Genomic DNA, 67,976 nt, shown 5'->3' with positions numbered 1-67,976 from the left:
TTGTTAGGCTAGGTTTTAAAAGCTGAACCTTGCAAAATCTACAATACCTAGAGTACTGCTTCGCCTTCCAAAGTCCTCTGTGTTGTGCTTTCAAGGGTTTTGAACTGCAGTTCAATTAAGATATAAAATAAGTGCTTTGAAATTCAGGAAGGTGTGGGTGGTGAGCCAACCAGGCAGCCAAAGCTGTCGGGAAATCCTCATCTTAGAATGACCTTCACTTCAGCTTCTCCTGCCAGGAGTATGAATCATTAATGTCTCCTTGGCACAGCTGTTATCACTGAAACAGTATGATTTTTGAGGTCATTATGAGGACATACAAAATAGGAAAATCAGAAAAATGCAGAGTCCACTAGACTTAGCAATAATGTCTTAGCAAATGTTAAGATCTATTTTTCCCCAATAGACTTTTTAAATTTTTCTAAAGCAGTTTTAGGTTCACGGCAAAACTGAGTGGAAGGTATAGAGTTACCATATATGCCCTTCCGCTACCCTCCACCAGCATCCTGCATCAGATTAAGATAGTATATTAAATGTGGTGATTTTACATAGAAGCCATTTTTCCATGCCTCTCTGGTCTGACAAAAATAAACAAAAGGTTCTTTTCACATTGTGCATCTGTTGCAGCTAAAAGGGAGTTTCTGATAGTTTAGATGATTGATCCTTCATTTTTCCTGCCAGACCAAGTTGATCACTCCCCCAAGGCATGAAAACCTCCCCCTCTGTATATCCCACACAGGAATTTTCAGTGAAAGATGTCAGCTGCCTTCATCCCACCACCTCCTCTACCAGACTTAAATTGTCAGTGGTCTTTTTTTTTTTTAATGAAATGAATAAATCTGAAACTACAGATAGTGCCCAACCTAAAATGGTTGGATATTTTGTACGTCATATTTTCTAATTTTTCTTATGCTGATGCAAAAGTGATATGCATTCAGTTGAAACTATACTTTGAATTTTGAATTTGGATCTTTTTCCAGACTAGTGATGTGCAGTAGGATCCTCTCTTGTGATGCCAGGCAACGGGCTGCAGCTGCTAGCCAGCCATACAATCACAAGGGCAAACAACCAATAATACACTTAAACCACTCTGTATCCATATAGCCATTCTGATTTTCACTTTCAGGCAATCAATTCTATAAGATAGTCAGTACTTCATTATAAAATAAGCATTGTGTTAGATAATATTGTCTACCTGTGGGCAAAGGTAATTGTTCTGAGCACGTTTAAGGTGGCCAAGGCTAAGATACGATGTTTGGTAGGCTAGGTGTATTAAATGAATTTTCGACTTACTACAGTCTTAATTTATGATGGGCTTATCATCGGACTATAACTCTGTTGTAAGTTCAAGGACTATAACTCTGTTGTAAGTTCAAGGAGATCTGTAATTGCATACTGCACTATATTTACCTGTCTGCATTTTATAAGGGGTCAAATAGGGCTTTGAACATTAATCAAAATGTATTTTCATCATAAAGATTACATGGAGCCAAACCCAACCCTTCCTTTTGCAATCCCTAAGAAAATCTGTAGTAGAGACAATGGAGTACAAACATGATAGGGATACTGGGCAAATGAACACAAACCTAGTGCTTTAATTCATTAGCTTGTTCTTTATCACATATTTATTCTGTGCCAGATATAGTGCTTGCCACACAATAATAAGTTAGTCAGAAAAGGCCCCTAATCCCTGAGGAGTTCAGTCTTATGTGGTGGTTCTCAATGAGCTGATTTTATCCCTGCAAAGGACATCTGGCTAACCTCTGGAGATATTTTTGGTTGTCACAATGGGGGAGGTGCTGCTGACATCTATGGGTAGAGGGCAAATAGTGTTGCTAAAACCTTTAATACTTAGGATACTCCCTTTAAAAAGAACATTGGTAGTGCCAACAAGAGTCCTGTCTCAAAATGTCAATAGTGCTGAGGTTGAGATACTTTGCTGTAATGAATGGAAATATGTTACTCACAGATTTACTGAAGAGTTAACTCAATTTTCGCCAAAAGATTCCCCCTACTGGGACTCTTTACTTAGAATGGAGTGTTTTGAAGTTAACGTAGACATCTCAGACCTGCAAACAGAAATAGGTCCAGCCAACACAAGAAGAATGCACAGGACGAGCAATTTGTTTTGCTTACTGTGATGTTTTCAGGTTCTGTTACAATGATGCTCAACCTAAGGACCAAGGTAGAATTACGTGTGGAGTCTGTAAACCTTTGGTGATAGATTACACTCCTACTTCACGTCCAGTAGAGAAATGCCCAGCCCAATTCAGGGAGGTGGAAGCTAACCTTGACCCTACACTGTCTTTCTCTCTCTTTCCTTCTATTTCCTCCTTTCTTCCCTTCTTTATCCTCCTTTCTTCTCTAAATTTCTAGAGCTCTTACATATACCTTATTTTACACATGACTATGCATATCCTTGAAACTATAGCCTTGTCATTTCATGAATAGAAATGTCTTCTCAAGAAATGACATAATAAGAAATTTCTTCTCTACTTCTTTTTTGTCCTCCCCTGGCCTAATGTAATGCTAACCATTTAACAGATGCATAGTGACTTAAATAAGGGAAGGAAAGACCCATATCAATATAAAGGCACAGACTGTAGAGATAGGAAAAGAAGGAGAACATCAAATATGTCATAAAGTGACAACTGAATACCGTGCAATGAATCGGAAGAAAAAAATGCCATCAAGGCTATTCCTGGGACACCCAGTACAATTTGTACAATAGACTGTACATTAGATAGAACTGGGTATCAAATTTAAGTTTACTGAATTTGGTCATTGTTCTGTGATTATATAAGGAGGTATCAGGAAAAGGTAAAGGGTTATGATACCTATAATTTACACCTAAATGATTCCACAGCACAAAAAGTAATAATAATATATATGTGTGTGCATTTATATGAATATATACATATAAAGAGATGGTGATGAAGCAAATATAGCAGCACGTCAACAGAGAGTCTAGAGGACAAGTATATAAGAATTCATTGTACAATTCTTGGCAATGTCCTGTAAGTTTAAAGTTTCCAAAATATAAAATTTAAAAATTTCATATGTATATAATATTGGGAAGAAAATCAGCATATGCTTGGCAGTTGCTTGAAAGCATACAACAAAGAAGAGTGAAAGACAGTTTCCTTAGATGGAAATGACACCTTTACCATCTGCTATAAGCATGAGTTATTTATGAGGCTACAGTAAGGTTCACGTGTGAGATGGAGTTAAGCCGATTCAGGAAGTGTTGTGCTTTTCTTATTAGGCAACATATGCCAAAGCTACATTTGGATGAAAGCCTGTAAAACTTGGGTGGAGAGATTCTTTAGCTCCCTATTCCAATTGCTGGTTCCTGCACAGTCAAGAAAAAATTTACTTTCTCATTCCCCCTTGAAATTCTCAAGTGGCAGGTCAGTGGAGGAACATGGTCAAGCTAAAAATCAGAGACCTTAAGGGCAAATGCCTAATTCTTTTTCCTCTATCCCTTACTTCAAGCCCTGAAAATGTTCTGAGCTTTAGTCTAGTGGTAGCCCTTGTAGACTACTGTTTAATTTTTTTTCTGCCACGACAGTCCTAAGTACCCTATATGTTTTTTCAAAAGTTTCTATACCCCAATGCCTGAAATTCTATGATGATCTAGAATGATTCCCAGCTATTACACAGATTTATCATCTCACCATAGTGAAAAAGTAAACTAGTCATCATCCCCATCACACCAATTTGGAGCATTGTTGATTGTTTGATTCACTGGATCATTCAACAGATATTCAATAAGTGCCAGACCTCCTCATCTCCCAGTCTTTCACCATCTCAGTAAATGGGCATATCATCCACCCCCTGGGGTTGGAGAGTATTACCCTTTATTCACTTCTTTCTCACACCCAAGTACATCAACATGTTCTCCCAGCTCCACCTTCAGAATACATCTGAGGCACTTTTCACAACCTCCACCCCACACCCTAGTCCAAACCACCATCACCTCTCACCCTGATTACAGGAAGTACTTCCTGTGGACATGCCTCCACATTTGCCTGTACATACTTTTCTCCAAACTGTATTTAGAACGATCTTCTAAAAATGTAAATCAAATCATATCATTCCCGTTCTCAAAACCATTCATAGTTCTCATTGTACTGAATAATCCAATATTCTGATGGAACTTACAAGGCCCTAAATACAGGGGCCCCTGTCCCCCCTCATGCCATTTATCCCCTCACTCACAAGATTTCATCCACAACACCACTTTCTTGCAGTTCCTCCATCATTCTTAGCCCTTTCTGCCTTAGAGCCTTTGTATCTGCCATTCCCTTCCCCTGGAACACTGTTCCTGAAATGTCCTAAGTCATCTCCTCAGAAACATTTTTTCCCAATCCACTGTCCTCCCATCACCGCACACATATATATATCCATCACTTTTCTTTTCCTTTTTTTTAAAAAGATTTATTTATTTATTTATTCATGATAGACACAGAGAGAGAGAGAGAGAGAGAGAGAGAGAGGCAGAGACACAGGAGGAGGGAGAAGCAGGCTCCATGCCAGGAGCCTGACGTGGGACTCGATCCCGGGACTCTAGGATAGCGCCCTAGGCCAAAAGCAGGCGCTAAACCGCTGAGCCACCCAGGGATCCCCTCCATCACTTCTCATTATCCTACTCACTGTATACTTTTCTTCACAGCACTTAGTATGATTTATTATTTTGTTTTCCACCAGATTATCAGCCCTATGAGTGCAGGAACTTTTTTTCTGTCTTGTTCACTGCTGCATCCCCAGTATCTAGATCAGTGTCTAAAATATGAAAGGAGCTAAATTAATGTTAACTAATGGAATGAATGCATGACATATGCTTACTGACAAATTTTCCTGAAGAAGCTCCCTGCTCCAGAGCAGCTAGCCTACAGTTAATGCTGTTGGAGTCATTGTCCTCAACTTTTCAGAACTCTTGCTGTTACTGTTCCCTTGTTCTGCTAGGAGCTCTTAAAGGCCAGGAATATGAGAGGATACAGAAAGAGATGAACAGTTTGGAGGAGGTCAACTCACTTTTCAAGTGTGGCATAACGCATGGGTGTTGTATAGGCGTGAACATGTGGGATCATCTGAGATGACAGGAAAAACAAGTATGTCAAAAAATACCTCCTCTATTGGACTAGTACACAGTCTGAAATTCTACTGTTAATTAAATTATTAAGTCATCTGCCTTAAGGTGTTGATTCTTCTTAATTATTCAGACCACTAATAAGGTCTCAATGGATGATACTCTTCTCCATCCACAGTGCCTACCATATGACTTGCACATGTATGTATTCAATAAATATTTGTTAAATAAATGAATGGGCTCTTCTCTTTGAGTTTACTATCTCATTTTCCTCACCATTCACTTAAGTCTCTATTCTGCATACTCTATTGCCACTTCATACTCTGATAGTTCTTTTCCTACTTTAATCATACACCTAGATTTTTTCCAGGAATAAATATGCTAGCTACTGGTTCACAGCAAAAACCTTGGTGACTGAGATAAAGGGCACAAATGGTTTTCTATCACAGTTCAACTCAGATGGATAAAATGTATATAATCAATGAAGCCAGAGAATTGATGGGCAAAGAATCAATATTTTGTCTCTTGAAATTATATTTAATTCTCCCTAAATTTTCCTATGCTACCTTCCTATATACCATTCTATATACTAAGGCTACTATCTAGGGAGAGACGGATGGTGTTGTAAGTTTATGAAATTTTTACTGGATCTCCTAAAAGGACATTTCTGAGATTATTTAATGATTATCTTGGCAGACTGCTTAACTTTTGCTGAATGTGAAAGCAGAAAAAATAGAAAGCCAGTCATACGTCTACAACTTGACCTTAAATATATCATTGTTAAGCCATGGGTTGTCTTCTAGAAGAGGACAAGAGGAAACACATCAGTGAAATCTAAGGCAGTTCACTCACTCGGTGAACCTGCAAATTTACCTGCCTGTTATTCAAAGCTCTAAAGCAGATAAATGAACTGAATGTTGTCAAATGAAAAGTCATGCTCTGTGCACGATTAATTATTTGATTAGGCATTTAACATCTTTTTATTATCATATATTATTATTGAAAAACTAGCAGTATAATATTGAATGGGAAGAACTTAAAATTGATATAAAAAACCTATCATATATTTATAAATATGCAGGTACAAAACCTTTAGAGAACTTGAATTGCTCTAATTAAAATTTAAAAATTTCAACTTCAGTGTATACATGGACGTGTCAGTGCTAATAACTTGTAATTGGCCTGTCATGTTAATATGGTAAACATTAGGGTTTTTTTATTCCATGTACTTGCTGTATTGTTCTACATAGGTTCATCCTTGTTGGCCCCCGCAACAGTAATCTCTGACACATTTCCCATATTCTCCTGTAGTTAGGTTGACCACATGACTAAGCTCTAGCTAACGGACTATGAAGTCATGCTTTATCTTTTTCCTATATCCTCACCAGATGGATACAACAATGATGAGGCAATAAGTAATTCCTAGCCGCAAGATGGTGGAGCCTGAGTCCTTAAATCAAACCATAGAGGAAAGCCATCCCGACCAGAAACTCCTCATTGGACAGCCACGTGAGAAAAAGGGAAATTTCTGTTACACTAAGCATTGTAATTTTAGATTTTATTTATTATAACAGCTAGTTGCTTCAATAGAGTCACCTAAGTAAATATTAGTATTATGCCTTCCTAGAAGAAACACACACACCTATATACACAAACAAATATACACAAATACACATATACATTTTTCTTTTTTTATATTGCTAATGGGACTGTAGAATTTCACAACTGTTCTGGAATGCAATCTGAAAGTATTTATCAAAGCCCTTAATTAAATGCTAATTATTTGTGCTTAATTATGTGATTACCTTTGACCTATTTCTAGGAATTTATCATGAGTAAGCAATCAGCACTTGATGTGTGCAAAAATTTAGCTCCAATGACATTCAGAGTTGCATCTTTTTTATATCAGCAAAAAACTGTAGGCAACAAAAATATTCACACTAGCGTGAATAATTTAAATAAATTGAGGTACTTTAGACAATGAATATTTGAGATAATTAAAATAGTGCTAATAACACAAATGAAAACATCAAGTGGCAATATAATATATATAGCTTGATCTCAATTTTTTATTTTTATTTTTATTTATTTTATTTTTTTTTATTTTTTTTGTTTTTTTATTTTTATTTTTTTAAATTATTTTTAAATGTGTATTTGTGTGTGTATGTGTGTATCAGAATAAAAAATTCCCAAAGGGACTGAAAGGAAATATACTAAAATATCACTAGTATTTATATCTAGATAGTGGGGTATGGTGATTTTAAAATTTTCTCTTATTTCTCTATTTTCTAATATTTCTAATATTTCTCTAATTATTAACCCCCATAGTACTCATGCAGTGATTCTGGCCTCACATCCACACGTGCTATTCCCATCCTAATGCTTATTTCACAACACTACAAAACCCATGCCTATGTCCAAGAGACCAAACATCATCATGGCAAATGTATATCTTGTGTTTTTAATATCCCCCTGTGCTCTGCTTCTTTGTCCTATTGTTCTCTATATTTTCTCTTATTTTATAATAATTCTGAAATTGTTCTGGCTCATTAAAGATTTGAACCCTTTGAATTCTAGCTTCTTCTTCCAAACTGAATATGTTGTCTTGAGAAAGTTACTGCACCTCTTGAGGTTTTGTCTTTTCCCTTACTCAGCGAAAGAATTGGATCCCAGGGTCCTCTTCTCCTCCAACATATGGTGATTCTATGCTAATGAATTACCATACTAGACTGATCTTAAAATTCACTTAAGGTTCTTCTTCCTGCAACCTCGGTTTTCTGACCTAAAAAATACCTAGTTCCCAGACAAGGACTCTGAGAAAGAGTTGTATCTGTGCCTGGGTTTTTTTTCCTTTTTTTTCTTTTTCTCTTCCTCCCTCCCTCCTTTCCTTCCTCTCCTTATCTTTCCTTTTATATTTATTAATATTGTCTTTATAAAGGTTATTTCTAGTTTTATTCTCCTCTTGTCTTCCCAACTCTTTATTAATGAGAAACATGATAACTATCCAAATATATTGTTTACACTCCCATAACTGAACTTCACCGGGAGGATCTGACAAGAAGAAGCCTGAGAAAAAAAGAGTTTCCTTTTGATAAACTTCAGGAAAGTGAATCATTCAGGATATCTGGTTGGTGAAACCAGATATGAGCAGAGGCCCATGTGGGACAGCCACTCACATTGTCATTGAAGGAGCCTCGGTTAACATGCCATTGAGCCAACCATAGAGTTCCTCAGCCCACATCTGTGTGATTAGGACTGAAGACTAGGACACTGAGCCCTTTTACCCTGGGGAGCTGTCCTCTGGGCTTTCCCTTTTTGGTAGGGTTCGATATCACTGAAGTTCTTGTCTACTCTCCTCTGATTTTTATTCTTTGGCCATCACCTTTATTCAATCATTCTAGAGTTCACATGTAAATGTAGTCCACATGACCCCCCTGGGAAGAGAGTAGGATCTGGGGCTTTGGGAATCCTGGTGACAGTGGGTTCCTTTTATTTCCTCACAGTCAAATAACTCATGTCTCTGGGTGTAATTTCATTCTGGAGAGGTCCTCTGAGGATTGTTTTTTGTTGTTTTGTTTTGTTTGATAACACTGTCCCTTTCAATGAAAAGAAATAATAAAAAAAAAAAAACCACCACCGTAGGGACCAACTTCAGAATGCATTCAGGGTACATAATGAACGAGTAATGAGAAGATATAGAAATTCTTGGGAGCCTAGAGAGGGAATTTTTTATCCATCTGAGAAGTAATTCTATCATGTATATATCATAATCACCCAAAAGGCTTGTGCTCAATCCAACTACTATTCACCAAGCACCTATCAGATGCTAAAAACTTTACACACATTTCTTCATTTATGGAAATTTAGTGAACATAGATATAATCCCCATTTTATAAAAGAAAAGAGGTTGAAATTTCACCAAAAGGAATGGAGTCTATGCTTCAGTTTCCTAAAATGTGTTATAATAGCATCTACCTCATAAGTTTCAAGGAGTGCATGGGATAAGGTTTGTAAGGAGGTTTGCACATGGCACTTGATAATTCTTAGCTACTTTTTAAATTATCATGAGTAAGTGGCTAACTCTGAAGTCAGTTTTCTTTATTTCCCCCTTCTTGGGATTTGAATAAAGTAGTACTGTACAGAAAGAACAGATGAAAAGGCTGGAACAACATTAGGAGGTATGGCAATGTGGCTCAGGAATAATCCCTAAGCCCAGCAAATCCTGTGTTCAGGACAGTGATCTGACCAACAGGTACACGGTCGCCTGGTTCTGATGACAGTGATCTTAATGAGAACAGCCACTATCATCTTCATGGTGTAGCAGGTGCTACCTACACTCATCAATTACCTGCCTTTTCGGAAGATTTTCAGCCACATTTTAAAACACAGGAAACAATACAAATATTTAACATGATACAAATATTCAATACAGCTTTCTATATGAGAATGATGGTTCTTCCTATCCAAAATTCTATGTGCTCCTTTCTTAACAAAGCTCTTACCATAAGGCACAATAAATACAGGTTTCATTTTGTAACACATGCTTGCAAAATACTTTGAACAGTTGAAGTGATTTGTGGTTGCCTCAGTCCACAAAACCAGAATAGATCAGCTTACATTTTATGTGTCTTATGCTTTATATGTATGTAACTGCTATTTATAAGTGTTTCCAAGAACTTGGGAGCACAAAACTCCTTTTGGGGATAGAAAACAATCATTTTTTTTTTTTTTTATCAGAAGTGAAAGGTAGACAGAAATAATCACCATTAACCAATACCCAAAGGTTTTATCTGGAGCAGCCCATTCTCCACATTACCCAAACAAAACTATATTATATATGGTTTTAATTTTCCCTATATTATGATGTATTTACAACTTAAAAAAGCTTTCTATTGGGAGACACTGCCTTCCCCCAGGCTAGCCAATTCATAGAGATAGCAAAGGGCCCAGCTGGGACTATGTCCCTGATAGGCAAACTAACCAATGCAGATTCATACCTCCTCTAGCTGGCAGGCACACCTCAGGAGGCGCTACTTTTCTGCCTTAATCATCCCAGGGCCAGGTTCACACCTATAGCTTAGAGACCACCAAAATAATTCAAATTAGCCAGTCCTAAGTGTTTACCCTGCCCTGTCTTGCCTTTCCCATAGAATCCCTAATGAAAGCCATGACCTAACCTTCCCCTCATCCTTAACTTCTACCTCCTGATCACCATGGTGGCTTTCCCATGTGGACTCTGTGGCATTCTATACTCCTGTCTCTAGGACTTGTGAGTAAAATAAACCTTGGGGTTTTCCCTGAGTCTCTCTACTGTCTCCTCTGTGACTATACCTGACTGACCACCTCATAAAAAGAATAAAAACATCACTCCCCTAAAAACAAATAAATAAAATGGCATCCCTGGCCCTTGATAGAGAGGTCATATTCCTTAAAATGATAGGCAAAGTCCTTTAACATTTTAACTTGGTTTACCCTATAACTTCATTTCTTACCCCATCTAAACAGTCACCCTCCCAGTAACTTCCAACAAATTGCACTGTCCTAAACACAAATACTAATTCTTTTTTTTCTTTTTTTTTTCAAATACTAATTCTTTTAGGTATTTTGCTCTCCTAGCCCCACCTTCAGCCCAAATGGGAAAATTTCACTCCTTCCTTCTCTAATAAGCCCTCAGATACAATTGACCATCAACTTCTCTTCCCTTTCTCCAGCTACTTCTGCTTCTGTAAAAACCTATTTTATAAACTTACTCATATTGTATTACTATTCTTTGTTTACCACATGGAGATTAGCAATTGCATCTTTGCATATCAGAATCTAGCAGACAAGTCTTCAGTAAATATTTGTGGGTCTAAAGGATAGTTAGCATTTGAGAAATAAAAAGTCTTCAGTATACACCCCAAATAGAATTATTATTAGCTCAGCTATTCATTTACTGAGTGCCAGTAATTATAAACCAGTCAGAGTTCTTGGTCTTGAAACTAAAGCAGTGAAAAATAAACAAACAATGAAAAACAGGTCAAATTCCTTACTTTTATGGTGCTTACATGGGATTGGGGGAAAACAGACAATAAAGAAGTGAAATATATAGTTAAATGGTGGTGTGTGCTGTGGAAAAATAAAAATCAGGGAAGATAATTCAGGCATTTTAGAGAAAGAGTTGCAATTTTAAACAAGGTGGTCGGGATCCCTGGGTGGCGCAGCGGTTTGGCGCCTGACTTTGGCCCAGGGCGCGATCCTGGAGACCCAGGATCGAATCCCACATCGGGCTCCCGGTGCATGGAGCCTGCTTCTCCATCTGCCTGTGTCTCTACCTCTCTCTCTCTCTCTCTGTGACTATCATAATTAAAAAAAAAATAAAATCTTTAAAAAAAAAAACAAAAACAAAAAAACAAGGTGGTCAAGTTAGATTAACACATGAGTGTCAATTAATAATACCAAATATAGACAGTGAAACATTTTATATTGCATTCTGTGGGTTCTCTATTATATTCTAAAGAAACATTGCAGAGAAGTCTATTTGGAAAAAGTTTTATGGAAAAGATCTCCATAAGAAATTAAGATAAGTGCCCAAGATACTGCCTTAGCAATATTAAAAAACAAATTTAATACTACCACAAACACTAAAAAATGCTCAGAATGTATTACACAAATAATAAGGAAGCAATATGGATGGCATTATTTTAAAAAGAGTATTGATTTTTTTAAAACTTTGTCCTCCATTAAAGCAATGGAAAACTTGTCAGAAGCAACTTGTTCAGAACTCTGAAAATTAATAAAGGCTTGTAGAAATCCCATAATCACACAAGAACAGTGGGTGAATCTTGGTCAGAATATAAAGTTTTGTGAGGTTTTAACTTGCCCTAGTCCCAACCCCTGCTTTCATCTCTAAAGTAGTCTTAAACATTAACAGCTTGTGCTTGAAGTGAAAACCAGCAGCCAAGTAGCAAGTGGAAGTTAGAGTTCCTTCAAAGATTTACTCTCAAAGAATTGTCATTATTTGGCCAGTCTAGTGGTCCCCAAGAAGACCCCACCTGCAGTGCTATTTGTATCTGACCTAACTCTGTGCTTGCCTAATGCAAAAATCATTTGTCAAAAACAACTATAGGCTACTTAATGCATGAAGAGCTCTTTAGCAAATATCAGAATATGTACTCTTCCAGGTAATCAAGAAATATGTCTGTTAGCTGTCACTTAAGCTAACTGAGCAGAGACTTCAGTGACCCTAACAACAAAGAAGACATACTTTACAGAATTAGTTCAGAAGTCACTAAACAAATAAACAATAACCCTAACAAACAGTAACAGCAGTAAACCCATGGGAGATGAGGGAGGTAAATCTGGGGGAATTCTGATTTCCAGAGTTTCCATGTTAAATGTCCAATTTCAGTCCAAAAGTTACAGGATATAATGAGCACTGGGTTTTATACTATATGTTGGCAAATAGAACTTCAATTTTTAAAAAAAGCTAAAAAAAAGTTACAGGTTATAAAAAGTAACAAGAAGAAAAAAAATGTAACAAGAGATTATAGCCCATACACAGAGCAAAAGAAATCAATAGGAACTGTCCCTGGGAAAGCCCCAATGTTAGACTTACTAGACAAAAGATTTTAACTCGGCTATTTTACATAGAGTCAAAGAACTAAGGGAGTCCAGGCATAAGGAAATAATGTATAAAAATGATGTCTTGCTAAATATAGAATATCAGTAAAAAGATAAAAGTTGTGAAAGCAGATCAAGTAGGAACTATGAAATTCAAATTATAATAACAGGCTGTAAAGGACATCATGATGACAGTAGTTAATACTGTATTGTATATTTGAAAATAGCTGAGGGTAGATCTTAAAGTTTTTCATCACAAGGAAAAAAATTCTGTAACTATGTAGAGTGATGAATATTAACTAGGCTTATTGTGGTGATCCCTTCATAAAATACACAAATATCAAATCATTACATTGAACAGCATCATGTTGAATCAGCTCAACAACAGATTTAAGCAGGCAGAGCAAGGATTCAGAGCAGCTAAATACAGATCAGTTGAGATGATCCAATCTGAGGAAGATAGAAGGAATGAAGAAAAATGAACAGAACCTCGGAGAGCTGTAGGACAACATCAAGCATTCCAACATATGCATAATGAGGAGTCCAGAAGAAGAGAAAGAGAAAGGGGCAGAAAGAATATTTGAGGAAACAATGACTAAAAACATCCTAAATTTAGTAAAATAAAACTCTTAAACATCCCCGAAGGTCAATGGACTCCAAGTATGATGAATTAAAAGAGATACATACCAAGACACATGATCAAACTGAAAAAACAAAGAGAAAATACTGAAAATAGAAAGAAGTGATACATTACATACAAGGTATCTTAAATAAGATTAAAAACTGATCTCTCATCATAAACCACAGAGTCTACAATTAGTGGAATGATATATTCAAAGTGCTGAAAAAAGAAGACTATCAACCAAGAATTCTATCTCCATGAAAACTATCCTTCAAAAATGAAGAAGAAATTAAGACATTCCCAGGGAAACAGAAAGTGAAAGAATCTGTTTTCAGCAAAACTGTCCTATAAGAAATAATAAAGGGAGACCTCCAGGCTGAGATAAAAGGATACCAGACAGTAAGTAGATCAAAGCCACTTGGAAAATAAAGACATAGATAAAGATAACTATATAGGTAAATATAAAAAACAGTATAAATGTATTTTTTGTTTATAACTCCCTTTTTCTCCTATCTGATTTTAAAGGCAAGAGCATAGAACAATAACTATAAATCTGTGTTGCTGGGTATACAAGGTGCAAAGATGTAATTTAGATAACAATAACTGCAGAGGTGGGAGGGAATGAATTTTTATAGGACAATATTTTGTACAACATTGTAATTAAGTTGGTATTAATCTAAATTTGATGCTTTAAATTAAGATGTTAATTGTAATCAACAGGGCAACCACTAAGAAAGTGACTAAAAATACATATTAAAAAATAATGAGGGATGGGGATGACTGGGTGGCTCAGTGGCTGAGCATCTGCCTTTGGCTCAGGGTCCTGGGATTGAGTCCCGCTTGGGGCTCCCTCCAGGGAGTCTGCTTATCCCTCTACCTATGTTTCTACCTCTCTCTGTGTCTGTCATGAATAAATAAATAAATAAATAATCTTTAAAAAAGAAGAAAAAGAAAAAAAATAATGAGGGAATTAAATGGTACTCCAGAAAATAATACGAAAGAAAGCAGCAATGGAGAAATACAGGAAAAAAAACTGCGTAAGATGTAAAAAAACAAATTGTAAAATAGCAGACTAAATTCTACCTTATCAGAAATTACATTACATATAAATGATCTAAACCATCTAATTTAAATGCAAAACTTGGCAGAATAAAAACCAACCCATATGATTTCACTATATGTTACCTATGAGAGGCATACTTTAGATTTAAGAAGTCAAATAAGTTGTAAGGAAAAGCACGGAAGTAGATATCATGTAAATAGTAACCACAAGTGAGCTGAAGTGTCTATACTAATGGCAAACAAAATAGACTTTAAGATAAAAATTGTTACAGAAAAATGCACATTTTATAATGAAAAAGGATCAATCAATAAGAAGTTATAACAATTATGATCATATATGAACCTAGAAATACAGACCTAACATATATGAAGCAAAAACGACAGAATCAAAAGGAGAAATAATAGTTGCATATTTCAATATCTCAGTTTCTATAATCGGTAAAACGACAGCAGATCAACAAAGAAACGAACACCACAAGACCTAACCAAAGAAATTTAACAGGCATTTATAGAACACTTCACACAACAACACCAAAATATATATTCTTCTTAAGTGCACACAGAACATTTTCCAGGATAGGCCATATGTATATACCACTAAATAAGTTTCCAGAAATTTTAAAGGATTGAAACAACATAAAATATATTCTCCAACTGAATGGAGTAAAGTTAGAAATTGACAACACAAGGAAATTTGGAAAATTCATAGATACACAATAAGAAATTCAATTAACCAATGACCCCCCACCCCAAATCTAACTGATGAGGGAAATTAGAGAATACTTTGATATGAATGACAATGAAAACAGAACATGCTAAAATAAATTCATGTAGCAAAAGGAATGCTCAGAATAAAATGTATATATAAATGCTTAAAAGAGAGATCTCAAATAAAACTTAATCCTGCACCTTAAGAAACTGGGGATGAAAAAATCAAACTAAAACCAAAGCAAGTAGATGTTAGGAAATAATAAAATTACAGTAGAAAAAAATAAAAAATAGAGAAATAATAGAAAAAGTCAAAAACAACAACAAAAGTTGGTTATTTGGGAAAAAAAAATCAAGAAATTGGGTTAACCCTTTTCTAGACAGACCAAGAAAGATGGAAGACAACTTACTAAAATTTCTAGAAAAACACAAACAGCTGAAACAAATTCAAGAAATAGAATATTGAATTAGACCTATAACAAGTAAAAAAGAAATAGAGTAAATAATCAAAAATCTACCAACAAAGGCTCTTGGATGGCTCACTCGGCTAAAGCATCCAACTCTTGATTTTGGCTCAGTTTATGATCTCAGGGTCATGATCAAGACCCTCACTCTGGGCTCTGCACTCAGCCGGGAGTATGCTTGAGATTCTCCCTCTCTCCCTCTCCCTCTGCTCTTCCCCAAATTGAGCTCGCTCTCTCTCTCTCTCTCTCTCTCTCTCTCCTGCTTTCTCAAAAAAGTAAAATCTTTTTAAAAAGTCAACCAACAAAGAAAAGCCCACACCCAGACAACTTCACTGATGGATTGTACTAAACATTTAAAGAAGACTTCATGCCAATTTTTCAATAGCTCTTTCAAAGAAAAAAGAGAAAGAGCCACTGACCAATTCATTCTGTGGTGCTAGTATTACCTGATTCCAAAACCAAACAAGGAAAACCCCAGGAAAAAACCCCCCAAAACTACAGACTAATATTCCTTAAGAATGTAGACACAAAAATCCTTCCAGTAGTAGTTTGCTACTAATTTGCTACTGATCCAGCAAATTAGTAGCAAACTGAATCCAGCAACATATAAAAAGGATTGTATACCATGACCAGGTGCAATGTATCCCAGCAATGCAAGGTTGGTTCAACATAAGAGAATCAATGAATATAACGCACCTTGTAAGTAAAAGATAAAAACTATATGATCATCTCAGTCAATGCAGAGAAATTATTTGACAAAATCAACATCCTTTCATGATAAAAACACAACAAACTAGCAATGAGCACACACTAAACTTCAAAAAGGGTGTTTATGAAAAAATCATGGCTAATGTGTTATTAGTGGTGAAAGACTAAAAGCTTTCCCTGTAGTCAAGAATGAAACCAGGTTGTCCACTCTGGCCATTGCTTTTCAATATTGTCCCTAAGCAAGATAATGAAATAAAAAGCATTCAGAATGAGGGACACTTAGTGGTTGAGCATCTGCCTTCAGCTCAAGTCATGATCCCAGGGTCCCAGGATTGAGTCCCACATCAGGATCCCCAGGAGCTTGCTTCTCCCTCTGCCTATGTCTCTGCCTCTCTCTCTGTGTCTTTCATGAATAAATAAAATCTTAAAAAAAAAAAAAGCGTTTAGGATGAAAGAAAGAAGTAAAATTATCTGTTTGCAGATGACCTGATTTATAGGAAATTCAAAGGAAGCCTCAGAAAAACTATTAGAGCTAACAAGTTCAGCAAATTTTCGGGATATAGGATAAATATGTAAAAATTAATTGTGTGTCTAAACACCATAAATGAACAATCTAAAAATGAAATGAATAAAATAATCTCATTTACAATAGCATCAAAAATAATAAAGCTCTTGGGCAGCCCAGATGGCTCAGCGGTTTAGTGCTTGCCTTTGGCCCAGGGCGTGATCCTGGAGACCCGGGATGGAGTCCCACATCGGGTTCCTTGTGTGGAGCCTGCTTCTCCCTCTGCCTGTGTCTCTGCTTCTCTCCCTTTCTCTGTGTCTCTCATGAATAAATAAATAAAATCTTAAAAAAATAATAAAGCTCTTAAAAATAAATTCCAACAAAATAAGTGCACAACTTACATACTGAACTCTATGAAACATTGTTCAAAGAGATTAAAGAAGACCTAAATAAATGAAAAATAATATCATGTTCATGTATCGGAAAACCTGATATGGTCAAGAGGGCAGTACTTCCCAAATTCATATATAGATTTCACATAATCTTTATCAAAATCTCCATAGCTTTTTTTTTTTTTTTTTTTTGCAAAAATTGATAAGCTGATCCTAAATTCATATGGAAATTCAAGGGATCCCAGTAGCCAAAATGATCTCAAGAAATAAGAACACGTTGGGATCCCGGGGTGGTGCAGCGGTTTGGCGCCTGCCTTTGGCCCAGGGCACAATCCTGGAGACCCGGGATCGAATCCCACGTCGGGCTCCCAGTGCATGGGGCCTGCTTCTCCCTCTGCCTATGTCTCTCCTCTCTCTCTCTCTCTCTGTGACTATCATAAATAAAAATTTAAAAAATAAATAAATAAAAAATAAAAAAAGAAATAACACGTTTGGAGAACTCGTAATTCCCAATTTCAAAATTTACTACAAAGACACAATAATCAAGACAGTATAATAGTAGCATAAAAATAGACATATAAATCAATGGAATAGAAATGAAAGTCCAAAATTAAGCCCTCACATTTATAGTCATATATCTATGGGCCATTGATTTTTGACAAGGATGGCAAGACAATTTGATGAGGGAAAAGTAGTCTTTCAACAAATCTGAACAACTGCATATCCATATACAAAAAAAAAAATGAAGATTTTAACATCACATACAAAATTTAACTCACATACAAAATTTAACATCACATACAAAATTTAACTCAAAATGATTTGACACCTAAATGTAAGATGCAAAACTACTTAACTCTTAAAAGACAATACAGGCTTAACTCTTCATGAACTTTAATTAAGCACTGGTCTTAGATTTGAGAACCTGAAGCACAGGAAAACTGAAGAAGATACAGAAAACTTGGACTTCATCAAACTTAGAAACTTTTGTACTCCGAACACTAATTTATCCATTTTTCTTGTTGTTTCTTGTATTTTAAAGTGCCTTTCCTGAAAAACCACTGCCCAGTCGAGGGTTTTAAAGATTTGCATTTTCTTCTAAAACTTTAATAATTTCACCTCTTATATCTTTGACCCATTTTGAGTTATATAAAGTGTAGGTAATGATCCAACTTGATTCTTTTGTGTGTGGATATCCATTGATCCCAGCACCCAGGATAGCTAGCATTCATTATGTCTAGCTTTCCATTGATTGTTTGGTGAACCATATATTCTCTGTTGGTCAAGGGCCATAATTTCTCTTTGAATCCCTTGAAAGCATATGGAACAGTGTTTTTTCCAATGTAAAAGTTTACGACACTAAATAATATTTTAAAAAATAAGATGGCTCAAAGGTAGTTAGGGTAGACATTGTTTGGGAGAAACTTAGTTTCATTTTCAAGTCCATGTGTATGTGTGTATGTGTGTGCAAGTATGCATGCAGGTATATATGCAGGTGTACTAGGCTGAAATTGAAAGTGTATTTCTAACATTCTACAGTTCATAAATGTACAAATAAATTTGTAAAACATTGACTTGAAAATACAGCGTCTCCCTCAAAATAGGTAATAAATGAAAAATAAATAAATAAATAAATAAATAAATAAATAAATAAATAAATAAATAAAAAGAACCATCAAAGACTGCTTTCTTTTTTCCTTTAGATGACCTGCCTTTCTTAGGAATGTGCTTGTTGGATAAAGGTAGCTGGAGTGCCAGATATCAAGAGTCCCTGTTACCTCCTTTTCTAAGTTTAGAGCAGAATAGACACTGTTGTGTCTGTCTAGCAGCAGGATTCAACTTGCCCTTTGCCTTTGGCATTTTCAGGAGATTGGACCGTGAAGATAAGAAGATGCTGTGTTCCAATGGGGACATTGTCTCTCCTCTGGCTGCTTGACAAGTGTAGATAGGTTGTCTGAATCACAGGCTTGGCTTCTTTATCTGTAAGGTGAATCTAGCCAACACTTTCCCACTGGGCATGGCCTTCCAACAACAAGGAACCTCCACAAAGATGAGCAGCCTTTAAATTAGCAAAGGAACAATGTGAAATCTTTTAAAGTACATAGTTATACTCACAAATATAGAAGACCCTGGAAAATGTATTTTTTAAAAAAGATATTGGGAAAAAAAAGATATTAGATTCTATTTAACAGCTGCTATTTAATATGACATAAATTTTAAAAATTTTAAACTCATTGTTTACTAAGTCTATAAGTCACAGACCTTAATATGTTAGTTAAGAAATATGCTAATGGGGATCCCTGCGTGGCTCAGGGGTTTAGCGCCACCTTCCACCCAGGGCGTGATACTGGAGACCCGGGATGGAGTCCCACATTGGGCTCCCTGCATGGAGTCTGCTTCTCCCTCTGCCTGTGTCTCTGCCTCACTCCCTCTCTCTGTGTCTCTCATGAATAAAGAAATAAAATCTTTAGAAAAAGAAAGAAATATGCTAATGTATAATCTATGCCATTCAAATACAGACTGTTTAAGTGTACCATATCTTAAAACCATATCTGTAAAAATCCTGAATCAGAACTAATACTCAGAAAGTAAACTAAAGCAAAGCATAGCTCATTATACAAAGGGTTTAATTTTTCGATTTTTAGAGTGGTTCAGGGACTTAACCAAGGTTATACATTTCATCAGTTGAAAGCAAAGATGAAAGAGGAACCCAGCCCACCTGCCTCCTTTTCCAGCTCCTTCTATTTTGCTGTTCTCTACATATTTCCTTTGTTTCATGAGGTTCTCTAATGAGATCTCAGTTACTGAACCATGACTCATTCATTGAAAATGAACTTAACTCCTACTATGTGTCAGGCAGTCTTCTATGACAAAGTCCTTGCCTTCATGAAGTTCACATATAAGTGACAGAAAATGAAATGATAATGAGGATTCTGCAGAGATTATTACACTAATGGAGTATCACTTTAGTTCTCTGGTTAGAGGAATTTACAAAAGTGATTACACCTTTCTAAATAGAAAATATAAAACTGCAGGGAGTGTGAAAGCCCCAATTCCAGCTCAACTCACATTCCTTTACTCCAGATATTTAACCATACACCAAAATTAGCACGGGAAAAAAATGTAGCTTCTTCCCTGTCCTGGGGTTACTCTGTCTTCCTGAATTGAAAGATTTAGGGGAGGAAATTATATCATAGGCCATGGAATGCCTCAGATGCACTGGAGCCAAATTGTCTCAGTTCAAGATGAGTAGATTTACTTTTTTTTTCTTAAGATTTTATATTAGAGAGAGAGAGAGAGAGAGCACACAGAGAGGAAGGGCAGAGAGAGAGGGAGAAGCAGACTGAGCAGGGAGTCTGATGCAGAGCACAATCCCAGGACCCTGGGATCATGATCTGATCCACCCAGGTGTCCCGTTTTTGTTTTGTTTTGTTTTTTAATCCTAAAAGAAACCTAAAAGGTTTTAGGGGGGAAATGCTATTTACTACCATTTTATAATCAACAATATCAGCTACTCCTAAGAAGCAGGAAAACAGTGATTCCAGACACTGTTGTTTAAAGAAGCAATAAGGGGTATCACCCGTTAGAAAAGAACAAAACTTTGGGCGATTTTAACTGATGTGAAAAAAAAAGGTTACACATGAAAAGAACCAGGCAAAAAGAAGTTAAGTAAACAAAATAGGTGAAACAGCTTCTTCAGTCTTGAACAATTCCAGAGGTAAAGTGGTACTCTATTTGTCCCATCCCCACCTCAGTGGAATAGGGCTGCCTTCCAAAAAGGCAGATAAGTGACCTAAGAATAAAGAAGCAGGTTCAAACTTAAAGTTGTAAGATAATAACAAAGACCTACCTACCTTTCCATAGGACTGAACTAACGGAGGCAAGTGTGGTAAATATTTTATACTAGATTGGTTAACAAAAATCTTGGAACTGACAGAAAAAGAAATCTTGATTCCAGCCCTAAATCCAAAGATACTCCTTTGGACACTAGTTCCTTAAATCTGCCAAACATGAGATTTTTTTTCATTTACAAAATAGAAATGATGGTAAATTATAGTAAACCGTCTGTCTCATAGATAATGGATTAATACACGTGGCACAGTATTAAGCAATCGATAACTTTTATCATTAGCAATCTCATCAGCAACTATAATAAAACAGATTCACAGTAGGGAGTTGGATCATCCAAGCCGCTGGAGAGCCACTCTAGGAATAGCTCCTGAAAACTTCACATAACTCAAAATATTCATAAGACATCCAAATATCTCCCTTAAGAATAAATGCAGTGTCCAAAAAGAAAAAAAGAAAGAAAGAAAGAAATAACAGCCCCAGTACACATAAACCTAGGCCATTGTAATGCATTCCTTACATCAAAGTTACTCTTTAATATATAATAAACAAGTATTAGTGTGGGGGTACTCATTATTTCAACATACATGCTAAAGTAAGACTTTAGTAATATTTTATTGCTGTTTCAAATTTGTTAATTCAAATTAGTGTGAAATTTGACTACACTGTTTTTCCAAAGGCCACTCAAAATCAGAGAGATGCTATTATAAGAAATGAGGCATAGGGAATGTGTTACATGGTTTCAAGATAAAGACTCTAAATAGAGAGGCAAAAAGTAGAAACTGTAAACCCTGAAACATCTTGAATTTAAATGTTTGGAATTTCTTTTACAAGTGTGAGTCTATAAAAAGACACATTTTATCTGCAAAGAAACCTACAAAGGAATGTGAAATGATGACAAACATCCCCCCCCACAACTACCATCACTCCAAAGACATGCTGTGATGAAAACATGCTGTGATGAAAAACACAAAGTGAGTGTGGGGAAAGAGAGTGGATCCTACCAACTACATGGGCAAAAGATAAATTTCTCATAAAGATTTACGATTGTGCCTACAAGATTTGGATTCCTACATTCACATTTCTACCTGATGCAGTCAGATGGAGCCCTATCTGGGACCTGGTTACCAGATTCCACACTTAAAGCCAGGTCTTTGATCCCATACTTATCCAAAGGTCACATGAAGTGGTAAGACTTTATTGCCACAATTCTGATGTGAAAAACTGGAAGATACAGAATTTTAGTTTTGGTTTCTGGTTTTTTATTGGGAGGAGGGATTTCCTTCAGCTTATGATTCAGGAATAAATCTTCAGTTTTTCCTATTTCAGCTTACAAAATAGGATGTAAATATATAATTCACATGGTAGTGAATTATATTCATGGGATAAGATCCTAAAAACTTCACAAAATTCAAATTTTGCATCATTCTAGAAGGATTATTAGCCCAGAGAAATCAATATAATGTAAGAATTGGCATTCTCAGAAAACATAAGCTTATAACATTATACGGTATTTCTTAGAGCGAATTTTTAGGCACTTAAAAAAATAATTCAAAAAATGTACAAAAAAGGTTTATAAGGATAATGTATAGACTTTCTGTATTAACTTCACTCAATTTCCCTGATTGTTAAATGTTACCATGTTATATTTGCCTAAGCTTAGAAATGAGCATGAGTACTATTAACTGAACTCAAGACTTTATTCATATTTCAACCAGTTTTTCCATTAAATATTAGTTTCCATTGCTCCTTTTTTTTATTCCAAAATCCAATCCAATTTTAAGTACTTTTTAGTTTTAGAAGGATTCACATTACAGCTGGCCCTTGAACAACACAGGTTTGAACTGGATGGGTCCACTTATACACAGATTTTTCTTTTTTATTATTATTTTTTTACAGAGTAAGAGAGAGAGAAAGGGAGAGCAGGGAAGGGGGGCTGGGTGCAGAGGGAGAGGGAAAGAGGAATCCCAAGCAGGCTCCACCACACCCAGGCAGAGCCTGATATTGGGCTCGATTCCAGGACCCTGAGATCACAATCTGAGACAAAATCGAGTCAGAGCTCAACCAACAGAGCCACCCAAGTGCCCCTATATGTAAATTTTTAAAAATAAATACAATATGGTATTGGAAATGTATTTTCTCTTACGATTTTCTTATTAACATTTCTCTAGCTTACTTATTGTAGTAATACAGCATATAATACATATTACATGTGAAATCTGTGTTAGTTGACCGTTTATGTTACCAGTAATAAAGCTTCTGGTCAACAGTAGGCTATTATTAAGTTTTAGAGGACTCAATTTATAAGGGGAGTTTTCAACTGCAGGGATTGGAGTCAACAAATACAGTTCAAGAACGAACTGTATTTGAAATTTGTGCACACTAGTAACACTTTTGGGATGTCTGGGTGGCTCAGCCAGTTAAGCATCAGTCTTCTGCTCTAATCATGATCCCAGAGTCCTGGGATCGGCCAGAGTGGGGTTCCCTGCTCACCAGGGAGTCTCCTTCTCCTTCTGCCTCTCTACCCTCTGCTCGTGCTCCCTTCCTCTCTCCCTCAAATAAATAAATAAAATCTTTTTTAAAAACCTAATAACATTTTTGCATCATGCTCTTTCAAATTTGCAAGATTAAAATTGGTATGAAATATAACTTCAGTTTATCCAAAGACTTTTCACAAGGTTTAACCCAAGGATGGCTGAAGACTTGACCTATTGCACTAGCCTAAGTCAGTGTTGTTCATACTGGAATGGCGACAAGAAGGGGGGAATGTGTTGTACTGGGTTTCAGCTGAAATTTTCATTTGAAGAAAATCACTAGTAGAAGATCCAGAGAAAATATTAGAATAATTTAAGGAATACCAAAAACAAGCAAGCAAGGCAAAAATTAGATATGCTCCTGTTACAAGAAACACTCAGAAAATTGTCCAGTCACTATTTTTTATATAAATAGGTTAAACTTTTACTTCAAAGAGCCTCTGAGCAAACTGTGTAGCCACAATATACTGCAAAATATTCCCCATTTGCTTTACTATTATTAAAATATAAAGAGCCCTTAAAAATTAAGAGAAAAATGGACAGAATCAATTTATGGCCAATAAGCATTTGAAAGATGTTCAAACTCATTTTCAAAGAATGCAAATTGAACAGCAATGTACCTTTTTCTAACTTATAAGCCTAGTAATAGTCATGAGGAGAGTGGACGAATGTGTACAGAGCAAGGCACTCGTATACATTGCTAGTGGCACTAAAACTTGAAATAACTTTTTTATGCCAACTTGGCAATATTTGTGTTCAGTTACCTGCTGCTGACTAATAAATCTTTCCAAAATATAGTTTCCTAAATCCACAATAATGTATTTTTCCTCACATTTCTCTGAGTTGGCTACATGGTCCCAATCACTATGTAATGCTGTCCAGGGCTACTCGTGTAGCTGCATTCAGCTGGAATGGTCCAAGCTTCCCTTCTTCTCCATGTGCTCCCCTCATTCAGGACACTAGCCCACAGATCTTCATGTCAGCCAGATGCCAGGAAAGCAAAAAGGGAAGCTGACATAAGAGCCCACTTGCACAGGCTCCTAAGAGCCAATGATACAATATCTCTTTCCAACTCCCATCTTCAGTGATCTTCCATTGGTAGCTTGAAATCAGTCAGGATGACAGAATTTACACCACAGAAACTGGCAAATGCTATAAAGCAGGGCTTAAAAAAAAAAAAAACAAAAAAAAAGGTGTCAAAGCTGATTTTCCAGAACACTATTTCCTGAAAGTCATGTAGCTTAATACTTGCTCCATTCTGTTTTTTCAGTTAAATCACAAGACCATCCCAGGGTCCCTATGGAAGGGAAATAGACTCCATCTCTTGATCATAAAAGTGGGAAAGAATCTGTGGTTATATTTAATCCATCACAGTCTGCCCTCTGGTCACAAATTATATCCTTTCTACAAGCAAAAACAAAAGAGAAACAACTCACTACCTCCCAAGATCCCTCAAAATCTTATCCCATGAAAGCCTTATACACAAAGTTCAATATTTCATGATCTGCATCATGTCCAGATATGGGTGCAGTAACTTTGGATCTGGAGAACTGTGAACTGCTTTCTGCCCCTCCCCAACTCCCTCTCACTCTTTCCCCCTCTACCAGGCATGCAACAGTGAGGAAGGAACAGGAAACCTAAAATAGATACACTCATTCAACAACAGGAAGGTAGTAGTCCTGAAATCTACCTTGTACTCATGCTGTTAGATCTTCCTTTCCCAGGACTGGGAGTCCAACTAAGGCTAGGACATTCAAAATGACATCTCATCCTCCTAGAGTTTTCTGGGTGACTTCTCTTCATTTAGAAGTCCAGCCCAAAGTTCTTTATAGTATGGTAGTTGACTTCCAGAGGGGAAAAGTAGAAAGTTCCAGGTTTCTTAAAGGCTAGGCCTGAAACTGGAATAGTATCATCATACCAATCTAACATAGTATCATCATACTTACCTAGTGTTGCCAGATTTCACAAACAAAAAACAGGATGCTGAGTTAAATTTGAGTGTCAGATACATAACAAATCATTTTTAGTATAAGTATATCCCATTTTTTTCTGTGTGTTGACATTCTAATTTTACTGGGCATCTTTTATTTTTTTTTCTGATGATCCTATTTTTATTACATTCTGAAGGTCAAAGTAGGTCATTCAAGGAATAAGATAAGGAGACATCACCTGTTAATGAATGAGTGACTTGCTCATAAAGGGAGGGAGGAAGTTAATGGTGGCCACTTTGCAGACTACTGCACTATAACAAAGACTTGAAAATGTGTATCAGGGATCCCTGGGTGGCGCCGCGGTTTAGAGCCTGCCTTTGGCCCAGGGCGCGATCCTGGAGACCCAGGATCGAATCCCACGTCGGGCTCCCGGTGCATGGAGCCTGCTTCTCCCTCTGCCTATGTCTCTGCCTCTCTCTCTCTCTGTGTGTGACTATCATAAATAAATAAAAATTAAAAAACAAAAAAGAAAATGTGTATCAGTGTTACCGGTAATTCTATTTTTAGGGATTATTCTGAAAATGTGATTAAAGACATACCAAATGTTTAGGAATATGAATTTTGACGGTAGAATTGTATATAATGGTCAAAAATAGGAAACAACATAGATGCAAAGGTAAAAAATAAATATATTTATTGAGCTCCTGATATACTCAAGACATTATGTTGAGCCCTTAGAATATACTAAACAACACAGAAAATCTCTGGTTTCAAGAATCTTAGAGAGTAAAGGGGAAATATTCACATTAAGCAGATAACAATACATTTGAGTAATTGACTGTAAGTGTGCTAATTATTATAAAAGAGAACTATTGAGTACTATGGAATCACCAAGGGATCAATTCTACTGGAGGCTGGTTTAGGAGAAAGGGCTGGAAATAAAGGGAAAGAGGAGGGTAGAGAATATTGGGAAAAGTGAACAGCAGAAGGATTCTAAGTGTATATATTTACATGGAAAGGTGATCATAATAAACAGGTATGAGACGCTTATCAACGCTCAAGTGGAGATGCCAAATTGTATCTATATATGTAGGTTGGGATCCTGAGAAAAGTTAGATATGAATATATATACTGGGAATTATCAGCCTATAATTAATAGTAAAATAAGAAGAATATCAGGGGAGTGGGCTATCATCAAAGCCAAAATAGAGAGTTTCAAGAAGATTGTAGCTGCTTGGAAGAAATGCTAAAACGCTGAGTAGGATGAAGGCAAAAAGTGACCATTACATTTGGTGACATGGAGGTCACTGATGAAATTTCAGACTTAGAGGGGAGGACAAAGATCTAGCTGAAATAGATTGAGAAAAGAAAGTAGGTAACATAATGGGGAAGCCTTCATTTGAGAAATTTTGCCATGAGGGACCAGGAGAATGGGGCAGCAGCTAGAGAGGAAAAAGGGGTCAAATGTAGGTTTGTTGTCTGATGGACAGAAACCCCAAGAGGAAGAAATCAATAATGCAGAAGAGAGTGGTCTATTTGTAGGAGAAAAGTCCTAGAGAAGGCGAAAGAGAATGAGATCCAGAACTCAAGGAAAGGGTTGATTTTAGCTAGGAGCAGGGACATTCCTCCTATAGTAGCAGATGAAAGGTGGAGAGTGGGTCCTGATTCAAGAGGCTGCAGAGATGCAGTGGGAGGAAGAGGAGAAAGTACCTGTTTGCTTTTATTTCACATGAAGCACTGAATCAAGGTCATCTATAAGCAGGAAGGGAAGAAGAGATTAAAAACATATTCCCCAAGTGTTCTTTACATCTCATGTTGATCACACTAATTTGAAATTTATGCACATGTAGACTCTCACTCAATAAACTCTACAGTTTCTCGACATCTCAAACATGAAAAAAGAGCAAAGCAGGAGCCATTATGAATATCAGGAACAATTGTGCACCAATCAAGATGAATTTACTGAAGACTCTTACTTAAAAGTCTTAGAAGAATTTAATAATCATGTATTGAAATTCATCAGTGTCAATTTAGCCATCAGGAAAATTCCTAAGTCATAGAGGGAAGTGCACATTAAAGTATTGATCAGAGTCCTGCATATTAGTTAGAGTTAACAGAGGCTCGATGACGTCTGCTTGGTGACTTTACCAGTGCATCAAATTGCTTATTTCCATGTTAGCAAACAGACTAAAGGAGCAATTGGATGATGCATGTATCATGACCAAAGCAGACTGGACATGAATAGACTCTTGTGAGATCTAGTCAATGCGATAAAATGCAATACGCTGCTATAAATCACATCAACTACCTAAATTGACATTATGATGAGTTGACACTCCTGGGAGTGTTTTTTCAGAAGCTATTAGAAAAAAAATGAAATTTGAGAAGAGCTTTTGGGTCATCAGTGCTCTATATTTAGATTCTTCAAATAATCATAGATTCTAGCACTTTGTCACCAAGAGAGAAATAAAATGGGGTTACCTCCTCTTTTCACTGTTTTTTTTTTTTTTTTTTTTTTTTCTTTTTCATCGCACACACCAGAAGTTTCTGTGACGGGACAAATCTCACTATGAGGCTTAAAAATGGACTTTTCAGATGAGGTTAAAAGTGCATTATGAGGGGATCCCTGGGTGGCGCAGCGGTTTGGCGCCTGTCTTTGGCCCAGGGCGCGATCCTGGAGACCCGGGATCGAGTCCCACATCGGGCTCCAGGTGCATGGAGCCTGCTTCTCCCTCTGCCTATGTCTCTGCCTCTCTCTTTCTCTCTCTGTGACTATCATAAATAAAAAAAAGGTGCATTATGATAATTAAAACATAATAGTAATATTCACAATGCAATACACATTTTGAAAAGAGCAAATATTTATTGAGCGCCTATGTACCAAGCACTGTTCTTTGTTCCTGGGGTATGCATTATCTTATATAATCTTCAAAAGTCCTAAAACATCTTAGGTTCTACTGTTTTCTTCATCTTACAAAAGAGAAAACTGTGGATTGTCAGATACAAGCAGACTCTTACAAATATTGCATACTTGTTCTCTTCCAAGTGTATTGCTGTGTTTAGGGGATTTTGTGCGGCAATAAATGAATGAGGTCCCCAACTCACAACCTCCTGGAGGAAATAGATGGACAGATGACTAGAACTTCAATGTGGCATGTTGTGGGAGAAGATGAATAATTAAGTCTGCTTGGAGCTGGAGCTTGAAGGATGAGCAGCAGTTGGGAGAAAGGTTAGAAAAACAGGTGCAAGCAGTACAATTAGGCAAGGCTCTGGCTGCACAGGAAACAGAGTCCAGCATAGTTTATGGAGGCACTACAAGTTAGAGAATGGTAGGAAATAAAGTTGGAGAAATAGGTAGAAGATTGTGAGGGTCCTGCATGAACACAAAGTTTGGAATGGATTCTGTAAGCACCTTACAGCCTCAGAGACACGGGCACTGAGAGACATGACCAGCCCTGATTTTTAGGAAGATAACTCTAGCACCAGTCTATGATGCTTATTGGATGTGAGAGACTGGAAGCTTGGAGAAAACTGGAGGAAGTGAATGTCCAGGTACAAAAGGATGAGGACCATAAATAAAGTGAAGAATCCACACTTATGATGTGTTTCTGAGCAAAGATACTGAACTTTGATATTTAGTCACCTAAAATCAGAAATTGTTGCCACATATCTATACCTACAGATTGATGCTGGCAATTACCATACCGTGTCACTGGAAGGTTTTATCTAACTGAGCCACTACATCATGACTGCCACTTGGCTGATAGCAATCATGAGATGCTACCCCATCAAAGATGCATTCTGATTTCAGGTATGTTAAAATGTGTGTTTAGAATGGATGCAAAGGGAGCGTTGTATTAAAAACACATCCCATATCCAACCACTTCTTCCTTCTAGTCCTCCACTCTGGTCCATGCCATCAATCATCTCTTTCTCAGATGATGATAGTATAACCTTCTAATAGGTCCCCTTGCTTCTGCCCTTAACATCTCCACCTCCTCTCTCCTAAAGCCATTCTCAACAGGTACATAGAGCCAAAACATGTCATTCCTCTGTATAAGATCCCCAGTGAAGGGAGCCTGGCTGGCTCAATTGCTGGAGCATGTGGTCTCCGGGTACAATTCTTAATCTCTGGGTTGTGAATTTGAGCCCCATGTTGGGTGTAGAGACTACTTTAAAAAAAACAAGATCCCCTGTGGCTTCTCCTCTCACTTAGAGAAAAAACCCAAACCCCCAGACCAGCTACAAGGCCCCACGGGACTGGTTCCTCCTTAGCTCTCACTCTCATAACCCCATCTCCAGCTTCTCTTGCTTTGCTCCCTCCACTGAGATAAATGGCCTCCTCCAATACCACCACACAGTCTTCCAGCCCAGGCAGTTGGTACCTGCTGCTTCCTCTGCACGACCTGCTCTTCTCCCTGGTATCCGCAAGGCTCATTCTGAAGTCTTTGACACAATCACCATTTCATGAGACCTTGTTTGCCTTCCCTTGTCTAAAACTGCTATCTCATTCCCATCCCCAAACTCTCATCTATTCCCTATCTGCCCCTCTGCTTTATTTATTTAGTAAGTTAGCACTTACCACTATGTAATATAGCAACTATTGTACATGCTCATCCCCTTAACGAGAAGGTGATTGAAGAGTCCAGCTCTTGTTTCAAAACCACGGGTGATTTTTCAGGCCTGGCCAAAGGCTCCAACCTGGCAGGCTCACTGGGAAAAGCTGCTATATCTACAGCAGACTTGATTCACAACCAGTGCATTGGGGGTCTCTGAAGGGAGGTGCCATCAGGGACCCAGAGACCCTGGCCAGACATGCTCTTTCACAGATCTGCACTACTAGTCCGGGGTCTTCATTCTTGAATTTCTCTTTATTAAGAACATGGGCACAGAGCTTCAAGGGGTTTCTGCTGAGTCCCCCTGATGGGGGGGGGGGGGGGTAAGGGAGGGTGAAACTTGAAGACACTTTTCCCCTCTCTGACTCAATACCTAGTATTGTTTCACTCCTCCTTCCCCTACCTAACCATCTTCTCCCCATCCCCCTGCTCTCACCTCAATCCCAGAATCCATTAACCTGCTAAAGACCCTAAATGGTGTGCCATTTAGTGAGGGAAAGGAAACAGGAGTGAGTCTGTATTTTCTCTAGCTTTAGGTTCTTGCTTACTCTATTACAGTAAGGGATTTAAAGACTTAACTCTGATTTTTGGCTTGTTGCTTTAAAAAGCTAGACTGACCTTTCTTTCTCTCCCAGCTCAACAGAGCTCCCAACAGTATCACAAGGGCAAGGGTTTAGCCTTCGTTTTTCTCTTTTTTGTTTTTAATACACCTTATTTTTCAGAGCAGTTTTAGGTTCATAGCAAAATTGAGCCTCCACTCATGTGAGCCTTCCCCTTTGTCAATATTCCTCACCAGTGGAGCCCATAGTTTCCCTTAGGGTTCACTCTTGGTGTTGTTCATTCTATGCATTTGGACAAGTTTATAATGACATGTATTCACCACTGTAGTAGCATAGAGTAGTTTCACTGCCCTAAAAATCCTCTATGCTGAGCCTATTTGTCCCTTCCTCCTCTCAGCCCTTGGCAATAAGAGAACTTTTTTTTTTTTTTTTGAGAACTTTTTATTGTTCCATAGTTTTGCCTTTTCCAGAATGTCAAATCGTTAGAATCATATAGAACATAGACTTTTCAGATCATCTTCTTTCAAGTAGTAATATGTATTTAAGGTTTCTCCCTTTTCATGGTTTGGAAGTTCATTTCTTTGCAGTGCTGAATAATATTCTATTGTCTGGATGTACCACAGTTTATTTATCTATTAACCTTCTGAAGGATCCTGGTTGCTCTAAGTTTTGACAATTATGAATAAAGCTGCCAAAAAACGTGCAGGTTTTTGTGTAGACATAAATTTTCAATTCCTTTGAGTAAATACCAAGGAGCATGGTTGCTGGATCAAATGGTAAGTGTATATTTAATTTTATAAGAAACCACCAAACTGTCTTCCAAAGTGACTACAATTTTTGCATTCCCACCAGCAATAAATATTGCTCCACATCCTCACCTGCATTTGGTGTTGCCAGTGTTCCAAATTTTGGCCATTCTAATAGGTATGCAGTGATATCTTCTTATTTTAATTTGTATTTCCCTGATGACATACAATGTGAAGCATCTTTTTTTTTTTTTAAGATTTTATTTATTTATTCATGAGAGACACATAAAGAGAGGCAGAGACACAAGCAGAGGGAAGAGAAGCAGGCTCCAAGCAGGGAGCCCGAAGTGGGACTTGATCCTGGGAATCGGGAACCACGCCCTGAGCCAAAGGCAGATTCTCAACATGGAGCCACCCAGGCGTCCCAAAAGCATCTTTTCATATGCTTATTTGCCATCTGTAAATATTCTTTACTGAGGTATCTCCTAAGGCTAATTTATTCATCAACTTGTTTGTTTTCTTATTGTTGAATTGGACGAGTTCTTTGTGTATTTTGGACAAAATGTCAGATGTGTCTTTTACAAAATTTTCTCTCAGTCTGTGGCTTGTCTTTTCTTTTCCTTAACAGTGTCTGTCACAAAGCAGAGGTTTTAAATTTTAATGAAGTCCAGCTTATCAATTATTTCTTTCATGGATCATCTTTTGGTGTCACATTTAAAAATTCATCACCAAGATTTTCTCTTATATTATCTTGTAGAGTTTTATAGTTTCACATTTTACATTTAGATCTGTAATCTGTTTTGAGTTAATTTTTGTAAAGGGTATAAGTTCTGTGTCTGATTCATTGTTTTCCATGTGGATGTCCAGTTGTTCCAGCACCCTTGTGAAAAGATTGCCTTTTGTCTATCATATTGTCTCTGTTCCTTTGTCAGAGAAAAGTGGACTATACTTTTTGTGGATCTACTTCTGGCCCCTCTATTCTATTTCATTCATCTAATTGTTCTTTCACCTATACTGCCTATAGGAAACCTTGAATATAGGTAATGTCAGTCCTGCACTTAGGCTCTAAGTGCAGGACTTTGGCTGGGTCTTTTGCTTTCTATGTAAACCTTAGAATCAGTTTTCTGATACTCCTAAAACATCTTGCTGGGATTTTGCTGCAATTGCACCAAATCTATAGGTCAAGGTGGAATGAACTGACATCTTGACAATACTGTCTTCCTATCCATGAACATAGAATATTTTTCCATTAATTAAATTCTTTGATTTAATTCATCAGAATCTTTAATCTCCCTCATATAGCCATATATATATTTATATAGTTATATATAGTTATATATATATATGTGTGTGTGTGTATATATATATAGTTATATATATATATATATATATAGTTAAATTTATACCTAAGTATTTGCTTTTGGAGGACGTTAATGTAAATTGAAATGTTTTAATTTTAATTTCCATTTGTTTATTGCTGGCATATAGGAAAGTGATTGACTTTGGTATATTAACCTTGAATCCTGTGATCTTCCTATCATTGCTTATTAGTTCTTGAAGTTTTTTAGCCAATTCTTTCAAATTTTCTACATAAATAATCATATCATTTGTGGACATAGAAAGCTTTATTTCTTCCTTCCCAAATTATATATCTTTGTTTTCCCTTGTCTTATTGTGTTAGCTAGGACTTTCAATATGATATTGAAAAGTAATGGTCAAAGGGAACATCCTTGCCTTGTTCGTGATCTTGGAGAGAAAGTTTCAAGTTTCTCACTATCAAGTATGATGTTAGCTGAGGTTTTTTGTTAATGTTCATAATCAAGTTGAGGCAATTTCCCTCTATTTCTAGATTGTTGAGAATTTTGTTTCTAATGAATCAATGTTGATTTTGTCTAATGCTTTTTCTGTATCTATTAATATAACCATGTGATTTTTGTCCATTAGCTTGCTAATGTGGTGACCATTTTGTTCATTGTTTGTTTGTTTTCCTGCTGTATCTCCAACAATTAGAAAAATACCTGGCATATATTAGGTGTTCAGTAAATTTTTAAAATTTTTAAAATAAATTAATAAGAATCTACTAAATTCTTGGAATAAAATAGATTCATGGAATAAAGGTAGATTGTTGGAATAAAAGTACTCTTCATTTAAAAATTTTACTACAGGGATCCCTGGGTGGCGCAGCGGTTTGGTGCCTGCCTTTGGCCCAGGGCGCGATCCTGGAGACCCGGGATCGATTCCCACGTCAGGCTCCCGGTGCATGGAGCCTGCTTCTCTCTCTGCCTGTGTCTCTGCCTCTCTTTCTCTCTCTGTGACTATCATAAATAAAAAAAAAAAAAAAAAAATTTTACTACAGGTCATTAAGTTGAAGTGTTATGCCAAAAGAATCATTATAATAGATTAAGGTTTCAGATTAACTCAGGTACTTTTATTGCCCATGACCTTTTTCTGCTTTAAACCATAGAATTATAGCTAACAAAGTTAATATTATGTAAGTAAAAAACCACAGAATATATAACAAACATTTTGTTTGGGGCAGAAAACAGGGAGAAACACTGCAAATTGACATTTAAAAAGAGAAGGAATGAGATCCTATGTCATAGATCCCGGTATTCTATTTGTTTTTAGTTCACCATCTGAAAGTCCTATACAGATGGAAACCAAATCCTACTGTCTGGTGTGCAGGTGGCTTTTCCTTAAGGATTTCAAAATATCAACAGAGAAATGGAAAGCAAACTAGGGAAGAATTCTAGGAAAACTAGGGATATTTGGAATGTTATAAAATTTCAACCAATTGTTAATCGTTGTTATAGTTAAAGAGTTTTGTTTTCATGGTACTCTTGTACTCTCTATATAAGAGGGAGGAAACAAATACTGATTAAAGCCATCCATCTCTTATAAGAGGTTTCTGAGCTGTCCCAAGGCTCAGGCTGTCTTGGTCCAGAAGAATTCAACTTCGGGGGAAATTCTTGAAGGACCCTTACTTATTAACCTCCAGGCTACTACAAACTGAGGACTCCAGGATTGATGTGCCCCAAAAGAGGCCTTTGTATACTATTGATATATGAATCCCAGACATCCCCTTCCTCTAGAAGCAGCTTCTTCCTGCCTTTTTCTGAGCAAGAACAGAATGGTAAGAGAACATCTGACAAGACCTCTATTAGTCTACATTCTGGGTCACTGACTAAATCAACAATGGCTACAATTACCTTACATCTTCTGTCTCCCTTGAAATGTGTCCCAATAATTTTAAGCCACCTTGAGGCACCTAAAGTTTTCCCCAGTAGGGTTCATCAACCAGTCGGTATTCTAGGACTTTTCTTAATCCCTCACTGCACCTTATAAATTTTTGGCTTAGTATTCATAACGCTTGCTACCAAGCTGAAAAACTAAATCACAAGAATGGATGGACAAGAATGGTTTAGTATATTGCCTCTCCCCAGTAACAATATTGCCTCTCTATTCCTACCAGGTCCAAATGCAACCAACTAAGGTTGTAAGGATGAACAATAGGCATCTTCTGCTTTCTAATATCTAGCATATAGCTGACATCCCCAATCCTTTCTTGATGACTTGCCATTGGAGGAATGATTGCATTACATGTTTGGATTGACCAATGAGTGAGGGGTCAAGGGCCAAGTTAATTGAATCCTACTAGTTCTGCAAGAATTCTTAATGTCACCCTGCCTAGAAGTGGGGTGGAGTTGCTGGGTGAAGGACTTTTTTTTGCTTATCATTTCACTGTATATCTCCTTTGCCAGAGGTAAAATCCATGATACTTGTGCTATTGTCAGAAGATTAACTTATCTCAGAAGTAACAGAAAAGGAGATACTCAGGGGACCTAAATCTATCCATCTTGTACCTAGAAACTTAGCTCACCTTATGTGTTATATTTTTTGATTTCTCTTTGATTAGATTTGCTCAGAAGAAGACAGCTTGAATAGATATTTCTCTAAAACAGATATACAAATGGCCAAAAGCATGTGAAGGGATGCTCAAAACCATTAGTTATCAGGGAAATGCAAATTAAAACCATAATGAGGTACCACTTTATACTCTAGGATTCCTAAAATAAAAAATAAGAAAATAACCAGAGTTATTTTGAGAGTGAAGAAATCAGACCCCTTATACACTGCTTGATAATAATGTAATATGATGCAGCCACTTTGAAAAATAAGTCTGGAAGTTCCTCAAAAGTTTAAACATTGAATTATTATATGACCAGAAATTCTACTTAGAAGTGTGTATTCAAAAGGATTGAATACACACAAAAACCTTTACATGAATGTTCACAGCACCATTATTCATAATAGTCAAAAAGTGAAAACAAATGAAATATCTATCAATGGATGTGAATAGATAGACAAAATGTAACAATGCATACAATGAAATACAGTTCAGCTATGAAAAGGAATGAAATACTAATAAATGAATAAAACTTGAAAACTTATGCTAATTGGAAGAAGCCAGACTCAAAAAGACTTCATATTGTATGATTCCATTTATATGAAATGTCCAGAACAGGCAAATCCACAGAAACAGAATACAGATTACTGGTTGCCAGGGGCTGGGTTGGGGGAGGAGTGGGGAGTGACTGTTCATAGGTATAGAGTTTTTTTGTGGGGGTGGGGTGATGAAAATATTCTAATCTTAGATTGTAATAATGGTTGCAAAAGTGTGAATATATTGAAACTTGATTTGTATTTCTTAAATGAGTAAATTGTACAGTATATGAATTATGTCTTAGGAAAGCCATTTACAAATTAAAAAGAAAGCTGCTTATGTAAATATTAGATTGCTGAGAATGTTATTATTTACCACAGAAACCCATGAAAACCTTAAAGAGCAAAAGGCGACCTGCATGGTGTGTAGGGGCAGACTCCTAACATCAAGAATGAACCTCTTAGTTTTGTGGCAGCAGTTAGGACATGAAAATACCTTTGAGAGAAGACCCCAACCCTCTCTGAGCCATGAATAGATATGGTCTCCCTGTGTCCTTTTAAGGCAAACCTGGAGCCAATGAGCTGAATTTGCATAGCCACAGCATTTCCCTTATGGTAGACCTCTAAATTCTCCAAATTAGGGATTGCAATCTTTCAGAATTTGGGACTACGTACAGTGATCAGCTTGTTCTGGTTTTTATAGATTTTAACACTGAAATCCTCATGTCAACCTAGTCAGTGCCAGGTAAATTAGGACCACCATCTAGAGCAAATGGCCCATGGAAAGCGGCTATCTGTATTAATTCTTATAATAAACAGGGGCAAGAAAATGTTATAATCTCTTTTGCTACAGAAAATGGACTCCCTTCTTTTTCCCTGGAGTCCTGGGGCTCACTGCTGCCCTTACCCACCTTGAGAGAATGGCCAAAGCACAGAAATGATCCAAGACAGCAAATCATAGTTCAGGTTTAAAAGCACCAGAAACCACTGGTAGGATTCTGTGTCACTCACATATCAGAGCCATGCTAGAAATCCACAGGGAAATTTGTAGTATAAATAGAATGCTTGCCAACAAGCAGAAACCAAATATACCACAAATTCTAACCTGAAATCAAAACTATTGATAGAAGGTATTCTAATGAAGGAGACTTCCAAGCTGCTGTTTTCTGGCTAAAAATTTCCCAGAAGCTAATCAGAGCTCTGTGAAGCATCCTTTTAACAGAATTTATGAATGCTACCTAAACCCAAATCTGACCTACAGAATGAGGCAATATAACATTAAATGATTGCCATTTTATCTATCAAAATTAATCTATTTATATTCTCCAGGAAATAAACATCCATTCATAATCAGCAACCAGCACTTAATAAAACATATAGTTTCTTTTACAATGAGAAACATTAATGTTTTGAGTTTGTGAAGCCTCAGAAGAAAAAACCTAGTGGTCTGAAAATAGGTACAAAACAACCTTTTTGGGGAACTTTATTCAGACCCCCACGTACTAAACAAGAAAACTGTAAAGGAAATGAACAAAGAGTAGAAAAGTTTTACACAAAAGAAAGAGTAAGTTTCAAGAGCAATAGCAATGATGTAGGCCTACCCTGACAGTTTCTTAGCTTCAGTGTAGTTCATCCAAGTGATGTCTTAGGATCAGTTGAAGCAGACTGTTTTACAAAAATAAACTAATAAGAAAAACTTTTCTCCACTATTCATGCAAAGAAGATAATTACAATTGAAGATGTAATGCCAGAGTCTTCCTTTTCCTTTTCACATGATGACCTCGTGGTTTCTTAGTTGTTACACATAAAAAAGGCATCTGACCAAAAATGACTCAATTTGTTAAATGGTTTACAAATTTGTTAAAAGGAGGAGAAACACTCCCCCTTTTTTCTTTCTTTTTTCCTCTTCCTTCCTATTTATTTATCTATTAATCTATATCTACCATCTTGACTTTCTACAAGCGTGTGTGTGTGTGTGTGTGTGTGTGTGTGTTTGAATGTGCTTTACAACTTGGCAGATACCAACGTCATTCTGTTGTTTTGGAAGTCAAACACATGTTTGTTACTCAATTGATAAATCCCACATGACAATCATAGGATTAGTTGGTTGTTTTTTCCAAGGTGTCACTACATCATTGCTTCTTTTCCCCTAGCTTAAAACTGCTCAGTTTCAGTCTTGCCCATTTCCTCAGTAAGACACTTCTTTGCCAGAAACTAAGGCAAAATCCATATTACTCCTATAATGAAATCTACAATAAAATCCCAGATTTAAATGAATAGTTTTAAACATCATTCATTTGGTAAATGAGGAAGGAGGCCACTGAGGAAGGCAAATGGAGTAAAATGAGCTTCTATCATCAGCTACTATAATTTTTGAGGCTGATATGCCTGTAATCAGACCTGGAGCCCTTTGTCTAAATTAAGTAAAAATAATAGGACTGTCTTCCACATTCTTCTATCTAGGTTGTCCCTTAGGACTTTTTTTCCTTCAGATCTGGTCTTGGAGCTCAGGTGAACCTATTATCACCCAGATATGGTCTTATTTGACTTAGCATCTCACAATCCCGGGAAGTATAGGATCCTGCTTTCCCTGAAGATAGATGGTCTTGCACTCTCTCTGTCCCAGGACAGATGCCACATTGCACAAATCTAGTATCTACAATGCTGGTCATTTTTAAAATGAATTTGAGGTAAAAGAAGACTCTGTTAAGTCCCTTTTTAGCGTTTGCTCTTGGGATTTATTGGATTAACATCTCATTATTTCAACTGTGAGTTTTTCCATCCTGGGGAAAGAAGTTCCTCTCCTCAGGACAGGGAAGTGTGGGAACGCTTCCCTTGGAGATGTGCCTTATCTCTGTGGTGAATAGAGGAAGGAACTGAACATGCTCAGTTTAGCCCCTGTGCTTTATGGTTCTCTACCTCTTGTCGAGAATTTCTCACTCAGTTTCTCCATGAAGTGAGCTTTCTACATCAGGATCTGGCCTTGTAATGGGCAGGCTGAAATTTGGGATGGGTAGGGTCAATTCTGAGAGAAAGTTATTAAAGAACCCATTTGTGGCTGTTATCTGTGTCTGTTCTCCAAACTGTCCCTCGGAGTCAGAAGACTGGGTATTTTGTTCTCAAATTGATTCTTGTGTTCATTTTCAGCTGCTTTTGAACTCAGAGAGTGGACAGGAAATTATCACTTCTTCTATAGACACAAATAAGCCCCACATCCTAGCGGTTGAAACAACAAAGGTTTATTTCTTGTTCATGTTATACATTCACTGGGGCTCTGGTCATTGGCTTTGACTACGCACCCGAATATATACAGTTTATAAAGACTGGTTCAAATTTTAGCACCTCTGGGTAGGACTTTGTTAATAAACAGAACCAGAAAAAAATATTCACATTTGAAACTTAGGATGTAATTATAAAGATTGTGCCAAAGTGGTATTTTCAAACATAATTTTCTATGGGGGAACCATATTTATAATAAATAACAAAGAGAAATATCATCTACAACTGAATAGGCCTTTTTATATCCCTTGAATTGCTGAGAATTATTTTCGGGAATACTTAATTCAGAGCTTTTCTTTCAGGGTGTTGGCACTTTCCCCTTTTGGATATGAGTTATACTAAACCGACCTCTATTATTTCTGGATTACATGTCAGCAATGGAAAATGAATTGAGTGCTTTGAGGAGAAAAAAATCATTACCAGAAAGATGAATAGACTGATTGTACTGGGTTACTAAAAGTAGTGGCTCTGGAAAGATCATTGGTTTGATTTTTCTGGGAAACATATCTTCTTGGATACTCTTCAGAGTTATGATAAATTCCTCCAGCAGCAGGTGGGAGGTAAGTCTATTGATCTCACACTTTCTCCTGGCCCACTGACTTCAAAGACAGGCCTTTCTTTGCTATGTGGTATTCAAATATAGAAACTGCTTTGGGCTCTCAGATTTCGCGTATTTGGAAAAGAGTCAACAGCTAGCCAAATTTACATATTTATTGCTTTTGCCATAGGAAGGAAAGACCTGTTTTGACAGATATGTATTATGTGCCAATAATAGAGCCATGATCAAGACTGATGTAAGCTCCTTGCCTAATAGAGTTCTCAGTCTTGGGGACAGGAGATGGGTCTACATGGGTAAATAGCCTATAGTTTCGTGTGAGAAATACCATAACAAGAACACATAGGGTAGTATGGGAATCTTATAACAGAGGAGATGAGGGAAGACTTCCGGAAAGAAACGGCTTGTAATTGTGACCTCAGTAGCACTTGGTCTTAACCAGAAGAAGATGAATGAGCAAAGGCCCTGAGGTTGGAGAGAACATGACATATTTAAAGGATTGAGTAGAAAGTAATTGCACAGATAAGGGAGAGAAACAAAAAGTGGCAAACAAATGCAAGGTCATGGACAGTCTAGCAAAATGTGTTAGGAAGTGTGGCCTGTATCTCCATGGACAGTGTGGATGAATAGTTTTTTTAGCAGGCAAGTTTGCACATAGTTCCTACAGATGAAGACAGCCTCCTCATCTTTCTGTCTGAGGTCATTCTTTGGCCACTACAGTAAGCTTGGCCATAGCACACATACAGTCAGGCATGCAATTCCAGGGAGTTAATGTCCAGGGAGTGACCTTCAACAGTAGGGGTTGGGAACTGAAGAATGAGTACTTCAGCTTTCCTGTCCCTCTATACATTAGTTCTGAGGTGTCTTCCATCCAGTGTCTCAGAGGGTCCCCAAGGAGACTGAGCCCCAGTGGCCAACAGGGATAACCTGCTCATTAACACACTGCCTATTGGCTTTCCTCCATTCTCTGCCTTATTTCCCACACCCTTAGAATGCCTCCTGGGGTCACCTCCCTCCAAAATAAACTGCATGCTCCCAAATCAGAGTGCCAGAGCCTAAGATAAAAGTGACTGTGGGGATATCTGGGTGGTTCAGTGGTTTAGCGCCTGCCTTTAGCCCAGAGCATGTTCCTGGAGTCCTGGAATCCAGTCCCACATCAGGCTCCCTGCATGGAGCCTGCTTCTCCCTCTCCCTCTGCCTATGTCTCTGCCTCTCCCTGTGTGTCTCTCATGAATAAATAAATAAAATCTTAAAAAAAAAAAAGTGACTGTGAAACCACCATGTACAGCTTCCAGAGGTCTAGTGCTCAGGAGTAAAGGTTGTGTGTTGGGCATCATCAGTATATGCTTTCTCAATGAGCTTTTGGATGTAGATGATTTTTAAATGAGTATGCAGAAGAAGACGAGGATCCATCATAACAAATATCATCTAGGGAAACGCCAGAAAAACTGTTGGCCTCAAAAAAACTGGTAAGAAAGAGCTAGAGGGGTGGGAGGAGAAGCAGTGGAATGTGGGACCAGAGAAGCTAAACTTGGGTGCAAGTATCTCAGGACAGTGGGGTTCTCAGGGGTCTGTAGAGACAAGCTGAAACAACGGTCACTGGACTTAGCTGTTGAGAGGTAACTGGTGACCTGCGGGGTACAATTTCAGTAGACCATGGAGAGAAAGTCAGGCATCATGGACTAAGTCATGAATGAGAAGTAAGAAAGTCCTGTCAGAGAACTTTCAAGAAGGGTTTCAGAAACCCTTTCAAGAAGTTAAGCTATGAAAGAAGAGAGAATAGGAAAGCAGTAGTTCCCATGGGTACAGTATCTTCAAATTTCTCCCTGACCTCTTTTTCTGCCTCTCTCCTCCACTTGAAGGAATTTTTTGTCATTCTCTGGCTTACCCAGAGAATTCAGGACCATCATCATATCTTAAAGTCAACTCATCGACAACCTTACTTCCGTCTGCAGCCTTAATTCCCCTTTGCCAGGTAGTCTAATATATTCATGGGTTCTGGGGCTGTAAGGATTCTTTTTTTCATCCATAGCTACACGTTAATACTGTTATCATTGTGTTGTGTCAAATTCTTCTAAGACCCACCTTCGCAATTTGTGTGATATCCTTGTACATAATACATCATCCCATGATAATATATATTTGGCCTGAAAGCCATGGTGATGATTTTTATTTTTTATTCATAATTTATGTAGGAAATGCAAGACTTAAACTTTCAAGCCAAATAGTAAATATATTGTAGGGCAGAAAATAAATATTCATAAGACTTTCCCCCAGTCTTCCTAAAATCAACAACAGAACAGCTGAAAGATGAGGAAGCAATAAATATGAAACACCAATGGAAGCAGTGGCTGTCCAAAGGCTCCCAGAGCATACAGTTGATCTTTACTAATGGTTCTTCTCCAGACCAAGCCCAGCTCCTGACGTTCTTTATTGGCCCTACCCCATAAATCCTTAATGAGCCTTATTCCACTCTGATCTGGGAGAAAAGGGAGAGGAAAGGCAGGGAAACAGAAATATGGGTGCCATGAACGTGCATAAGGTACCTGGAGTATGAAAAGAAGGACCTCACCCACACACCCAAACAACCACTAGTATAAGGTGGCCAACTCCCACAGAGGCCACAACCCAGGCTCTGTGTGGGAAGAGGTGTTACCTGAAAGCTGCTGAATGGATCCAGCTGCCCCTAGCCTGAAGTATACTTCTTAGATCATCAGTTTCTAAAAAGTCAAAGTCACTAGTATCTCTGCAATGATTAATTTACCAGATTGATTGACAGATCAGCAAAGGCCACAAGGGAATGGGATACCAGCCAGGCAGGGAAGCAGGTGGAGTTGCCCAGAGAATGTTGTAGGTCACCCTAAGCAGAGTAAAGGCACTGAGCACCAAAAGGGATTTAAACACCTTCCTAGAACTTCCCACCCCTTCATGTTCACACACGCGAAAATGACTTAGCATGATGAAAATGGTTCCTACTCCCTGAATACACATTAAGATTCAGACCTGGCCCTAGGTGCATTACATATATTTTCCATTTTAATCTTCTGACAGTTCAAGGAGTCATTCTTAGCACCTACAACTAACAGAAAGGAAACTAAAGCCACGTAAGTTCAGCTACTAACTTAAAGTCACACAGCTGATACATTTTAGAGTTAGGATTCAAGACTTCTAACTCCAGAGCCCTCCCTTTCAACCTCAAAAAGTTCCTTCCACAGCCTCCTCTTCAGGATGATTTCTCCCCCCCCCCCCCCATGTAAGAATGATTCAAACATCGGCCCATCTTGCTTTATACAAGTGGCTTCTTCTAGCGTTATTTGGGATAAAGTCTGAGGTAAATGTGTGAAATAAGTAGGACATGAAAAAGATACCAGCAGGGGAAATAAAAAGAAAATGATAGGTCGGTATTTTGCTCTATCTACATCTCCAAGAAGATAATAACTTTTGATTGCTTAGGTGAGATGTGGGGAGGTTGTATAATAGTTCCTATCAAAACGTACTTTTTTAGTAGCATCACCAGGAACAAAGATGGCCCCTGGTATTCACACTTTCTCTTCAGGAAGGCTTGTTTGACTTGATTTTCCTTGCAAAGCTGCTCTGGGGAAAGGAACTTGCACTAGCATTGCTTTTCTAGATCTGACACTCTGAGAATCCCTGGGTCATTATTTTTTGTGCCATCCTCATCAGCATCTATGATGTGCTGTGACAGTGAATTGTAAAAGGATATTACTGCATGTGTTGTGACCATCCACCAGTGTCTACTTGGCTGGCTCATTCACAGGGGATGACAATTAACTGTATGCAGCCGCTACGCTTCTATAAACATAGGGCTAGAATTACTCCTTAACTCCCTCTGAGAGTCATGGAGAGGGTTATCATGGGAAGGGGACAGGATAATGAGGGCCACAAAATCAAATCACCATCAAAACCTCGATGACCTTTGGTATAGAAGGAAAATTTAAATTCAAAAATTATAAACTCTACTTTGGGACTATTCTCTTGCAAAAGCCCCCACGCTTTAGAGTGTTTTTGTTTTCCAACATTTTAAACTCTATTTAAAAAATGATTATACAGTACATTTTTAAATTGTTTTCCTATGAATTTTAACACATGGATAGATATTCACAACTACCACCATGATTCGATTAGAGAACAATTCCATCATCCCCTATAACTCTATCTTGTTATCCCTGTAGAGTCACTCATGCCTCGCCCTTGAAAACCACTGATCTGTTCTTCCTCCCTACAGTGGTATTTTTGAGAATGTCATGTAAATGGAATCTTACAGCATGTAACCTCTTGAGACTGGCTTCTTTCAATTAGGGCCATGTCTTTATGACTCATCCAGTTCTTGTATGCATCAATACTTCCTTTTTTCAATTGCTGAGTAGTATTCCATGGTATGGATGTGTCATTACCATTAACTTCTTGAAAGTTAACTTATTTTTTAATTGAGATTTAATTCACATACCAATAAAATTAATCACTTTAAGTTTTGCAAAAAAGAGAAATGCGTTCTATGATAATCTTCACCCCATACAAAGATAACCTTTAAGCTGGAAACAGATTTTTGAACATGCCATATTTGTCCAATTTTCTTTGGTTTCCTGTCCCATTGTTCCTCTGCCTTTGGGGGGAAAAAGTACACTATTTCTATATTTGGAGTATTGTTCGGTACAAGATCCTTCTCCATCTGCTTGTACTCATGTTATTAACAAATGTTCACTCCTTTCAACGATTTCAGATTAGCTCTCCAACACTACATTTTCTTTTATCTTTGATTTTTTTTGATAGGTAATGCCTGAATATTTCACAAAACACAAAAAAACAAAATGGCATACCAATGTTAGAAAGTCTATCTCATTCTCTGTCTCTAAGCAATGCAGTCCTCTCTTTAGAGCCAACAATTTTCTCAACTTTCTTAAGCATATTGCAAAGCCTTTCTATCATTTATAAATGCATATAAATGTATGCATTATAAATGTACGCATATATGATTATATTTTAAAATATGTATGTAAACATATAGAAGTATAAAAATATATGTGCTATACACACAAAATACAAATAGAAGCATATAAAATCAATACACATACATACGCACATACATTTGCCCCACATGCAGGGGGCATAGTCTGCCCAATTTTCTAAACTTTATTCTCTCAACTCCCCTTCTTCTCTTGAGCTTCTTTCCAAAAAGTACCTATAGAACAGTCTATTATGTTCATTTTACTCTGCGGCATGAGTATATCAGTTTACCTAAGCATTCCATTACTGATAGGCACATATGCTCTATTAAAACCTTTCTCTTGGGATCCCTGGGTGGCGCAGTGGTTTGGCGCGGGCCTTTGGCCCAGGGTGTGATCCTCGAGACCCGGGATCGAATCCCACGTCGGGCTCCCGGTGCACGGAGCCTGCTTCTCCCTCTGCCTGTGTCTCTGCCTCTCTCTCTCTCTGTTACTATCATAAATAATAAAAATTATCATAAATAAATGAAAATTAAAAATTAAAAAAATGTTAAAAAAACCTTTCTCTTGTAATGAATACCTACAACGAATATACCATTTTATTTGAATCATTTCACACATATGGAACCATCTATGTAGGATAATTACTTAGAAGCAGAATTTCTGGATCAAAGGGTACATGCATTTCTGTGTTTGAAGGGGATTGCCTAATTATCCGTCAGGGAAGTCATATCAATTTATATGCTATTAGAAATGGATCACGGTGTTTCTAAATTACCTATATTTATTTAGTAACTAATTATTTTAATATGATTTCAGACTAAGGAATATTTGATTATCAACATCAGAAAACAAAACTAGCATTAGTAGGTCTCAATCTTTCTTTGTTTTCAAGACAGTAACACTTTTGAAGAGTCTAAGCCAGGAATTTTGAAGACTACCCTTCAATTTGGGATTATCTTTTCTTTAAAACACAGAAATACTTGCAAATAATTTCAGGCAAATAACAAGGAAAACTTTATAGGTATAAAAAATAAGCAAAATGAAATTTAAAATATGGTTAGTAACAATACCTACCATAGTTTGGGTTTTGGCGGGGAGTTTTGACTATCCACCATATTTTGAACAATTATTATATGCCACGTACTGAGTTAAGCACTTTCCCTAGTGATAACACTTAATATTTATTGGATGCCAAATCTGTGCCAGGCAAAGTGCTTCCAGTTAGGTCTCTAGAAGTCATAAAGCAGCCCTTACCATAATCATTCCCACTTAACAAATCAAAATGAAGCCAATAAAGTTAAGAAATAAAATTTGCCACACACCTAGGAAGTGGCAGAGGTGATTTGTAGATATAGATCTGTGGGCTTCTACCCATGACCCTTTTAACTGCCACACTATACACTATATAACATTGCAGGGCAAGAAGCTTCGGTGAAGTTAAGAAAACAAGTTTGTCATACATTAGCCAATTAGAAAATATCTCAAGGAAAGAATACAATTAAATGCCTAAATGCAGGGGTAGATCCAGATTACGTGGGACCCTAGGCTTTTGCAACTTGAAGAATCTTTTTTAAGAGAAAAATACAAATTATAAGTAAAAATTAGGTGCACAGTCTTGGAGGGAGCTATTCCAAGCAGAGGGCACTCAAATGTAAGCTTTAATGAACTTCAAGGTAAATAACCTTACCCAGATGCCCTTGGGCCAAAAGAAGACCAGAGGAGGAAGGAATCAGGGTAAGGCAGATATATCGACAAAGGTTTGAAAAAGGAAATGGGACTTTGAAGAATGGCTCTCATCTTGCCACCCAGTGTGCAATGCCTGGCAGGAGCGGTAAGTGGTGTGTGTGTGTGTGTGTGTGTGTGTGTGTGTGTGTGTGTGTGCAGGTATGAGCATAATCTGTTCAGGGAATGGTAGAGAATTCCACTTGACTGAAACCCACTGCTATGAGTTTTAGTGATACCAGCAAGAGAGCAAGCACTGGGTTTGCTGATGAAAGTTGTGCCTGCTTTAAATACCAGGATGGAGAGGCCCCTGGGTATCTTTGTATGCTCCTGGCTTTTATGTCATTACATAATGAAAGGTAATACCAGGATGAGGAATCTGGCTCCATGGGCAGCATTCTCAGGATGAGTGGAAAGGAACAAATGAAGGGCTAATCTGGCTGTGTTTTAGCAAGCACCTGATAAATTATGGTTGGTAAGAAGGAGGCAAGAGTAAAAAAAAAAAAGAGTGAAAGGAAAGAGAATCAAAAAGGATCAATCACGTCGATATGAAGAATAAGAGGGGAACAAGAGTCAGCAATGATTTTTATAATCTGAGCTTGGGTAATGGAATAGTTGTGGGATTTTCAGAAATTTAGCTTGGTTAGATTTGGCTCTAGAAAAGTTAAATACAACAACAACAACAATTGCAAACAACTGGGCAATATCCGCCCCCAGAGGAAGCACTGACCTTGGGACTGGGAAGTATCCTGAACACAGCTTGACAGGGCTCTGCTGGCATTATTAACTTATGCAGTATTTTCCTTACACCAGCTCCTCTTCTGATCACCATCTTCTTTCCCAATTATGTTAACAGCTTTCAGAACCTTGCAGCCAGGTCTCACTCTTCCTGCTGACTAGGAAGCATTTTGCCTTTAATGTGGCTTTTGTTAAACACTACTCTGGGATTCCTTATAATTTTAACTCTTGGAGTTTCAGTCTGTCCTCCTGCCTCTGCAGGTGAGTGGTCAAGAGGACTAGTCGCAATAAAAATAGAAAGAGAACAGATTTGGGGCACCCGGGTTAAGCATCTGCCCCTGACTCATGATGCCAGGGTCCTGGGATCAAGCCCCACGTTAGGCTCCCTGCTCAGCAGGGAGCCTGCTTCTCCCTCTCCTGCCACTCTCTCTGTTCATTCTCACTCTCTCTCTCTCAAATAAGTAAAATCTAAAAAAAAAATGGATTTCAGAGGAAATTACAGTTACAAAAAAATAGAAAAGGATATGGAATTAGTAAGAGGGTAGAATCTTCCAATGATTCTGAAAATATTTACTGCATACCTATTACGCATCAGGCTCTGTGCATGGACCAAAAAGTCGTTACTATGAAAGAGATGCAGCCTCTGCCCCCAAAGTTATCTGACTTTTTAAGGATGGGTGTTTTAAGTGAGTGGGTCAGGCAGACGATTAAAAACAGCAAATTCTAGAAGGCGGGAGGCAAGATGATGAATTTAGTTTTAGCCATGCTAAATTTGGTATTCTCAAAATGTAAAGTAGAAATGTCCTGTACACAACTATAAACATGGGACTGGAGTTCAGGAGAGAAGCCAGGGCAAGGGATATAAGTTCTAGAGTATTCCAACCAGCATAAAGTTAATGCCTGAGGCAGGCATGGGGTACGACAGTGTTATTGCCAAGTATGTTCAACACATTAGGTTGGTTAATTGTATTAGCTACACAATAAAGATACATCTTTATCCATCTGACTACTTTGACTGCATGGAATCAATTTTTGAAAGAAATTTGTTAAGAATTTCTTATTATGGGATCCCTGGGTGGCGCAGCGGTTTGGCGCCTGCCTTTGGCCCAGGGCGCAATCCTGGAGACCCAGGATCGAATCCCACGTTGGGCTCCCGGTGCATGGAGCCTGCTTCTCCCTCTGCCTATGTCTCTGCCTCTCTCTCTCTCTGTGACTATCATAAATAAATAAAAATTTAAAAAAAAAATTTAAGAATTTCTTATTATGATTGTGAATTTATCAAATTCACATGTTGGCTATATGGACAATAGTCTATAAGGAACATGAATAGAAATAGTTGGAAAGCTGGTTCAGGTGAGAAATGGTGGCAACCTGGCCTAAGATGGTAAGAATGTGGACAGTAAGGAAAAGAAAGAAATTGATACTGATTCCTAGGTTTCTAGCTTGGGTAACTGGATGAATGAAAGTACCATTCACGTGCTTGGACACTCGTGTGTCCATACATGCATGCCATTGACCAGTGTTTTTCTTGCAGCAAATTACAGAACTCTCTGGACTCAGTTACCATATTTATAAAATTGCATGTAATAATACTAGATTGTATTTCATTGTATTATTATGATGGTATAAAGTAATTAGCACCATAACAAAAAAACTGTTCAATAATAGCTTTTATTACCACCACCTGGGATATGGTTAAAGGAAGGAAGGTTTGGATTTGAGGTGGGAAAGCAAGATGTCTTACTGAGGCTAATTATGTTTGAGTTGTTTTGGAAGTTATCTTTTAACAAAGAGGGTCTAAGTGTTCTTGGAAAATACTGCTTAGGGATGAAAGAAGATGGAAGTAAACAGGGAAAAAAGGACATCTGGGAGGTCAGAGGCAACTTTCAGGAGGTGGCAGCAACCAGGGAAGATTTTCTTGAGGTGGGGAGACTGGATCACGATCTCAGCCAGAGCATAAGGAACTATTATTTCAGAGGGAGAAGGAACAATTGCCTACACGTACCTTCTTGTTTATTTTTGTTGTACAGTGTTAACAGTGTGTTGTTCTCTGGCTTGGCTCTGGGTAAGGAAGTCAGTCATCCCCCAAAGGCTGCTGAAGAGCAGAGTTCTGGAAAAAATGACTGCAATTAACAGAGCAACATTTACTTAGAGAAAAACATTAACTTACCTTGTGTGTGATTTATCCTATGATTAGCAAGCAGATTACTCTAGTGACAGGTTGTGAGGAAGGCTGTATTAAACTTTTGGTGCAGCAGGGGAAAGTGATTAACTTGACAAAGATTCATGAGCACATATGTTTCCAGCTTTGAGCTACTGTGTGGAATGAAAACTGAAATTATAAATTCTATAGTATACACTGCCTTGGCAGATTTTAGTGTGAGATTATGCATGACTACATCTCTCCTGCAAGTTTGTACAGGCTTAGGGATTTTTTTTTATTAAGGTGGTTATGCAATATGCATTTTAGCAAGGGCATACAAATGCGTAGAAAGAATATTCCCAGGCATATTAATCTTGATTTAAAATTGTGTCTCCCCTCCCTGGGTTAGTGCATTACTTTTTCTCTTCTGTATTGTTAAGGAGGAAAGCATTGCTTTAAGCTTACTGTAATTGGAGCTATCTTTCATAAACCAGTTTTTGATCTATCACAAATAAATTATAAGCTAGATTCAATTATGAAGCCATTAACATACTTCACATGAATAGAAAATGCAAAGCAAGTTCTGTAGGAAGATAGGAGATTTAATACGCACTTCTACTCTCTCATCTTCCTAAAGCCCCACTAACACAACCAGTGACAGGATATTTTAAGGCTTAAACTTCATGAAAGGAGAGAACTGGAGAAGAGCTAATTTTTGGTAGCCTGGAAGCAGATGAATACATAGTAATAGAATAAGCAGAACTGAGAAACTGAATCTAATCATGCAACAGAGAACACTAAGAACTAGTATGATTGATAGAGTATCCAAAGACCTAGGCACTAATGGCAGCAGGACCTTGTGGAAGTGAGGATAGTAGACTAAGTATGGTCTTAATAAGGAGGATTGTTAGAAAATGTGTTTTAGGATGAATTGGATCCCTAGACATCAATAATCTTTGCAGCATCGCAGAAACTGCCCCTCCCTAACTGACAAAGAAGGATGGTTTATTTTCAGAATGAAGTAAAGTAGTTGGCTTGTGTAGAGGAATACCAGCACGGTGGAGGGTGAACGAACTGTACTAACAATAGGGGATTAAATGAATGTATACAGATAAACTTCAGAGACGGAACATGCCACATCTGTCTTTCTCTGCTCTAAGACACCAGAAGCTAAACTTTCACTGTTCCAGCAAGTTTCACTGTTTCAAAGAGCCTTTTCTGGGAAATATGGCTAGCCCATGAAGAAACATTGGAAAGATACTGACATTGGAAGGTTTCTCTTTCAATAAGCCCACCTTGATGCTCCTACAGTAAATCTCACATCAGACCAATCCCTTCTTCATATCCTCAGAGTTTCCAGATACTATTTTAGTATCTCAGTCTTAAACATTATCAGGTACAAATACTGTGAGATATCCAAGGAAAACCTTTAAAGTAGAAGATAGAAAATAAAATAAAGAGAAAAAAAGGTTGTTGTTGTTGTTTTTAAGATTTTATTTATTTATTCATGAGAGACACACAGAGAGAGGCAGAGGGAGAAGCAGGCTCCATGCAGGGAGCCCAATGCGGGACTCCATCCTGGGACTCCAGGATCACGCCCTGGGCCAAAGGCAGGCACTAAACTGCTGAGCCACCTAGGGATCCCCGAAAAAAAAAAGGGGTTTTGAAGAAAAACCAAATGTCAAAAACCTCACAAAGAGAAGCTACCATAATTATGAAAAAAAAGAACAGAATTCTACCCAAAAATAAATAGGTAAATAAATGGAATGTTCCAAAAACATAAAGAAGGTCTTAAAAATTAAATACAAGAATAAAAATGAAAATTCTTTTAAAGATTTTATTTATTTATTCATGAGAGACACAAGAGAGACAGAGACATAGGTAAAGGGAGAAGCAGGCTCCTCACAGGGAGCCCATTGTGGGACTCGATCCCCGAACTGGGATCATGCCCTGAGCCAAAGGCAGATGCTCAACTACTGAGCCACCCAGGCGTCCTGAAATGAAAATTTTTAATAGAAAGATTGGAACATAAAGCTGAGAAATTTTACCAGAAAAAAAGAACAGGAAATGGAAAATACGAGAAAAAAAAACTAAGACAATTAGGAAATTGATCAGGGAATAGTGGCATTTAAAAGTAAAAGGCCAGAAAGAGAAAATAGAGAGGAGGAGATAGTTAATGATCTGAGTTTCCAGACTGAAACATTTAGCAAGTAAAAATAAATCAATCTAGTGTAACTACGTTGTCAAATACTAAAGGCAAAGACAATAAAGGCTATTGTTCTGTAGTCATGGTAACAAGTGGCCCTTAAAACTGATTTTAACCTCATTTAATTGATCCAAGTCCACTCCTTCCAGTGAACATGTCTTTCCCAGCCAACAAATCAGATGAATCCTTCATTTTTTACCTTTGACCACTCAGGGATTGATTCGCTCCAGTAAGCACACCCAAAGAACTAGGACAACCACTACAAATGATAGCAACTGAAGCCTTCAAGGCCCACCAGTCTCTGAACCCCATGTTTCCCCCGAAACCTAGACAAGCTTGGCAGTCTACTCTGCTCGGAGAGATGTGCCTGGTCAGCATGGCTTTTCCTTACTATAGCAAGCAATTACTTCAGCTTTCTCCTTTTATTTCTGATATTGAGTCTCTTCAACCTTTGACATAGATTGAATTTTAACTCCTGAACAGGAGCATTGAAAGCTCCAAAGTAAGGAGACAGGATGGCTCAGTTGATGACTCTTGATTGACTCTTGATTGACTCAGTTAACTCTTTATTTCAGTTCAGGCCATTGTCTTGCAGTCATGGGATCAAGCCCCACATTGGGTTCGGAGCTCAGCAGAGTCTGCTTCAGATTCTTTCTCCCTCTCAAAAAATAAATATTTAAATAAATAATCTTTGAAAAAATAAAAGAAAGCTATAAAGCAATGATGAATGGCTTTGAAAATTCTGAGGAAAATAATTAACAACCTAGAATGGCACACCCAACCAAACTAGCATTTAAATACAACAGTTTTTAAAAGGGCATGCAAGATCTTTTTTAACTTATTTATTTAAATTCAATTAGTTAACAAATAGTGTATCATTAGTTTCCAATGTAAAGTTCAGTTATTCATCCATTCCATATAAAACCCAGTGCTCATTATATCACTTGCCCTACTTAATTCCTATCACCCCGTTATCCCCCCCCACCCCCCAACAAACTCTCAGTTTGTTTCCTATACTTAAGAGTCTCTTACTGTTTGTCTCCCTCTCTGATTTCATATTTTATTTTTCCCTCTCTTCCTCTATGATCCCGTTTTGTTTCTTAAATTCCACATCAGAAGGAAACAATATGATAATTGTCCTTCTCTGATCAATTGACTTATTTCACTTAGCATAATACCCTCCAGTTCTTTCCACATTGTTGTAAATGGTAAGATTTCATACTTCTTGATGGCTGAGTAATACTCCATTGTGTGTGTGTGTATCACATCTTTTTTTTTTAAGATTTTATTTATTTATTCATGAGAAACACACAGAGAGAGAGGCAAAGGCACAGGCAAAGGGGAAGCAGCCTCCATTCAGGAAGCCTCTTGTGGGACTCGATCCCGGGACCCCAGGTTCGTGCCCTGGGCCAAAGGCAGGTGCTTAACCACTGAGCCACCCAGGGATTCCCTATATCATCCTCCTTATCCATTTATCTGTCAAGGGAAATCTGGGCTCTTTCCATAGTTAGGCTATCCTGGACATTGCTGCTATAAACATTGGGGTCCAGGTACCCTTTGGATTACTGCATTTGAATCTTTGGAATAAATACTGAGTAGTGTAATTTCTAGGTCATAGAGTAGCTATATTTTTAACTTCTTGAGGAACCTTCATACTGTTTTCCAGAGAATGCACCAGCTTGCATTCCCAACAACAGTGTAAGAGGGTTTTCCTTTCTCTGTATCCTCGCCAGCTGTAAGATGGTTTTCCTTTCTCTGTATCCTCGCCAGCATTTGTTGTTTCCTGAGTTGTTAATTTTAGCCATTCTGACCCCTATGAAGTAGTATCTTATTGTGGTTTTGACTTGTATTTCCCTGATGCCAAGTGATGTCAAGCATTTTTTATGTGTTTGTTGGCCCCTTGTATGTCTTCTTTGGAGAAATGTCTGTTCATGCCCTCTGCCCATTTCTTGACTGGATTATTTGTTCTTTGGGTGTTGAATTTGATAAGTTCTTTATAGATCTTAAATACTAGCCATTTATCTGATATGTCATTTGCGAATATGTTCTCCCATTCTGTCAGTTGTTTTTTGATTCTTTCAACTGTTCTCTTTGCTGTGCAAAAGCTGTTTATCTTCATGAAGTCTCAGTAGTTCATTTTTGCTTTTGTTTCTTTTGCCTGTGGTGATGTATCTAGTAAGAAGTTGGTATGACTGAGGTCAAAGAAGTTTCTGTCACTGTTCTCTAAGATTTTGATAGTTTCTTCTCTCATAGTAAAGTCTTTCATCCATTTTGAATTTATTTTGTGTATGGCGTAAGAAAGTGGTCCAGTTCCATTCTTCTGCATGTGGCTATCCAACACCATTTGTTGAAGAGACTGTCTTTTTTCCATTGGCTATTCTTTCCTGCTTTGTTGAAGATTATTTGACCATAATGCTGAGGGTCCGTTTCTGGGCTATCTCTTCTCTTCCATTGATCTATGTGTTTTTGTGCCACTATCATGCTGTCTTCATGATTACAGCTTTGTAATATAGCTTGAAGTATGGAATTGTGATACCATCAGCTTTGTTTTTCTTTTTCAACATTCCTCTGGCAATTCAGGGCCTTTTCTGATTCCATACAAATTTTAGGATTATTTGTTCCTCCTGTGTGAAAAACGTTGATAGTATTTGAATAGGGATTTGCATTGAATATGTAGATTGCTGTGGGTAGCATAGACATTTTAACAATATTTGTTCCTCCCATCTATGAGCATGAGATGCTTTTCCATTTCATTGTGTCTTACTCAATTTCTGTAATATGATGTATAATTTTCAGAATACATATCCTTTGCCTCTTTGATTAGGTTTATTCCTAGTTATCTTGGTTTTTGGTGCAATTGTAAATGGGATCAATTACTTAATCTCTGTTTCTTCTGTCTCAGTGTATAGAAATGCAACTGATTGCTGTGCATTGATTTTATATCCTTCCATGTTGCTGAATTCTTATATGAGATCTAACAATTTTTTGGTGGAATCTTTTGGGTTTTCCGTGTAAAGTATCATGGCATATAGAAAAAGTGAGAGTTTGACTCCTTCTTTGCTGATTTTGATGCCTTTTATTTTTTATTGTCTTATGGCTGAGGCTAGAACTTCTAGTACTATATTGAATGACAGTGGTGAGAGTGGACATCCCTGTTGTGTTCCTCTACGTAGGGGAAAAGGTCTTAGTTTTTCCCCATTGAAAATGATACTCACTGTGGGCTTTTCATAGATGGCTTTTATGATATTGAGAAATGTTCCCTCTATCCCTATATTGTGAAGAGTTTTAATCAAGAAAAGATGCTGTTTTTTTTTTTTTTGTCAAATGCCTTTTCTGTATCAATTGAGAGGATCATATGGTATTGTCTTTTATTTTATTAATATGATGTATCACATTGATTGATTTGCAGATGTTGAACTATAGCCAAGGAATAAATCCCACTTGGTCGTGGTGAATAATCCTTTTTTTTTTTTTGAATAATCCTTTTAATGTAATGTTGGATCCTATTGGCCAGTATATTGGTGAGAATTTTGGCATCCATGTTCATCAGTGATATTGGTCTATAATTCTCTTTTTTTGGTGAGGTCTTTGGTTTTGGGATCAAGGTAATGCTGGCCTCATAGAATGAGTTTGGAAGTTTTCCTTCCATTTCTTTTCTTTTCTTTTTTTTAAAACAGCTTCAGAAGAATAGGTATTAAATTCTTCTCTAAATGTTTGGTAAAATTCCCCTGGGAAGTCATCAGGCCCTGAATTCTTGCTTATTGGAAAGTTTTTGATTCTGCTTTAGTTTCCTTTCTGGTTATGGGTCTATTTCAGTTTTTTATTTCTTCCTGTTTCAGTTTTGGTAGTTTTTATGTTCCTAGAAATCCATCCATTTCTTGCAGATTGCCTAATTTGTTAACCTATAGTTGGTCATTATATGTTCTTATAATTGCATTTCTTCAGTGTTGGTTGTGATCTCTCCTTTTTCTTTTCTTTTCTTTTTTTTTTTATCTCTCCTTTTTCATTCATGATTTTATTAATTCGGGTCCTTTCTCTTTTCTTTGTGAGAAATCTGGCTGGGATTTTTTTTTTTTTATCTTATTAAGTCTTTCAGAGAATCAGCTCCTAGTTTTGTTGATCTGTTCTACTATTCTTTTAGTTTCTATTCCATTGATTTCTGCTCTAATCTTTATTAATTCTCTTCTCCTTCTGGGTTTAGGCTTTATTTGCTGTTCTTTTTCCAGCTCCTTTAGGTGTAGGATTAGCTTGTGTATTTGAGGTTTTTCTTGTTTCTTGAGAAAGGCTTGTATCGCTATACACTTCTCTCTTAGGACCACCTTTCCTATATCCCCAAGGTTCTGAACTGTTGTGCTTTTATTTTCATTTGCTTCCATTAATTATTTAAATTCTTTTTAAATTTCCTGGTGGTTCTATTCATTCTTTAGTAGGATGCTCTTTAGCCTCCAAATACTTGAGTTTCTTCCAAATTTCCTCCTGGAATTGAGTTCAAGTTTCAAAGCATTGAGGTCTGAGAATACATGGGGAATAACCCCAGTCTTTTGGTACTGGTTGAGACTTAATTTTGTGACCAGTATGTGATCTATTTTGGAGAATGTTCCGTGTTCACTCATGGAGAATGTGTATTCTGTTGCTTTAGGATGAAATGCTCCGAATATATCTGTGAAGTCCATTTGGTCCAGTGTGTCAATGTCCTTATTTCCTTGTTGATCCTCTGCCTAGATGATCTGTCCATTGCTGTGAGTGGGGTGTTAAAATTCCCTACTATTATTATATTATCAATGTATTCCTTTAATTTTGTTATTAATTGGTTTATATAATTGGTGGCTCTCAAGTTAGGGGCATAAATATTTACAATAGTTAGATATTCTTGTTAGATAGTCCCTTTAAGTATGACATGATGGCCTTCTTATTACAGTTTTTGGTTTAAAATCGAATTTGTCTGATATAATGATTGCTATGCCAGTTTTCTTTTGATGTTCATTATCATGATAAATGGTTCTCCACCCCTGTCACTTTCAGTCTGGAGGTGTCTTTGGGTCTAAAATGAATCTCGTAGACAGTATATGGATGGGTCTTACTTTTTACCCAATTTTGTACCCTGTGTCTTTTGATTGGGGCATTTAGCCCATTTACATTCAGAGTAATTATTGAAAGATATGAATGTAATGCCATGTATTACCTGTAATGTCCCTGTTTCTGTATATTGTCTCTGTTACTTCCTGGTCTGTGTTACTTTTGGGCTCTCTTTGCTTAAAGGATCCCCTTTAATAGTTCTTGCAGTGTTGGTTTAGTGATCACAAATTATTTTGGTTTCTATTTGTTCTGGAAGCTCTTTATCTCTCCTTTCATCCTGAATGATAGCCTTCCTGGATAAAGTGTTCCTGGTTGCATGTTTTTCTAATTTAGCACCTTGAATATATCATGCCAGTCCTTTCTGGCCTACCTGGTCTCTGTGGACAGGCCTGCTGCCAGCCTTATATTTCTACCCTTGTAGGTTATGGACCTCTTCCCTTGAGCTGCCCTCAGGATATTCTCTTTATCTCTGAAATTGGCAAGTTTCACTATTATATGTTGGAGTGTTGATCTATTTTATTGATTTTACAGAGGTTCTCTGTGATTCCTGGACTTAAATGCTTGTTTCCTTCCCCAAATTAGGGAAGTTCTCAGTTATAATATGTTCAAATAAATTTTCTGCCTCTCTCTCTCTCTCTCTCTTTTTTCTCATCTTACAGAACACCTGTTATTCAAATATTATGGTATCACCGATTTTTCAAAGCCTCTCCTCATGATCCAGTTGTTGTTTTTCTCTGTTTTTCTCAGCTTCCTTACTTTCTATCATTTTGTCTTCTACATCATGGATTCTCTCTTCTTTTTGAAGAATACAGAAGTATTTTTATTTTTTCATTTAAAGATGCAAAACACAAATGTTCACATATAACTTTCATACATTCACGTATTCACATATAACTTTTTCTCTCACATTTACAACTCAACAGTTTGGTGAATCCAAAGGAACTGGTATAATTACAACATGGATCATCTTGTATTAGTATTTCAATAGTTTATTCCAATCCATTTCTTCTTTTATACTCTAAAACATCTTCATTATGTTGTTTGATGAGGTAGATCCACAAGAATACAGAGGTGCCCAAGGTCAGTCCAACTTTCAGCCAGTCAAGTCTGTCCTGTGGCAGCTCCTGAACATAGAACTTTGATCGCTCTGAAGAGCCACCTGGGAGAATGGTAGGAGACAGGAGCTTGGAGAACAGGTGCAACAATGTGGGCAGCGCCATCTTGCTGGACAGGGCCCCATGGACTCTCTCTTCTGCCTCGTTTACCCTAGCAGTTAAAGACTCCAATTTTGATGGCATCTCAGTAATAGCATTTTTTTATTTTGGTCTGATTAGATCTTAATTCTTTTATTTCTGAACTAAGGGATTCTCTAGTGTCTTTTATGCTTTTCCACCCACTAGTATGTTTATAATCATTGTTTTGAATTCCATTTCTGACATTTTATTTATATCCATATTGATTAAATCTATGGCAGAGAGTATTATCTCTGGTTCTTTCTTTTGATATGAATTACCCCTTCTAGTCATTTGGTCCAGAAAAGGAAGGGGGAAAGAATGAGAAAGAAAGAAAAAAAAAAAAGGAAAAAACCCCCAGCACAACAGCAATAATAATAACAACAACAACATCTTTAGGGAGTGATTCTGGTATATGCTGCATACAGTTTGCTGTTGTGTTTTATCTGCTCTTTCCCATTGGTCCTTCCTCTACAGAGTTCCTCCTTGCTGATAGTGGGAAAGTTTGTTCCCTTAAATAGGAATGCTTTTATTTGTTTGTGAAATTAAGCCCAGAACCTGATATTTTGGAGCTTTACTTAATCAATGGACTTGGAATATGCTGGAGTTATGTCAGTATTCTGAGGGAGAGGCCTCTGTGCTGGCTCACAAGCTGACTTAAAGGGCATGCAAGATCTTAAAAAAATTATTTCTCATATACCTTTTCTCTGGGAGTCACTGAGAGAATCCAAGCTTGGGTTGAATATGAAGCTGCTGCCTCTGGGAAGGAAGAAATGGTAAGTGAGGGGAAGAGGACCTGCTGTATTTCACAATCAACAGTAGAGAAAGCTTGTATACTAAAGAGTTATCTGTGTTTTAGAAATGGAGAGTGTGGCAAATATAAATATGTTTTTATATGCCTAGAATAATTCATCAAAATCTCTGTTGAGTCTACCTTCAAAATAAACCCCAATTCCAGCCATATCTCTCCCCTGCATTGTGCTTATCCTTCAGAAAGCCATCATCCAATACCTACACTAGGTTAGCAGCCTCTCATTGTTTGACTGGCCTCCCTGCTTCCATCCTTTGGTCTAGTCTCCACACAGCAGCCCAAGGAATCCAATTAAAAGAGAAATTAAATCATACTCTCCCCCTATTCAAAATCCTTAAAGCATTTTTTCAATCCACCAAATAAAACTGGACTCCTCACCGGAGCTCCTAGCATCATGTGATCTGGTTCTGACCTCATGCTTTTCTTGTTCTAGTTCATTCTCACCTCAGGGTCTTTGCAACTCATTTCCACTTTGCCTAGAGTGCTTTTCCCAGATACTATGAGGCTGGCTACTCACTCAGATCTGTGCTCAAATCTCATCTCTCCAGAGGAAACTTTCTTAGTTCCTGTCTCTGGACCCTCCCTCCCTACACACCACCTACCTATCATTAGCTATCACCCCACCCTCCTCTATTTTTCTTCATAGCACTTAGCACCACTTGACATTTAATTATATACTTAATATTTAGTTGTTTATTAGCTGTCTCCCCCAACAGAATGTAATAAGTGTCTCATGAGGAACGCTACACTACAATCCCATGACAGAAGCTGTATTTGTCTGTTTTATTTATTGCACTTATCCCCAAGCTCCTAAAGAAGGATCTAGTACATGACAGCTATTAATACATCTCTTTTGAATAAATTAATAAATGAAGAAAAATACACACACACAAAAAAACCCCAACTATTTATAGTAGCTGCTTTGGGGAAGGAAATTGGGAACTTGGGTGTCAGGCGTGAGAGAGCAAGAGAGACTTACTTTTCACTTCCCTATGTCTCACAACCTTCAAACTCCTCCAGCAGCCAGGGTTCAGGCAGTGGTCTCCTCAGGACCACTTACCAAGGTATACAAGTACCTTGGTGCAAAAGGGAAATGTGAGAACATTTATTTAGATTTACTTTTTTCCTAAAAGAAAGGAGGCATTATTCACATTGAATTTGTAGATTTTTGAGTACATGTAAATAATTTATAAATTACATTCTGAATTGCATATTCTTTTTTTTTTTTTTTTTTTTTTTTTTTTACTGAGGGTATAAAATCAATAGAATTTGGTCTGTAAATTTGGCCACAAACTGACATATTTTATTTGTCTCACAGTGTTTTAAAATTGTTTGAAACAACAAACAACATTCAGGTCCAAAAACTTCACCTAGGATTCCAGATGTCTGAGTTTTTTGAGACACCAGAGTTGCTGTCTGTATCAGTCCTGTGATTCATAGAGCCACATGAGCACAGTCCTGTTTAGAAGGCATGTAATCCTATGCACCATGGTTTTCCCAACAGCTTTCTGTGGGTTCTCACATTCAGCTCATTCCACTTACTGCAGCCATTTCAGTTTATGGTCCTTTTCTGACTGTTTCTCAACCTAAGCAAAATAATTTGTACCGGTTAGCTCCAAAGATTTAGTTCAGAACTATGCGTATCTCTGCACTGCACTTACTCATTCAATCCTGTTGAGCAAGAGTAATAGGGGACAGAGCAGATGTTGGCACAACCATGATTAACTGGAGAGTGTGAATCACAATCCCTCGGATGTGTCCTGGCTAAGAGCAGGCTGAGAGCCACTAATCTGCAATTTTGTGTCTTGATATCCTAATTATATGCAGTCCTTCTTTGTTATATTTATCTCTACAGGCTCATAGAAATGTCTTATAAGAAATGCTATATATGTAGCACCTCTGAGTTCCTCAGAGTATTGAGTATTGAGTATAGAGACTTGTTGCATGAATATACCTGAAACTAATACTAATATAACATTGTATGTTAATTATACTTAAATTTTTAAAAAAGCATGTTTACTGCCAGTACTTATATCACCATTGTTTGCATAAATATGTGGACGTAGTAAAAGACATTACATATATACACACACAAATGTATGTTCATTTAGTAATACCAGGAAGAATGTCTTGATTGAGAAAGAAAAATTCTTTCTCTGAATACCTAGGGAAATGGCTTTGTTATAACAGGTACACTATAATAATGGATTAATGGATGAATAAATGAGTGAGTAAAGTCCACAATATCCAACTGGTTAATAATCATAGGTGCTATTTATTAAGCATTATCTGTGGACTGGCCACTGAGCTAAGTCTTTAATGTCATTTTCTCATTTAATCCTCACAATAATTAAAAATAGGCAGTGTTTTTTTTCTTTTACTATTACAAACAAGGAATTAAGACTTAGAAAAGTGAAATAAGTAGTCCACAGCCACACAACTACTAAATGGCAGACCTAGAATTCAAACCCGGGACTTCCCAAAGTCTTTCTTTCTTTAGAAAGAAGAAGTCTTTCTTCTTAAAGAAGTCTCCCTTCTTTCTTTCTTTACTAAGAAAAACCAAAAACCAAGCAAGCAAACAAAAAACACTGTGGATGAGAAGATGTTGAAATTTCTCCAATATACATACTTTTCCAAGTCATCCAATGACTTAGTTGTCATGAAAAATAAGCTACAAAATCAGCATATTCTGCAAGAACAAATCAGAAGTTAAGGATAGTCTTTAACCAAATTAATAGAGGGAGAGAAAAACAAAAAAGAGTCTTCAAATAAAACCCAGGACAGGTTTAAGTACATGGCCAATAGAAGTTACAATGTTCACATTTTTAAAATTTGATCAGAAATGATCTTGAAAAACAGTAGACAGAAGTTACTTGTTATAAAAATGGAAAGTTGCTCCTTGGGCACAACTTCTATTTATTGTAGATTAAAAGTAGTGACTAAATCAATTATTAAAAAAAAAAAAATACAAGAGCAAAACTCCAGTTGCCATCCAAAGAAGCACTTCCTACGTGACTAAAGCACTGTTGGGCAAAAGAGATGTAAGCAGGTTACAGGCTTAGGCTCTACTCCCAAGGAATTCATCATCTGCTGGAGAAGTTGAGGAGTCAATGCATGACAGAAAGAGACCAGTAGGTCAAGTGAGACCCAACCTGGATGGCCCTGCCAGGACCGATGGCTGTCAAATGGAGAATTTGGGGGCAGACAACAAAGGATTAAGAGACCACTCTCAGCCCAGGTTGCATACAATAGCGTACAGCACTGAGAGAGAGACTAGTTAACTAGAGTCCTTCTTAAGATAAAAGACTTAAATAAATTGATCAGAATTGTTCTGAACATGATAAGGAACTTCAGATGGCAGAGGGTGAGGAAACTATTGAATAGGAAGAGATATACAAGTCTCTCCAGTAGAAGACACGTTCAAAGCAATTTGTTCAATGAAAAGGAAAATATGTTGATTAGATGGAAAGTTGAGGTTGTGTGTGGTTGTGTTTGTGCACATGTGTGCACATTTGTGTGTGTGTGTGTGTGTGTGCGCGCGAACGTGCACGTGCACACGCGGGCGGTAAGTAAAAATATCCAAGATCCCCTAAGCTGGCTGGCAGACCATATACGGAGTAATGTGAAGGAGATTCTTAGTTTTACTTTTGAAATGTTTCCATGTTTTCTCTAATTGAACAAATAATACACGGATATATTTTTTCCAAAATTACAAAAATTATGGGTCAAAATAAAGTCTCTTTTGGCCACATCTCAACTGTACCACATCCAAATCTCAACACCTCCTTAAATGATATTTTTCTGAAATATGAAGTGTAAGCACTTGTAGTATTTGAGCATGAGTCTGAAAAAAGGAGGGGGCGTTGGGGTAGCTTGCAATAATAACACTAACTCCCTTTTAGTAAGTAGGTGCTGTGCTAGACTGCCTACATATAAATTATTAGCTCATTCAGCAAATGTTTTTGTGAACAACTCGTACGTGCCAAGAACTAGAAATACAACAGTGACCTCAGAGTTCGGAACCACCACCGACTTGGCCTATTTTTCTCCGTGTACTGATAAGAAAAGCAAAACTCTGAGAGATTAAGCAATTCCCTCAAGGTGACAATGCTGGGATTCAAACCTGATCTGTGTGTCTTCAAAGTTTGACATTCCCTCCTCCACTATTACCCAGTTGTTTCCAAACCGTTCATTTTATTAAAAGCAGAAGCCTTTTTTTAATGAAAATAGAATTATCACATCACAGCTCAATGCAAAAAAAAAAAAAAAAGGTAAAACTAGAAGCACTATGATTTCCTTCAGTGTCCTGCTTGTAAAAATAAGTGTGTTCTTAGCAAGAGAACTGGATGGAATTGCTTAAGGATTAATAACTCACAGAGCCAAGTCTCCTGTTGTGAAAGAGCTTCCAGGACGACTACCAAACACTAATGTTGATAGAGATCATCAGGGCTAATGAATTACAAACCTGAAGATGTCTGGGAATGGCAGGTTCCTGTCTCTCTCCCACCACATGTGACCCTCCATTGCCGACCCTACACCCACTGGGACTCTGAGGTCTGGCATTGTTAAAAGTTCCCCTTGGTGACTGACGATCAGGTGAGTCTGAGGAGAAACTCCAGAGCAACTCTGCTCTGTGCAGTGATTGCTCTCCACCTCCCAGTCTTCCACCTGTTGTCTCAATCTCAAAATATTTGACCAGACCTGTGCAATAGGATCACTGTGTGGGATGCCCAGCATTTGTGGATTACCATCCTGAAATACCTTTTGCATTTCTACCCACCCTTCAGTTATGAGCCACATAATCCTTTCTAGATTGGTGCGGGTCTGATATTCCTTGCTCAGTCTAATATTTGCTTCCTAGTTACATTGTTTTAATTTCCCATTCTTGTTGGTGAATTAAAACTCTCTTCCAGGTAGTGCCAAAGTCATTTGATTCAGCCCCTAGGCTTCTCTTCCTGCTAGCTGTGTCCTGGCAAAAATCCCATACCCCTCTCCCTCTGCCCTACCAATGCCCCCAGATCAGTCCTGGCCTCGTGGATCGGACCCAGGACACCGTTTCTTACTGCAGCAGTCAGTTTTACAATTTCCCCTCTGAGCAATCATCCAATGTCTGCTTATTTCTACTCAAGGAAAATTCCCTTCTTTGTGAAAGAGTGCCCTTTGGGGGAGAGTAACAACGCTAAAAGATTCTTCTAAATCTTTAGCTAAAATTAGCTATTCTCTAGTTTTTGCCTATTTGTTTTTCCCTCCAGAATAGTGTTTCTCAGTGTGGTCCCCAGACCCCACTGGTAACTTGTTAGGAACACAAATCCTCAGGCCCTGCTACTGACCTGCTAAACAAAACTTCTGGGAAGGGGGCTCAGCAATCTACATTTTAATGAGCTTTCAGGTGATTCTGATATACTCAAGTTTGAGAACTGCTGCATTAAAAAAACAAAACTCTTGGACCCACTTTCCTGGACACACTTAGCTGGAATTGAATTTTTAGTTGCATTGATACTACAACATGTTGGTCCAATTCCCAAAAAGACATTTTACTCTTTCCAATATAGTTTATCTCTTAGCCTAAGGGCATAACATTTATTGTATTTTTGAGGGGGTGGAAACAAATAAATCTTTTATTATTTTTTTATTTCTAAGTATGCCTAGGGATAAAGTGTTCTTTACGGTAAGTTTGATAACCACGGTCAGTTATAGAAAGCAGTCAATAGGTTTCTAGCATAAACACGGAGCATTAGTTCTTGATACTTAGTGTGCCCTGTAAATACTTAATTGGCAGATTATTTTGAAAACATATGAGAGATGTGATAGTAAACTGTGGTCAGCATCAAGCTTGGTAAATCAAAAAGACTTTATCAGGGACATGAGAATTCAGTTGAACATTGACAGAACAAATGTAATTTTACAGGGAGAAATAGGGATAAGGACAGTGTTGCAGGCAGAAGTTGAGCTAATAAAAGTGGTCTTATACACTCATTTAGAACAGTGTTTTGGGAATCCAAATGCCTGGAATTCCACTACAGTTGTGCCACTTATAAGCTGTGTGACTGTTCTTTGCATCTGTAATATGGGGCGTCACAGTGGTACCTCCATGTGATGAGCAGCATTCTAAATATGGCCTCAAGATTTCTGCCCCATGGTGTGCATGCCCATCCCCCTTGAATATTGGGTGGCACCAGTGAATCTCATGAAATATCACTCCTGTGAGTAGGTTATTAATTTGTTGCCTTGGAATTAATCAAAGAGAGATAATCCTGGGTGAGCCTGACCTAATCAGATAAGCTTTTAGAAGAAGATAAGGCCTCAGACAGACTCTCCTACTGACATAGAAGAAATCTAACAACCCATGAGTAGAGAAGCTATATGGCAAGAATCTGAGGGTGACCAATTGGAGCTGAAAATAGTCCCCTGCTGGAAGATAGCAGAAAAATCGGGACCTTCGTCATCATGCTGCAAGGAATGAACTCCTCCAAAAATCAGTAAATTTGGAAAAGGACCAGATCCCCAGATGAGATCACAGCCCCAGCAGACACATTGTTTTAGCCTCTAAGACCCTGAACAGAGGATCCAGTTAACCTGTACCCAGACTCCTGACCCACAGAAAATGTGAGAAAATAAATTAGTGCTGTTTTAAGCCATAAGTTTGTGATGATTTGTTGTAGAATATCAGCAATAGAAAACCAATATGCTATCTCAGAGGGTTGTAATGAAAAGATGCTTCTAAAGTATTTACCATAGTGCTTACCATTTAGTAAATGCTTAATAAACTTAAAAGCATTAGAAATGATTTTGGATGACCAGATTTGAGAAAGTAAGCCCAGGGTTACTTAGAGGGGAGGGTTCTGTTGAGAAAGAAGTTACATGTTGCTTGGAGAGGATTTGTGATGAAGATGTGGCAAGATGGGAGAAGGCATCAAGCCCTCTGGTCTTTGGTGGCCATTTGGAAATATCAGAGAGATGATGTGTCAAGGCCTGGTGGGAGGGAAAGTGAGGCACCAGTAGAATAAGACTCCAGTAAGATAGAAGCTAAGGGTCTCTGGAAGGCTACACTCACTGGGCCATCTAGAGAGATGAAATCTTATACATGGGTCATTATTCCAACCATGCACCCTGTTAGTGAAGGAATTCTTGACTAGTTGAGCATTGAGACAGAATTTCTCTCTCAAACTCACCTTGGGTGCTGTTCCCTTAGTGATGATTTCTCCCTGCTTCACCAATAAAAGCCTGACTTGCAACTTAGGCATGTCCTTTGTTCCATACTCACCTTGCCAATCAAATGGAACCCCATCACCCACCCTCTGACCACAGTCTTTTTTTTTTTTTAAGATTTTATTTATTTATCCATGAGAGACACAGAGAGAGAGGCAGAGACATAGGAAAAGGGAGAAGCCGGCTCCCTGTGGGGAGCATGATGTGGGACTCAATCCCAGGGCCTCGGGATCATGACCAGAGCTAAAGGCAGATGCTCAACCACTGAGCCACCCAGCCCTCCCTGACCACAGTCTTATTAAGGACATTGCCCGCAATGAGATGAGCACTGGGTGTTATACTATATATTGACAAATTGAATTTAAAATAAAATATATTTTCTTTAAAAAGGACCTTGCAAAAAAAAAAAAAAAAAAAAAGGACCTTGCTCCAAACTGACCCTATCCAAACCTTACCAGTAATCTCAGTTGGTTTTGACCCTTATAAAATCAGTCTCAAACATGTCTCATCACTGCCCTGGTCCTACTTGACTGAGTTCTGACTAATTTGGGCAAACAGGGCCCTTTTTCAAAGAAAACTTTTTTTTTTTTTTATTTTTATACATGAGAGACCCAGAGACATAGGCAGAGTGAGAATCAGGCCCCATGCAAGAAGCCCAATGTGGAACTTCATCCCAGGACTCCGGGATCACGCCCTGAGTCAAAGGCAGATGCTCAACCGCTGAGCCACCCAGGCATCCTGACAACATATTTTTTGGAGTTGACTGATAACAATTAATTAATGACAAGCTTTAAGGTGGTTTGAATTTAGGAGAACATTGACGAAAATTATCACACTTGCTTACTGAAAACAAATGACATGTAAAGTACTGGACCTGATATCACAGTTGATTCAAAGAGTGAGAGGTATGGTTCAGCTTCATTTAGCCCATTTGGGAAAATAAAACATAAGAAATTAACAACACAAATCGTACATAATAATATAGCAAAACAAGAGATGGTACAAGACAGCTCACGACTGATTACCAGATGGATGGTAGGGATAATGACTTCCACACAAGTTCTATAAGGACAGTGTCACTATGGACTTTTGGGATCAGAAAACATGGAGGAGGAGAAAAATGTAGATCTGTATTTTAAAGAATAGGCAATATCAAGGGCTGAATCATGTCCCTGTTCCCCAAATTCATATGTTGAAGTGCTCACCCTCCTGTACCTCAGAATATCATAGTATTTGAAGATAGGATCTTTAAAAAGGTAATTTTTAAATGAGGTCATTCAGATGGGCCATAATCCAATGTAACTGCTGTCCCTATAAGAAAAGAAAATTAGGACATAGACACACAGAGTGAAGACCATGTGAGGACACAGGGAGGAGGCCAACAGCAAGCCAAGGAGATGTCTCAGAAGAAACCAATGTTGTTGTTGGACTTTCAACCACCAGAACTGTGGGTCATAATACTTTATTATAACAGCCCTAGAAAATTAATACAGGCAATGTCTGGTTTCACTTGCCCTTGAATGCAGGGGAATTAACTGATTTCATAAGAGAAAAAGGATATATAGGGGCAATAGAAGAGGGCTGGATAAAAACAAGAAGATAAATTTCAGGAAATGCTGGAAATAAAACTAAATGAATAAGAAAAAGTGGACAGTGATTGCCAAGATGAACCTTTGCTGAGGAAGAGTAGCAAGACCACTAGAGATTCCTTTGTTTTCAGTCAATAGAGGAGAAAACTTCATGAGCTCAATGACAAGAGGCAGGAAGAAGTGGGAAGAAAGTGGTCCCAGGGAAATCCATTGAGGTGAAGCCCAAAGGAGATGAGAGGCACTGTGGAGGGTGCCTAAGCTATAAAAGACAGAAGAATAGAGGAAGGGGAAGTAACACAAGCTCTGAGATTAAAGGTAGTAAAAAATTAAGAATCAAAGGAAGGAAAAGGAGTTCAAAGGAAGCCTGGAAGAGCTAAAAATAAACCATACACATAAGGGCCAAGTGTTATATAAACCAGAAGCAGGTCATTCTGGTAGTATTAGATCCCTCAAATTTAGAGTTATAGTTTATGGAGGTCAGAAAGGAAAGAGACAGGAACTAATTTTATTTATTTTTTTAAAGATTTATTTATTTATGTTTGAGTACCAAAAGGGGGGAACAGAGAGAGAGAGAGGGAGAGAGAGAATCCCAAGCAGATTCTGAGCTTAGCACAGAG

The 67,976-nt window shown here is 37.6% G+C and overlaps 1 long non-coding RNA gene across 1 annotated transcript; it reads right to left on the bottom strand.

Moving 5' to 3' along the window:
• Positions 1-24,366: 24,366 nt before the first annotated feature.
• LOC125753044 (uncharacterized) lies at positions 24,367-37,722 on the bottom strand. The gene is made up of 2 exons (XR_007403929.1): positions 37,433-37,722; positions 24,367-24,700 (listed from the first exon to the last, which is right to left on the bottom strand). It is a non-coding gene; the product is annotated as an uncharacterized LOC125753044 (long non-coding RNA).
• Between the last annotated feature and the right edge of the window lie 30,254 nt (positions 37,723-67,976).

The sequence above is a fragment of the Canis lupus genome, chromosome 19, assembly GCF_003254725.2.
Source record: "Canis lupus dingo isolate Sandy chromosome 19, ASM325472v2, whole genome shotgun sequence".
NCBI lineage: Eukaryota > Metazoa > Chordata > Mammalia > Carnivora > Canidae > Canis > Canis lupus.
This window is presented reverse-complemented; position numbering and strand designations above follow the sequence as displayed.